The sequence below is a fragment of the Drosophila kikkawai genome, chromosome 3R (genome assembly GCF_030179895.1).
Source record: "Drosophila kikkawai strain 14028-0561.14 chromosome 3R, DkikHiC1v2, whole genome shotgun sequence".
NCBI classification, from domain to species: Eukaryota; Metazoa; Arthropoda; class Insecta; order Diptera; family Drosophilidae; genus Drosophila; species Drosophila kikkawai.
The window spans coordinates 5,407,457-5,479,545 of NC_091731.1; the positions used below are offsets into that span (position 1 = coordinate 5,407,457).

The window sequence follows — 72,089 nt, forward strand, 5'->3', positions numbered from 1 at the left end:
GCTGGAGGTACCTGGGCGGGAGGAAAAAATCGAGGAATTCCCGTCGGAATGTACCCCAATCAGCCCCTTGCAGGCGGCTGGTTTGGAACCACTTGTCGGCTCTGCTCGTCAGCAGTTCCGCCATGGCTCGAGGAAGGAGTCCTAGGTCGATTCCATAGGACAAGGCCCGACTTTCGACCTGTTCGATGAAGGCCAATGGGTCGGAGTACCCATCGAATTGTAAACCCCATTTGCGGATCCGCTCTGGGACGCACACAAAGTCGCGACGAGGCCGGTCGTAGCTCGGCTCAGCGGAGGTTTCTCGAGCGGTAGTGAAAGTAGGAGGGGCGGCGACGGCGGGGCTTGGGGCGGTGACAGTGAAGCTGGGAGTGGTAACAACGAAGCTAGTCAGAGGAACTGAAGTAGTGGGACCGGGGGCGCTACGTGGGCGTCCAGAATTTGCATTTTTACTCGTGGAGAGGCCACTGGGTCCCGGCCGCTCTTCTCCCTGAGGCCCAGGGCTCGGGCCCCGAGTGGTATACCGACGCTCTAGGTCGGCGAGTCGAGTTCACACTTCCTGTGGTTGCTCGGATTCTTTGATTAATGTGACGAAGCTCCGCCGTAGGTCATCGACGACCCCGTCGGCAGAGATCCCAAATTCTTCCGCGAATGCTAATAATTCGGCCTTCGGGCGAGAATATATCCACCGCGAGGAGACCCCAGGGTTTTTAAGTAAACGTGAACCGAACTCACCGGCAGGTTTCTGGTCCGAATCCATGGCTTCCATTGCTCCCGTTTGGCTGTCTTCTCGTGTGTTTGTTGGATCAGGTAGTCTAGGCCGCTGTGGCACGTTGCGTGGATTAAATGTCTGTTGGCACTAACACTCGTTCGCGTTGACTTGGCGGGGCGCGGATGAGCTCGTGGGCTCCTGGACGCGGTTACTGGTGGACACGTTTATCGCTTGTCGCGGTTACTGGGCGAGGCGGTTTTAATTTCGCGGTCACGGGCACTTTTCGGTGGATTTTCACTCGCGGAATTCGATGGAAGTTATTTTCCGGCTTCGGCCCAGGGCCACACGGCTGTTATATAGGTGTTATTTTTCCTGGTTTTTAACCCAATCCCGTCCCTGTTCGGGCGCCACTTGTAACGAATCTCTCCGGCCGGGATAGATCCCAGTCGTGACCAGGGATCCTCTTCAAGAAATTTATTTAGAGGGGACGGAAATATTTGTAGGAATTTATTATAACAGCGTGTGGGACCCGGGTTGCGAATTTACGGGCACTAAATTCTGATCATCGAGGGTCGGCAACATGGCTGCTGGACGATGTGGTCACTAGATGCTCTAGGAGCAGGCTTGTCAATGGCTGGCCGCCGCGCTGCTTTTATCGACTCGTCGATCTGCTTGATCGGTCGGTCCCTGACACAAAGCTGCTTGTCGCGAACTGCTTTCAGGCACTGCTTGCGCTCACTGCTTGCCTGTACTGCTTTCGCGGACGCGCGGAGTGGCAACTCCGGCGGACTCCTGGCGGAATTAGCTTGATCTCGCCCAGAATTCGGGTGATGTGGGTCGGGGAAATGGTCAGGGCGTCAGAGAGGCGTTAGCTAGCTCCGGTTGGGCGCGGAGGCTAGCTACGGGTGGACCAGGCAGAGTTTCACTTGTCACCGTGGTGATGCACGATGCGCGGAATGGCCAGTGCAGGCGTGGCGGCAGCGTGTGTCGAAGTGTCCCTAATCTAGGAGGGGATACGGGGGCGGGTGCATTCGTAGTCACGGCGGTGCATGAAAACCAGCGTTAGGGTGTCGTGCTGCGGCTACGGGCACAAGAAGGGGTCCCTAGCGGGGCGAGGGCAGAGGAGCACGTGTCCTCCAGTCGCGGCGGCACGTTGAGCACGGAAGGAGCCTGTGCTGGCGTGGCGCTGCGGCTGCAGTTGCGACAGAGGATTCCTAAGCTGGGCGTGGGCGGAGGAGCAGGTATCCTCCAGTCGCGGCGGCACGCTGTACACGGAATGAGCCTGTGCTGGCGTGACGCTGCGGCCGTGGGCACGGGAAAGGATTCCTAACTGAGCGAGGGCAGAGGAGCAGGTGTCCTCCAGTCGCGGCGGCACGCTGTGCACGGAAAGAGCCTGTGCTGACGTGACGCTGCGGCGGGGAGCACGGGAGAGGATTCCTAGCGGCGCGGGGGCAGAGGAGCAGGTGGCCTCCAGTCGCGGCGGCACGCTGGGCACGGAAAGAGCCTGTGCTAGCGTGACGCTGCGGCGGGGAGCACGGGAGAGGGTTCCTAGCGGCGCGGGGCAGAGGAGTAGGTGTCCTCCAGTCGCGGCGGCACGCTGGGCACGGAAAGAGCCGGTGCTGGCGTGACGCTGCGGCGGGGAGCACGGGAGAGGATTCGTAGCGGCGCGGGGCAGAGGAGTAGGTGTCCTCCAGTCGCGGCGGCACGTTGAGCACGGAATGAGCCTGTGCTGGCATGACGCTGCGGCGGGGAGCACGGGGGAGGATTCCTAGCGGCGCGGGGTAGAGGAGCAGGTGTCCTCCAGTCGCGGCGGCACGCTGGGCACGGAAAGAGCCTGTGCTGGCGTGACGCTGCGGCGGGGAGCACGGGAGAGGGTTCCTAGCGGCGCGGGGCAGAGGAGCAGGTGACCTCCAGTCGCGGCGGCACGCTGGGCACGGAAAGAGCCTGTGCTGACGTGACGCTGCGGCGGGGAGCACGGGAGAGGATCGACGGGAGGCTGGATGGCCGCAAAACACGTGCGAATGGAAATGCCGAAACGCAGTATTTTGGGGCCGCCAGCGGGACAGAGACCGGGGAACCTGAAAACCGTGACCAATACTACCAAGGAAATACTACTACGGGTAGGTTCGATTGTTAGTTTATTGATTATTGCAGGGATCGTAACAGTTATAATTTTTATAATACAAATTATGAAATAAGAGTTATTTTACAATTATATAGAAAAAATAGGAAATTAATTCTTATTATTCAAGTTTTATAAAAAAGTTGTAGAATAATTATTATTTTTCAATTTGTATATAAAAGTTGAGTTATAGCAATTATTTGCAATTTCTAAAATAATAATTGAAAATTAAAATTAATCTCCAATTTTTATTTTAAAAATTGAAAATAATAATTATTCTCCAATTTTTATTTTAAAAATTTAAAATAAAAATTGAATCGCAATAACTTTCCGACGGAGCGGTATATCTTAAAGATTTATATATGTAATTAATCTACGCTTCAATACCTTTCGTTTGATGTATACATATATTGTGGTTATTGCATGTGCATAAAAATATGCGTATACGTAATGCTTATTACATTCCCCAAACAAACAAGGATACTAAAATACATTTTACAAATGGCAAGCCCAAAATGCAGATAACAAAAATATATATAATAAATTGTCACCTTTATATTTAAATATTATTACCTGTAGCTGGGTAATTATCTCAGTATTCATGTTTGTTTGTGAAACGGTGAATTTTTTATTATATGCACTTATGTTCATGTACATATTTGTGCACATGCAATAACCACAATATATACATCAAACGAAAGGTATTGAAGCGTAGATTAATTACATATATAAATCTTTAAGATATACCGCTCCGTTGGAAAGTTATTGCGATTCAATTTTTATTTTCAATTTATAAAATAATCCTTTGGAGAATAATTATTATTTTCAATTTTTAAAATAAAAATGAGAGAATAATTTTAATTTTCAATTATTATTTTAAAAATTGCAAATAATTGTTATAACTCAACTTTTATATACAAATTGAAAAATAATAATTATTCTACAACTTTTTTATTAATATTTAAAAATAAGAGTTAAAGCGCAATTAAAAAATAAAAATTGGTTATAAAAGTTTATTTTATTTTTGAGAACTCCTTCAAAAATTATGGTATACCTCAATTTTTTGGTAGTAACTTTTATTTTACTCATAACTCTTATTTGCAATCCCTGGATTATTGTGTTATCTAAGTGTGAGTCCTACTACTGCCTTACAGAATTGACTCCTGTAACTTACAAATCTAGCCCACGTGTCTGCGGGCGTGTGGCTGCCGATCGCGGTCGTTGTCTGGCAAAGATTTATCTGCGCGAATGCGTGGGCTCTTGTAGCCGATGTCTCTGCGTGGTCGCGTACGTCGCGGTTGTTACCAAGGACACGATGCACTTTGATTTTTGACTCGGTCGCGGAGGCGCGGCGATGGGCACGTCTGCCTCGGTGCAAAGTTTCGACGGAAGAGAGTCTTGATCGCGGAGACTCGGCGATGGGCACGTCTGTTCGGTACCAAGTTTTCCACGGAAGAGAGCGAATGCCGGAAGACGCGAGCTGTCATAGCTTTTGAGTGAACCGGTGGTTCGAACCGGTTCACCGAGAACTGATCTGGTTCGACTATTTCGACTAGTCGATAAAGTACCCGTTTCAGCGATCTCTGAGGTGCTGAACTTAGCTTATAATTTTAACTTAATTGTCCCTATTTTAAAAATACTTCAAGGTTGTCTTGCTTACGGCTCCAATGCCAACTAAATGGTTTAATAATGATAGTGGCTTCAGTGCCGTCTTAGTGCGTATGCTTACAGTATAACTATAATATGGGGGGAGTATTTGTATATACTTAATATCTAGAACTTAGTTTATGTTAGAGGTTGTGCGCCGAGGAATAGAGGCGTCACAGTAAAAAAAAAATTTCAAGATCACACCGACTGCGACAATTGTATATATTTATTTTTGTAGTTTTGGTTTTTTAATTTTTTGTTTTGTTTTTAAATAAGAATAGTCGTATATTTCGTTTCAGTTCATTTTAGTGTAATTTATATTTATTTTTATAATTGATTTGGTTGTCGTCTCAACAGCTCAGCTTCACATCATCTTAGGAACTAAAACTTAAACTTCTACTGTACTCCCAAATTCTAACAAAAGCTTTTTATTGCTGGTAAAAGGTAATCTAAAAAAGTGGCTGATTGCTCGTAGGCAAATCAGCGTTTATCACTAGCTTAATATTAGGTTGCTAGGCCTGAGATGAGCGGTGGTTTTGCACAAACAAATGAGACCAAAAAGTAACCAAGAGAAAAAATACACTGGGAAATATTATAGATACATAACTACTATGCCGCAATAGCCGTACAACTGACAGATTTGCTTAAAAAGCACAAAGTTCTTAAATGGACTCAAGAAGCAGAGGACGCATTTGTTCAACTCAAGTCCAAGTTAATCTCATCTCCAGTTTTGAGAACACCAGATTTCAAAAAGCCGTTTATACGGCTTTACGAAGCAAGTTTATATGGTCTCGGGTGTGTCTTAGTTCAAGAAAACGAGGAGGGAGTCGAACTACCGATAGCATATATGTCTGAAAAACTGTCTAAAGCACAGCGAAACTATTCGGTTACCGAGTTAGAGTGCTTAGCTGTAATCAAGGGCATCAATAAGTTCAGAGCATACATTAAAGGGCAAGAGTTCTGTGTGATTACCGATCATGCTTCGCTTCAATGGCTAATGTGACAGAAGGATTTATCAGGACGTCTAGCCAGATGGGCCATTCGTCTGCAAGGATTTTCGTTTACGATTAAACATTGAAAGGGATCTGAAAATGTCGTAGCTGACGCGCTTTCGCGACGCGAAGAGGCAGAAGTTTCGAGCATAACGGATCTTGGACCAATCATCGACTTGAATTCGGATGATTTCAATTCAGAACAATACGTCGAACTGAGAAAAAGGATTCAGGACAACCAGTCTAATCTTTCTGATCTCAGGGTCGTGGACAAATTTGTGTATAAGAGAACTGAACCAGCTAAGGGAGAAGTGTCGCAAGACGAGTCATGGAAGCTTTGGGTTCCGATGCACCTCATCGATCAAGTACTAGCGCGAGCACATGATTCACCCGATGCTGCTCACATTGGCATGAACATGATGATCGAAAAGATCAGACGTCATCTATTCTGGCCAGGAATGGTTACTCAAGTTCGTAATTATGTCTCAGATTGTATCGTTTGTAAGTCAACAAAGAGCCCTAACAAAGTTCTTAGACCACCTGATTGTCCATTTCAGCGACTATACATGGATCTTCTTCTCCATATCCAAGGTCAAAGAAAGGGAACATAGGACTTTTAATTGTAGTTGATCACTGCACCAAATTCCATTTCTTGCAGCCACTTCGGAAGTTTACATCTGAAAGGATTTGTGAGTATCTCGAGAAGCACATATTTTCACCTTCGGTACTCCAGAATCCATACTGACCGATAACGGATCACAATTTAAATCAGGTCATTTCAGAGCATTTCTAACCAAGTTTGGAATTAAACAGATATGTACAGCAATTTATTCGCCGCAAGCGAATGCAAGCGAGCGTGTAAATAGGTCGATCCTAGCCGCGATCAGAGCTTATATCGGATCGGAGCACACGAAATCGTTCATGATTTTTCCGCTAAATACGATATTTTGATTGGAAGAGATATCCTAGAATTATCAGATGCCAAAATAAACTTTAAAGAGGAATATATTCAATTAAATAACTTTACTTTTTATTTCACTTCTAAAAATATTGATAATCCGGAAAATATTTTAGAAAATAGAGATGAATTAAAAAATATAGATAAGCCTGAGAATAGAATAGAAAATATAAATAAAACAATAAATAACAGGTTGGCTGATAAGTCCCCGGTCTGACACATAGATGACGTCGCTAGTATTGAATGCATATTATTTTTATATAGTACTAACCTTTAAATGATTCGTCTCAAAATTTGACGTCTGTCAGTCAATTAGTTTGTGAGATAGAGCGTCTTTTGTGAAGCAACTTTTGTTATTGTGAAAAAATTTGAAAAAAAGGAATGTCGTGTTTTGATAAAATACTGTTTTCTGAAGGGAAAAAATACAGTGGAAGCGAAAACTTGGCTTGATAATAAGTTTCCGGAGTCTGCCGTAGGGAAATCAACAATAATTGATTGGTATGCAAAATTCAATCGTGGTGAAATGAGCACGGAGGACGGTGAACGCAGTGGACGCCCGAAAGAGGTGGTTACCGTCGAAAACATCAAAAAAATCCACAAAATGATTTTGAATGACCGTAAAATAAAGTTGATCGAGATAGCATAGGCCTTAAAGTATCAAAGGAACGTGTTGGTCATATCATTCATCAACATTTGGATATGCGGAAGCTCTGTGCAAAATGGGTGCCGCGCGAGCTCACATTTGACCAAAAACAACCGTGCCACAAGTCATTGAGAACGATGGCAAAAATTCATGAATTGGGCTTCGAATTGCTTCCACACCCACCGTATTCTCCAGATCTGGCCCCCAGCGACTTTTTCTTTTTCTCAGACCTCAAAAGGATGCCCGCAGGGAAAAAATTTGGCTGCAATGAAGAGGTGATCGCCGAAACTGAGGCCTATTTTGAGGCAAAACCGAAGGAGTACTACCAAAATGGTATCAAAAAATTGGAAGGTCTTTATAATCGTTGTATCGCTCTTGAAGGGAACTATGTTAAATAATAATAACGAATTTTGACAAAAAAATGTGTTTTTCTTTGTTAGACCGGGGACTTATCAGCCAACCTGTTAGGAACATCAAATTAACTAAGAACGTCGAAAATTTGGACAATACCTTAGAAGATTCTGATTTCAATTATTCCATAAATGAAGAATTAAATTATTCAAATAAGATACGAATCGAGCACTTAAATAAAGAAGAACAAATTTCTATTACCCATTTAATTAATAAATATAAGGACTTACAATTTTTCGAAGGTGACGATTTGACCTTCACACATACTATTAAACATATAATAAAAACTAAACATGAGAGTCCTGTATATCAGAAACCATATAGATATCCCTATATTTACAGAGATGAGGTAAATAATCAAATAGATGATATGATGAAGCAAGGAATAATAAGGAAATCATCTTCTCCATATTGCAGTCCGATATGGATAATTCCCAAGAAAGATGACAGTTCCGGGAAAAAGAAATTTCGTCTAGTAATTGACTACCGAAATTTAAACATCATTACTATCGACGACAAATTTCCAATTCCAAATATTGATGAAATATTAGACAAATTGGGAAAATGTCAGTATTTCAAGACTCTTGATCTTGCCAAAGGATTTCATCAAATTGAAATGGATCCTGAGTCAATTGAGAAGACTGCATTTTCGACATAAACTGGTCATTATGAATATACCCGAATGCCGTTTGGGTTGAAGAATGCGCCCGCTACCTTTCAACGATGTATGAACGAGATTTTGAAAGATTTAATTGGGATCCATTGCCTCGTTTATCTCGACGATATCGTCATTTTTTCTACGTCGTTGCAGGAGCACATTCTCTCTATAGAAAAAATTTTCGCAAAACTTAGGGAAGCTAATTTAAAATTACAATTAGATAAGTGCGAATTTTTGAAACGAGAAACTAACTTTTTGGGACACATAATTACACCTTCTGGTATTAAACCTAATCCTTGCAAAATTAAAGGTATTATTGAATACCCAATTCCTAAAACAGACAAACAAATAAAATCATTTCTAGGTTTATGTGGCTTTTATCGAAAATTTATTAAAAATTTTGCTAAGATCGCTAAATCTATGACTAAGTATTTAAAAAAGGGAAACGTAATAGATATACATAATAGTGAATATAAACACGCCTTTAACAAATTTAAAATATTAATAACTATTGATCCCATACTTATTTATCCCGACTTTAATAAAATATTTACATTGACGACAGATGCCAGTGATTTCGCAATAGGCGCTGTTTTGTCTCAAGATTCGAAACCTATTTGTTTTGCAAGTCGAACTTTAAATGAACACGAATGTAAATATTCAGCGATAGAAAAAGAACTTTTAGCAATTGTTTGGGCAACCAAATATTTCCGTTGCTATCTATTTGGAAGAAAATTTAAAGTCCTTTCCGACCACAGACCTTTAGCTTGGCTACATAATGTAAAAGAGCCCAACATGAAGTTGCAAAGGTGGAAAATAAAACTAAATGAATATGACTTTACCATCGAACACATTCAAGGAAAACAAAATTTTGTAGCTGACGCTCTCTCTAGAGTAACAATATCTAACAGCGAACCGGATGAGCGAGACTCAGATACCAATTTTATGAACAGCGAAGCCACAGATAAAAGAGTTGCAGAAGATATAGACTCTTTAGCAGCAACAATCCACAGTGCAGAGGAAGATCAATTTTTGGGAATTCCAATTACTGAAAGACCCCTTAATATCTATAGGAGACAAATTATTTTCATAAGACATAGTGAAGAAAAAGTTGAAGTAGAAAAATTATTTAATCGTACTATAATAAAAATCTATTATATAAATATGACAAATGAAATAGCAAAGGATATAATATTAGAATCTATTTGCGGAAAAACAACAACCATATTATTTGAAAACACAGCAGACTTTGTTATATTTCAAACTGCATATGTAAATATTATTAGACCTAATACAGGAACAAAACTTTTTAGAGCGACTAAAAATCTTATAAATATTAAAACTTATTCTGAATTTAAGGAACTAATATTAAAAATACATGAAGATAAAATTCACCAAGGAATACAAAAAATGATTATTGAATTTAGAAATAAATACTTTTATCCAGACTACATTAAGCTAATTCAGAACATAATAAATGAGTGTTACACATGTAATTTAAGTAAACATGAAAACAGACGATCGGATTTGCCATACGAAATTACAGTCAAACCCGAGAATATAAGAGATAAATTCGTCATAGACTATTTTCTTACAAATAATCGAACTTTTCTTACTTGTATAGATTTAAAATCAAAATTTTTATCAGCTACTGAAACTTCTTCTACTGACTGGCTTGAAACAAAAAAAGGCATTATTAAAAGTTTTCAATTTTTTAGGTTTTTTTTTTTTTTTTTTTTGGCATAACATTAAACAAAATTTTATTAACGTTGATCAACCAACCTAATGGCTATAAAACGTTGGTTATAAATATGAACAAAACAATAACATGGCACTTAACAGAAACGGAAACAAATTAACAAATTTTTAATGACAAGTGGAAAATGCTAGTTACTGCTTTAAGACTCGCGAGATATGTCTTCCTCTTGTCCAGAGATCGGCGGGATGTCTACGTTTGAGCCTTCTTCTGACTGACGTGTTGGCCAATGAAGCCGCTAGGCGATTGGTGTGAGCCGTGAGACGTTCGTTATACCGACTTGAATGACGGTTGATCTGCTCCCTGATAGAGGGAATGTGGAGGTCACTTGCCAAGGCTTTATTTTTAACGTACCAGGGGCATTAGCAATCAAGCGCAGCGCCCGGTTTTGGACTCTTTGCACCTTCATGACGTTCGAGTCAGAAGCCATGCCCCACAATTGGATGCAGTAAGTCATCGAAGGCACAACAATTGACTTAAATAGCAACATTTTGTTGCCAAGGCTGAGCTTGCTCGTTGGTCTAAGCATCCAGTTGAGCTTTTTAAGTTTAGCACGACAGGAAGCTGCTACCTTCGTTGTGTGTTGCTTCCAGGTGAGCCGCTTGCCCAGGATCACCCCCAAGTACTGCGCCTGAGGTGCTTGTGGGATGGCGATGTGATGGAGATCAACCCTAGGGAGGATCTTTCCATTAAGGGTGAAGTTGCAGTGTTGCGACTTTCTATTATTTATAGAAATATTCCACCTGTTGGTCCACTTGCCGTATGAGTCCAGAAATTCCTGGGTGATCCTTGAAGCTTCGTTTCGACAAGGGGAGTTAACAAGGAACGCGGTGTCGTCAGCATAGGTGGCCAGAAGTGTGCCCGGTCCATTAGGGCTTGGTAGGTCTGAAGTGAACAGAGTGTACAGTACTGGGCCCAGGACACTTCCCTGCGGAACGCCAGCACGAACCATACGAATGCTTGCTCTTTCCCATCTCACCTCAACCATAAAACTACGATCGTGCAGGTATGACTTTAAAAGCAGGAATTAGCCAGTCGGTAGTAGAGACTTCAACTTATAAAGTAAGCCATCATGCCACACGCGATCAAAAGCTTCCTTGACATCAAGAAAAATAGCAGAGCTGTATTGCTTGTTTTCAAAAGCATTTAAAATATGCTGGACGACTCGATGTGCTTGCTCTGGGGTCCCATGATGCTGCCTAAAACCAAACTGGTGGTCGGGAATGGCTTCCTGAACGCTTCTTACTCCCATTATTCTAGTAAGGAATATTCTCTCGAAAATCTTAGAGAAGGTGGGTAGTAAGCTTATCGGTCGGTATGACTCAACAAGGTTCTCCGGTTTACCAGGCTTTGGTATCATCGTTATCACAGCACACTTCCATTGAGAGGGGAAGTGGTGGATACGAAGCATGGAGTTAAAAAGGAGAACAAGGAACAAGATTCCCTTTTTAGGCAAAGCCTTGGCAATTCTGGTGTCAATGCCATCGAATCCCGGCGCTTTACTGGGATGTAACTTTCGAATATGAAGACAAACTTCTTCTGGGCTTACATGTTGGATCGGAACCGCTTCAGGGGAGGGGGCATTTATGAAGGCTAATGTTTCTTCAACATCCTCGGGGTTCGCGAGGTCGAAAGGCTGGAAGCGCTTCTCTAGGTTATCCGCAAAAGCTAGTGAAATCTCTGTATCAGACCTGCACCATGTATCGTCAGATTTCTTAATGGGGATCTTTCGGATGGGCTGTCGCTTAATATTCCGGGTACATTTCCAGAGTTTAAAGCCGTTCGATTTGGTGGTGTCAGCGTTGAGGAGCATCTCATCAAAATATTCACGCTTTGTCTCATACAGAAGCTTTTTGAGATCGTTTTCGGCGCGTCGATATGCAGCTATGTCGAATGGGTCTTGGGATCTCATATATCTGCGCCGAAGGGATCTCTTCAACCTTACTAGATCCATAACTCATCCTGCCGATCGAAAACGCGGTGGCTCAGCAATTATTATAAAATCCTGTCTTCAATATTACCAGTTCTACAATATGCAAAGTCCAAATTTACAATGTGTAGCAGTTAAAGTTAAAACTGATCATGGCGAAACTGCTATTGCGTCCATCTATTGTCCACCAAATTTTCAATGTTCTGCTGACGACTTCGAAAAACTTTTTGACGATCTTGGAAGGAACTTCATCGTCGCAGGTGACTGGAATGCTCATCATCGCCTTTGGGGGTCTCGAAACTCAACTACCCGCGGAAGAGCACTCGCCGGCATAGTTCAAAGGTCTAATGTCCAGGTCCTTGCAACTGGAGGGCCTACGCACTATCCTCATAGCCAAAGAACTCCAATTTTTTAGGTAAGCGAAAATATTAAAAATAGATCAAGATCCTGGTATGACAAGTAGAGCATTAGGTTTATGGCTAGAAAGTGAAAATATAGAAATTGAAACCTGGAAACTATTGCAATGGATATGGAAGAAATTATTTATAACTATAATCATAAAATAATTCACAGTGCTACAGGTAAAACTCCTGCTTCAATATTTTTATTTAAGGGGGGACATCTGAGTAACTTTTTTTAAAAATCGAAAATTTTTTTTTTTGCTTAAAAAATACTTTAGGGTCCTAAAAATAACATATCAAAAGATAGAGTCCGGCAAAAGTTTATAAGTGTCAAAATTTTCCATTCTACGGCGATGCCTCACATGTAATCATATACGATTTTAAAACTTTAAACGCGTTTATCTCAAAACCACTTTTTTTGAGTTGGCCGGAACCTAACTCGAACAAATCTTAACCGATCGATCTGAAATTTTGGCAGTATATTCAAAATACCTATGGCTATCGACACACGTAGGATTTTTTTTTTTTTGCTTACTTTTTTTTTATCAACAATTTGGTGACGTTTTTTTCTCATGAAAATTGAACATTTTATTTAATCACTTACCATTTTGCTAAAAATCAAAATATCGAAAAAATCCTACGTGTGTCGATAGCGGTTGAGATATAGAATCTAACAAAATTTGATTTTTTGTTCTAGATCAAAAATTAAGGACGTTAGGTTTCCGGCCATGGACCCCTTTCAAAAAAATAGGGCCTACGAAGAAATGCTGCACAGCCGCCATTTTGTTTTCGATTTATTCCAAAAAAATGTATTTTGTACTTCACATATAACATTATCAAACCTACTTAAAAATTTTTCGATTTGCTTTTTCATTTGGCCAAAAAAAATTGTTGAAAATCGGCTTTTTTTTGGCCAGTTACTCAGATGTCCCCCCTTAATGAAGAACCCACAATTGATGTCCAACTAAGAAAAGAAGATAAAATTAAAAAACTAAATAAGAAAAGAAAAGAACATGAAATTGGTACAGCTTTTGCTAAAGTAGATTTACAATTAAAACGAAAATTAAAAATTGACAACCCATTTAGAAAAACGAAACAAATAGAGCAAATAGATGATACTCATTATAAAGAATATATTAATAATAGAAATATAAGGCGACATAGATCTAAGTTCAAACGAAAGAAATTAATTAGAAACTCGAAGTACTCCAATGATTGCATAAACAATAATAATAATAATGCAGCAACTAACACTGATCTATAGCCTTAAAGAATTTAATCTTTAAAATTAATTATATTTAAGATACACTGAAAAAAAAAACAATTTTATATATTCCTAATATTTGTAAGCCTTATCCAAGAATCTCCTACCTCATACAGATATATAATATAATTTAAATCATAGTTATATAAGTCAACGTTAACATTTTTTTTAAGAGGGGAGGAGTTATGTATCTATAATATTTCCCAGTGTATTTTTTCTCTTAGTTTCTTTTTGGTCTCATTTGTTTGTGCAAAACCACCGATTATCTCAGGCCTAGCAACCTAATATTAAGCTAGTGATAAACGCTGATTTGCCTACGTGCAATCAGCCACTTTTTTCGATTACCTTTTACCAGCAATAAAAAGCTTTTGTTAGAATTTGGGAGTACAGTAGAAGTTTAAGTTTTAGTTCCTAAGATGATGTGAAGCTGAGCTGTTGAGACGACAACCAAATCAATTATAAAAATAAATATAAATTACACTAAAACAAGAAAGGAAGCTAACTTCGGCACGCCGAAGTTTGTATACCCTTGCAGATTGGTTTTGATGTTTATATTATAGATTTAAATGCTGAAAACACTCACAAAACAGAGTTTCATTACATTTTACCTATACTTATTATATTTACAGTTTGACAGTTACAGTTTTACATTCCCAGCCTTACATTTTCTCTACATCTACGGATCGCTTTATGGCAGCTATATGATATAGTTGTCCGATTTTTATAAAATGTATACCATAATTCTAGAATAATAAAAAAAGCATATATCTCAGAGTAGATAAACATACGTTGAAAAACAACGAAGCTATAATTTTTTTTCCTATTAATTTCCTGATCGTTCCTATGGCAGCTATAAGATATTGTCGTCCAATTTACATAAAATTTTTACCAAAATTCTGAAATAATATAAAATGGTCATATCTAAAAAATGGTGCAAAAATGTTGAAAAACAGCAAAGTTATAATTTTTTTTCTACAAATATATCGAACATTTGTATGGCAGCTATATGATATAGTCGTCCGATCCGGCCCGTTCCGACATATATAGCAGTGAGAGCATATAGAAGACTATATGCAAAGTTTCATTCAGATAGCTTTAAAACTGAGGGACTAGTTTGCGTAGAAACAGACAGACGGACAGACGGACAGATGGACAGACGGACATGGCTAGATCGACTCGGCTATTGATGCTGATCAAGAATATATATACTTTATAGGGTCGGAAACGTCTCCTTCACTGCGTTGCAAACTTCTGACTGAAATTATAATACCCTGCAAGGGTATAATGAACTGAAACGAAATCTACGACTATTCTTATTTAAAAACCAAATTAAACATTACAAAACCAAAACTACAAAAAAAAATATATACAATTTAGTTGTCCACAAAACGTCGGTACCAACCGGCTAATCGAAGAAATCTGCGCAACTGTTTGACCGAAGTGGGTACCGAAAAGTTACTTTCTCTGGATCGACTTTCAGCTCACCATGACCAATGACAAAACCTAAATATTTGATTTCGGTCATGCAGAACTTTGACTTGGCTATGTTTATCGTTAGATTCGCGGCACGGAGATAACCTGCTATGCCCAAAAGGCATAACCCTATATTGGTATAGTGGCCTGTTCGGTATCGTAAATGCGGTATATTGTCTGGACTTCTCCTCGAGAGGTATTTGCCAAAACGCGTGTTTCCTATCAACGCCTGTGATGAAACGTGCGGGAGGTAAACGACTAAGTATCCCGTCTATGTGCGGTAGTGGATATGCATCCTTAACAGTCAGCTTATTCACTTCCCTAGAATGTAGACATAAGCGAACTTTAGGTCCTTTTCTCACGAGAACACAGTTGCTGCTCCATGGACTTTTGGATTCTTCTATTACGCCTAGCGCTTTCTTTCGCTGGCGAGATTGGCCAATGACGCTGCTTAACTGGTTTCGCCTCTGCTACATCTATACAATGTTCCATCAAATGTGTTTGACCAAGACCATTCCTTTCGTAAGAAGGCAATTTGTCGATAACTAAGTCTAATCTTGCTTTTTACTGTGCTGACAGCACGTGAATATCCGGTTTCTCAGTAGTTTCGTCTTCTCGACCTACGTCTAACTCTGCTATAGAGATTTTATCATCCATAATCTTACTGAGTAATCCAAAATCGCGCCAGAAGTCTATGCCAAGATAAACATCTTGATCAAGCGCCGGAATTACAAAAAACTGTATCGGCTTCTTAAATTCCCGATAGACAATTTCTAACTCGAGTCTTCCGACTTCTGTGCATTTCGCGTTGTTTGCTGTTCGAATTCTGCTTGAGCATTTACGCATTCTAGGATGGTGTTCTAGTTCCTTGGCTGCTGTTCCACCGATGCAACTTATGGACGCACCTGAATCCAATAAAGCTAGGTATTTATGCTCGTCAATGCTGATATCTGTATAAACACGATTATCAGACTTCATAAAGATTGCGGAAATCAGTTTTTGGCGATTGCCTCGAACTTCTTTCCAAAAACTTCGCAGACGCTTGGTTGAACGTCTTGTTTTGCAAATGCAGGAGCAAGAACTGACTTCTCCGAAGATTCGCTGTCTTGCGGCTGCGTAATTCGCTACTCTCACATGATATGGCTGGTAATGATTGACATTAATTGGTTTAGATTCGTCCGGTTTGTTATTTGACTCGTCTGGGTTTATTATTACTAAAGGTTCTGCCTATGTGCCACTATCAGAATTTACTGCCTCGGATGCGACGTGTGGCAAGATTTGACCGGCGCATCCATCGGGTGGTTTTCCGAAGGGTTGCACTTTTGACACCTGGGCTTGAACGTATTCTTTGCTCCGCAGCCGTAGCAAAAGATCGTGCGAACTTCGAGACAATCATTAAAACGATGTTCAAGTTTGTCGCAATTCCAACACTTAAGTTGCTTTCGTTGCATAGCTGCAACTTCAGCTGATTCACTGTCATCAAACTCTTGTTCTATTTGAGACACAAAAGATCGTTGTTGAAAACCACCTCTGACTGGTTGAGCTTTCATTTGCCTACAAAATTGTTCGTGCGTACGGACTTCCTCCCTGAGATGAGCTAACGTGTCTATTCGCAAATGCATAAGTTCATATCGCAGTGAAGGTTTCGCTTGTCGTATAAGAAGCCTCACTAACGATTCTTCTGAGATCGGAGTGCTCAAGCGAGACACAAGCTTCTCTACTTGGAATTGGTGGTCTTCAAAAGGTTCTTTTTCAGCTTGACGCCTACTGTTTATGAACTCCCAAATGTCCATGTCCAAGTCACTCTCCTTGAACTTATTCCGAAATTCTCTGCAAAATAGTATCCTGTTAAACTGACGAAACGAACGGTGGAATTTCCAGTACCATTCGCACGCTTTGTGAACGAAAAATAAATGAAGATGGTCACAGAAAAGCTGACGATTTCCATTTAAATTTTGCTGTGCTAATGCCTGTATGCGAAGGAACTCTTCTGTCTGTAACCAGTCCTTTAATCCATCAAACTTGATGTGCCAACTCTAAATGATGCTCGGCACCTTTTCTGGCTGAAATGTAGATCCGGATCTATCGACGCGCTGAGTGTTTAGATGAATATCATGGTAAACCGTTTCTGCTGAATGAGCTTCCCTTGGTTGATCTCAACTATCGTTCATTCTCCTATTCGGAGTTTGAGCAAAACCACCAATCTGTAGGTTCGCTACTTGCGCTCGTATAAACTCTGAAAGTTCTGAATCGAGGAACAGATGTATAGAGTCTTTATGTTGTCGTTTGTGGACCATCCATATATGGACAATGCGTAGTCGATCTTAGATAGCATCAGAGCCCGAGTAATGTTTATTAGTGTATTGGTATGTACACAGACTACAGAATTGGAAGAAGGAAATTTTATTAAATTCAGCCGTTTGATTAGACATTGTTTTTTAAAGTTAATTTTTTGGTAGAATGTGACTCCTAGAATTTTTACATTTTCAATGTAATTGATAGTTTTCTTATCTAGACTTCATTGTGGCATGGTACATTTGTGCTTACGACATATGTTCAAAATTTTACATTTTTCCAATGCCAGAGATCGAAAGTCAGCTCAGATAATTGTTGTTGTTGTACTCGAAAGTCAGCAAAGAGGATTGTTGTTCTTGGACTCGAAAGTCAGCTCAGAGAAGTTGTTGTCGGACTCGAAAGTCAGACCAGAGAAGATATTGTCGGACTCGAAAGTCAGCTCGGAGAAGTTGTTGTTGTTGGACTCGAAAGTCAGCTCAGAGACGTTATTATCGGACTAGAAACTCAGCTCGGAGAAGTATTTGTTGTTGAATGTATTGGGTGGAACCTGGGGTTACCTGGTTCCTAAAAAGTGACTTGGCTGCTGATTACTGGAGCGAGAGACTCGACCCAATTCGCAATAGCAATGTATGTCGGTTAAGATATTAGAGAAAGTTTTAAATACTAGTTTTGTCGACGGCCGAACATGGTAATCGATAGGTAGAATAAGTGTTGGAAGGAAATTCTAGTATTTCTTAATTTATGCGATATTGTATGGATCTCTTGGCCCCATGAAGTATGGGCCTACTAATATCGGTACTGTGAATGCCGCCTAAATTGTGCTTTTTCATTGTCTTGTGAATTGTAGGAGGGCACACTGCGGTAAGCTTAAGTTAGTTTAAAATGTATTAGGCTAATTTAATATAGTCACAGAATAAAACGCTCCGAGTTACGCTCGCTACAGCCACGACCATAGGCCCTTGAAGTAACCCGCTTTCCTTTTGGACCTACGCTTGTGGGAGCCGTTTGAAGGCAACTCCACATGAGCAACGACAACGCCTTTTATTCGCAGTTCTAGGGAGTCCGCAAGGGCAACTTGCGCTGGAGGGTTTGATGCCCAGCTAGAGAGTTGCCAGGAGCGCATTCCCGTCCCAGTAGCAGAGTCGCAGTCAGCGATATAGTGGAGCGCAGCCAGCGCCAAACACGGGTACGGACGGAGTCGCAGGAGCGCAGGGAGCGCATTCCCGTACCAGTAGAGGAGTCGCAGTCAGCGACATTGAGGAGCGCAGCCAGCGCCGAACACTGGGTACGGACGGAGACGCAGGGGAAGGCCAGCCACTCACGTCGTACCTTCTGGAGAGGATTACGGCGTTGGAGGATGAGCTGAGGCAGGTTAAAGTCCTGAACAGTGAGAGCACCGCCAACCGCGCGCCAATCGCAGTTGGCCCAAGCGCAAATGCCGACAATGGAGCGTCGCCATCTTGGGGCGGGCCGCCAGTAGCCACATCTAACGGTGAGGCCCCAACTAACGGGGTCGGGCCTGTCCCACATAACTGTGTCGGTGCGAGCAGTGCGGCCTGCACGCAGCTGCCATATTGGAGTGGACCGCCATTACTAACGACTAGCAATCATCTTGTGGAGCCACTGTACCTAATTCCTTAGTTGTCCTGTTCCTTCTCATATTTGGAATTTGCGGTATCTTCAGCATTAGTTTTGCTGTACCCATTTTCTCCATCGTCTCGTATTGGACGTTGTTCACCATTACTTTGCATTCACTGAAAGTGATCAGGGTTCTTTCTTGTCCACAGTCTGTTTGGACCTTTACGTTTCCTCCGTTGAAAATCGCGATGAAGCCTTTCTCCGGCTCAAAGATCCTGGCCACGAGTCCGGCATCCCTCGTCCCGCTGATCAGACTTCTAAGACATTCTTCGTTAGCTTGTTTTACGATTCTATCATTCTTACAAATATACAAATTCCTTATCTTCTGACATTTACCTCTATAATAGTACATTTCTTATTCATTGTTTACTTTATATTCCGGTGCAATTACAAATTCTGTTTTGTTTATTGGTAACGGTACCATTCTTTGCAAGTAATATTCTCCTTTTTTGAACATTGCACAGTGGTTCCGTCAGAGGCCAAAAATCAAAAAAACGATTTGAAAATATTTCAATTAAATTTACACAGTTTGTCTCTAAAATGTCCAATCTACCAATTTGCAAACCGGTTTTCGCCGGAAACCCAACGGTACATTCTAAAAATAGAATCAAAAGCATGAAAACGTGTTCATTTCAACAGCGCATCGGAGCTGTGGTGAAATATTTCGAAGCAAAAGCGCACTTTAAATTTGACTGGTAACTGTTCAAGTTGATAAATTTATATTATTTAAAATGGATTTTGAAGCTCAAGGTATTTATTTTACTTTATGAAATTAATTTATACTAACTTGATATAAAATTAATAAAATCTAACTTGATATGTGAAACTTTTTTTTTGTACCTGTTTTGTGTGTCTCAAATTTGTTTACCTAAAGTTTTAGTTGTGATCCCACACGATTCCAAATAAGGATTTTTTTTTTATATTTATCAGAGTTTTAAGATTTTAAATCGTTAAAAGTTAGGTGCGGAATGTTGCGGATGTATTTGTAATCGTTAATATGCTAACACGACTTCTTATTTTTTCAAGGTCAAATTTTGCCAGTGCCAATAATCCGGGTTGTGATAAAAAATCGGGAAAAAATGTTAAAAATAAAAACGTCACCTGAGTACCTCGGGGAATGTACCCTTTAGTGAATGCAATAAATTTTTTTAATATCGGATGTTATTGTGGACAGTTACGATAGGATGTACACCGAAAACAAACTTTTTTTGTGGGGACTTAGGAGATTCGCTATTACTCGTAAGCATGTAAATATTTTTTAAAACAAAAATTAAAAAAAAAAAAATTGTTTATATGTTGTGTTATTATTTGGTATTTAATTCAATACGCTAATTTTAGCCGTTTCGTCACAACATTTTTTTGAAAAGTAGGCAGTTTTGTACCGAATTAACCTTACCCCCCGTTAAGCGTGTACGTTTGTTGTTGGACAAATTAAATACACAATATATAAGTGAATATCTTTTTTTTTACTTTTGGGCACTTATATTTTACCAACGTTCTCATTAAGAGATCAAAAATTAAAAAATTAAAGTTAGGTCTTGGAAAAAAAATAATTTAATAAAAATTTTGTATGGGAACTATAAGATATAGAGATCTGATTTTAACCAAAGTTGGTAGGAATATATAAACCTGTACCAAACATATAATCTGTAAAATTGGTTAAGATATTTTGAAAAACAAAAAAGTTTTTCATACTAAATGTTGATTTTTAACAGATTGTTCCTGTTCACGCCAGAAAGGCGCTCAATTTCGGGAGGCAGTGTGATCCCGAACGCTCTCCTTTTCTCTCCCTCTTCCTCTGGACTTCCAGTCCAAAGAGCTTCAAATCCGCTCTCCCTAGCTATAGTTTCTTTTGTATAATCAGTACCAATTTACCTACGACTAAATAAACATCGACGCACGTCGCGTAAAACCCCGACAAGTTCTACGTGTTATTATTTATCCGAGTGCATTTCAGACTTAAAGCCGCCCCCCTACAACATTTGTGGTCCTTCGAGCATATACTTCTACTTCTGAGTATATGTACGGAAGTGTTCTCGGGCGACCAAATGTTGTAGGGGGGCGGCTTTAAGTCTGAAATGCACTCGGATAAATAATAACACGTAGAACTTGTCGGGGTTTTACGCGACGTGCGTCGATGTTTATTTAGTCGTAGGTAAATTGGTACTGATTATACAAAAGAAACTATAGCTAGGGAGAGCGGATTTGAAGCTCTTTGGACTGGAAGTCCAGAGGAAGAGGGAGAGAAAAGGAGAGCGTTCGGGATCACACTGCCTCCCGAAATTGAGCGCCTTTCTGGCGTGAACAGTTCCTATGGCAGCTATATGATATAGATGAGCAATATGGCCAATTTTTTGTGGATATACTTAAACCATTTTTTTAGATTTTTTGTGAAAGTTTCATAGCGATAGCACATCTAGAAGTAATTATGGCCGCAGCTCCATACAAGCCGAACCACTGTGCATTGGTAGCCTTACTGAGAATATTATATCCGTATTGTTCATAATTGTTCTTAATTCTAGGAACTCATACATATGCTCCTCCGATAAAATCTTCATTCCCTGTTCCTCTAACTCTCTTATACATCTAGCTGTTTCCTGCTTATCATAGATAAATTTTGAAATTAGCCCGATCTTTGCTAACAGTAAGCTTTCAGCTAGCTCGTTGAGGTTTAACCCTAGCATATCTATTGTTATCGCGAATCTCTCGATATATTCTATCCTATAAATCCTCTTGTCTTCTTCCACAAACTGATTCCATTCTTATAGTTGTTAATGAATGTCGTTACTCTATTTTGTTCATCATTTATATATTTAGTCAAGTTTTTGAACATTATCGCGAATTTGGCTCCTGTACTTGCGAATTCAAATTCTCCTTTAAGCTCATTTCTTCTTCCTGCATCTTCCTTATCTCCTGTTCTTACCTTTCTGCGTCCTCCCCAGTTCCCTGTTATGGATTTAACAACGGACCCTAGTCCATTGATTAATCCCTTTGTTTTCCTTTTCCTGGGGCATATTGCCTCTAATCTGGTCTTTATCATATGTAGTTTATTTTGAAAAACCCTAACAAGGTCTCTTGTTTCTGCCTTATCAACTACCTCCCTGAGTGTTTGTTATAGCTGTTGTATTGCTTCTTTATATTCCTGCAGTTTTACTATGTGTACAAACGTTTTGTGCGTTTGTACTATCCTCGCCGGACTGGGGTTTATTCGTGCCAATGGCTCGTCTCCTTCTAACGGCCGGAGCTCGAAGGTCCTTTCCGCCGCCATGGTCCTTGACCACCTGTAATTATTCAATGGTCATTGGCTTTAGTTAGTTTTCGAATCTTTTCTTTATGCATTTTCTGGGGTTTGGTTAATGTAAGTGTGACACCGTTGTCCTCCATCACCTTGTGTTTCGAAAAACGAGGAGTTAATTTATCCCTCCTGTTTTCCTTCCTAAATATTGTATCTCCCGGTTGTATCGGATCCCGGCTCTGTCTGTCGGCATTAGCCGCCTCTATTCTCCTGATCTTCTCTTGGTGCACCCTTTCCTTAATTTTTGGATAAAGCTCCGCTTGGAATGCATTAATCTTCTGTAAATAATCGTGTTCACTGTTAAAGGACACGTTATTTAGGAAGTTATGCGTTCTCCCTGTAAACAACTCCTGTTTCGTTAATTTCGTTGCTGAGTGAATGGCATTATTTTAAGTTATGAATGCCTCATCTAGGACTTCTTCATGTCTGATTTCCAACTTCTTTTTCTTCCTTGTCTCATTTATTAGTCTATAAATCTCTGTAATCGTCGAATGCAGTCTTTCGACTGTAGAATTACTCGACGATCATACTGCCTACAAAAGTCCTAGAACAAGTTGGAAGATAATTGCACCCTTTGGTCACAGACTATCTTTTTAGGCACCCCGAATAGGGCCATGAAACTCTTTACTGCCTTAACGCTCTCCTTTGCTGGGATCGTTAATCCCCAAGCGTACCTCGAGAACCTATCAATAATGGTTAGTACATTTTTCTTGTTCACAAAGTACAAGTCAATATGCACTATTTCCATAGGCCTCCCAGGTGTCCCTGTAAGGCTGTATTTGATCTTATATGGTCTCCTATCGTACTTCTGTGTTTGTCAACTATCGCAGTTATTTATTGTCTGGGTAATTGCTTGTTTCATATGGACGAAGAACACCTTCTTATTCAGGTATGCTAAGGTTTCGTCTATTCCCCTGTGGTTTGATCTTTCATGATAGTCTTTGATAACCTGCTCCTGTTCCCTCTTTTCCGTTATATCCGGCAACAAAACAGTACATCTTATTGCCCTATACAACTTGCTGTAAGCGAAATATTTACAACATGCATTTTGGATTGTTATCCCTAAGTTGTCTGGAATCAGGAGTGCTAGCGTTCTTTTTGGTTTCAGGATTTCTTTTAGCCTTCGACCAACTGTCTCATCGTCGAAATTATTATCCGTCCAAATTATTCTCAACTTATTCCTGAACGGAATTTGTTTCTGAATCCCCGCTTCTCTACCTTCCTGTACGACCACCTGTATGTTATACTCGTTTAGTGGCTTTCCCGATATTAGGAATCCCAATTGGAGATCTTCTCCAGCGGAATGAATTGTCTCCCCAACGGTCGCCATCTCGGAGGCATCCTCCAACGCATTGAGCTCAGGCTGGATCCTGCTCAATGCGTCGGAAACTACGTTCAGCGAACCCATCTTGTATACAATCTCGTAATCATACTCCAGCATTTGGAGTCTCCATCTCACAAGTTTGGAATCGGGTTCCTTGACGCTCATTAACCATGTTAATGGCCTATGGTCGGTGACTATTTTGAACTTTGTGCCGAACACATAATGCCTAAAATGCTTCATTGCCCAAATAATGGCGAGCATTTCCTTTTCAATCGTGACATAATTCACTTCCGATCCTGACAGAGTTCTGCTAGCGTATGCTATTGGTCTGTCCGTTCTCAAGTTTCCCTGGGATAAGACAGCGCCAATTGCATAATTACTCGCATCTGTGGTGAGGATAAAAGGTTTTTCAAAGTCAGGAAATTGAAGGATGGGATCATTGCACAGTAAGATCTTGCATACCTCAAATGCGTCACAGAATTCCTGGTCTATATGCACGGCCTTTTTCCCTTTCAACTGTCTCGTCAATGGCTTTGTAATAGCCGCAAAATCTCTTATGAACTTCCTATAGTACCCTAACAACCCTAGGAATGATTTTATTTGTTTCCTGGTTTTGGGAATCTCAAATCTTTTTATTGCTTCGATATTCCCTGGGTTCGGTCTAATCCCCTGTTGGGTTACTACGTGTCCCAGATACTCCACCTCTTTCCTTAAAAATTCTGCTTTGTCCAGTTGCAATTTGAAGTTCGCTTCCGTAAGTTTCTTGAAGACTTTCTCCAAATCCGTTATGTGCTCTTGCAGGGATGTCGAGTATACCATAATGTCATCATATGAGACAACATTTTCCTAGTAATTCTCCGAAAATATTATTCATCAACCTTTAAGAGGTTGCTGGGGCGTTATTCAGCCCGAACGGCATTCGGACGTACTCAAAGTGTCCCCCTTCTGCCGAAAAGGCAGTTTTCGGGATGTCTTCCCCCTTCACCTCGATCTGGTGGTATCCACTCGCCAAATCTAAAGTTGAGAAGTACTTAGCTCTCCCTAGGTTATCTCGTTGATTAACGGAAGAGGATACCTGTCTTTAATGACTTTCTCATTCAGTTTCCTATAGTCCACTACCATTCTCCATTTCCTTTCCCCAGAGCCATCTTTTTTCTTGGGCACCAACCAAACCGGCGCACTCCAAGGAGAATGGCTAGGTCTAATGTTTCTGTGCTCTAACAGCTTCTCTAGCTGTCTTCTCACCTCCTGCCTTTCTTGGAATGCATACCTGTACGGTCTTGCATACACCGGTATGTCGTCATTCGTTCTAATTTGGTGTTTGACCGCATTAGTGAATGATAGGTGATCTCCCTCTTGGTGGAACACTTTGGGATATTTTTTACAAATTCGTTGAAGCTCTTTAAGCTCTTAACTATTTAAGTGCTCCGTTCTGATCTTCTCAAATGGTATTCTCCTAACTCCTTTATCTGTCTCCTCAATATTGTTGAGTTCGAAATGTTGGTCGATTTCGAACTCGACACCTTCCAACGGCTCTTCCAAAAATAATTCCTGGTCTTCCTCAGCATAATTTGTTATTTCAACCAGGCTCCTTCCAGCCACTGCCCTATAAATTCCTTCTGAAATGATCAAATCCTCTTTTACTATTGTTTTGGCTAACAGGAAGTTCCCATCAGGTACTTGTACCGGAATAGGAATAACTGCCTTTGTCCCTGCTTCTATTGAATGGACCTCGCTGGGTCTAAATTTAGCGAAGTGTATCTGTAACTCGGTGTCCGTCGTGCGGAACCAGCCTTTCTCAATATCAATCACGACTTTTAGTTGTTGTAACAAATCTATACCAACTAACCCTTCAAAGAATTGGTGGAATTTAAAGAGCAGTAATCTCATTTTTCCTGTCCCCCCGAATTCCTTAAACATTGGTATATGTGCTTCTTGTAAAATCGTGTGGGATATGGTAATCGTCTTAATGGCTATTGGGTCTTGGAGTTGTTTTACATATTGTGATTGAGCCAATTCAGGAGGAATGAATGAGTAAGTGGATCCTGTATCAACTAGTAGTTTTATTGTCTTTTGCGGAGTCATTTTGATCATTACATACGGTAGGGAGGAGTGGCCTCTCCTAGCTCCTAAATATCCCGTTGGTTGTTCGAGGCTGATTGCGAAAAATTTGCCTCATCCTCCTGGATATTATGCAATTGACCGCTTGTCGATGGTCGATTTCCGCCTCTCTCCGAATTATCGTCGAATTGTATGACCGTCTGGAGTTGGTCGAGTTGTTCGACTACCTTGAGTTATTGGAATTATAAGATTGTTCCGAATAGTTTGAATTCCTAGACATTCTCGATTGGCCACTACCTTCAGCATCTCCACCCGCCTGGATGGCTAGCTGGCCTTCCCTAGGCTTGTAGTTATTATAATTATTATTTCCATACCACTGTCTGCCTCGATTATTTTGCCCATAACCCCACTTGTTATTTTTGTTATGATAATTGCGATATGGTCTCTGGTAATTAGTAGTTTCTCCTTGGTTATTACCGTCTGCTCTGAATGGGTTACCCATCATTGGATACGGCCAACCATTCATACCTGGTTTTTGTCTTGTTTATCTAGCTCTTGCTTCGGAATTTCCTTACTCTCTTTATCCTGTTCCTCCGCCAGCCCTTGGCCTCTTGCCTCCTCCTGAGCCTCTTGTAGAGTGCCCAGGTTCTTCTCTCTACAAGCAATCTCGTATGCCTTAGCTATATTGGGTACCCCCATGTTCCTGATAGTCACTCCTATCGGTCCCTTCAAGGCTGAAACGAAGGCGTTTAAAGCCATTTCTTCATACCATTTGGTCTTCTCGCTTCTCAACAATATGCCCTGCTCATTGGATTTAGACAGACTCACTAAGGTTTTCTTCAGTGTCATTACTTTTGTATATAGCGCTTCCAGTTCTAGTTTCTTTTCTTTAATATGGGTCAATTCCATAATCAAATCCTGCTCAGACCTCTTATCTTTAAAATGGGTTATCAATATTTTCTTAATTTGATCCCAATTTAACTCAGACTCGTCCAAGTCAAGGACTCTATCCGCTGGCCCTGTGATCTTACTCCTCACCGATCTAAGTGCGATTACTCCTATGTTTGACCTTTCCTCTCCTTTTATAAGGCCTAGCACCTGTTCTACCGCTCCTATAAAACCATCTAGCTTTCCTGCCTCTCCTTCATACTTCGGAATAATTTCTACCAGGTCTATTACCTTGATAGCTTCTAGTACGCTTGTTGCCATTGCTGAAGGCCTACCTTCTTCTGTCAATAGTTTCTGAATTCCTGCTTCGGGATTATCTACCTCTACTTAACGTATGCTTACTTCTTACTTTGTATGTTTGTTTCTTAAATTAGTAGTGTGCTTATTTTAGTGTTTTCAGTTGTGTAGGTTATCTTCTGTTGGTAGTGTATCGTAGTTCAACGAGTTTCCGTGAGGTGACTTGGAGCTCTGTAATTATTTAAAAAGGAGTAATTTTTCTCTTATTTATTTATTTATTTATTTTTTATTTTTTATTTTAATTTTTTTTTTTCTATCGTACTTTATTGCATAGATTAAATTGTTGTTACCGGGTATGCTGAAGCTAGTCGATCAGCTGTGCGATACAGCTTCACAACCAATTGCGGACAGTCATTACTAATTGGTACCTGTGTTCTGATAATTTATTATTTATTCCTCACTTATTTCCGAGCCATCCCCATGCTAAACGGCCGCTCTGTACGATACAGTGCGCCGCCTAATACATGTTAATAGCTCTGACCTTTATTTACTTTAACATTTATTTATTCATTATTATTCTTATTCTTAATTAGTACTTCCCTTGCTAAGCGGACGCCCTGTGCCATACAGTTCACCGCCTAATACAACTGAAAGTCTAATCGTCGACCTATATTTATTTAATTATTTGCTTTTATTTATTCCTTAATTTATTTAATTATTAATTTGTTTAATTAGTACTTCCCTTGCTAAGCGGACGCCCTGTGCCATACAGTTCACCGCCTAATACAAATGAAAGTCTACTAGACGATTATATTTAATTCTCTGAATCGCCCTATTTTCATGCTAAGCAGCTGCCCTGTGTACTACAGTGCACCGCCTAATACATGCGAATAGGAAAATTGTCTACATATTCCTTATCTTCCGGCCCCTCACTTGGAGCCCACTGTACAGACGGTCTGCCGTGCGATCGAACCGTTCGCACCACTGGCTTCTGTACCATCTCTTGCTTCGAACTTGTTGGCCTCCGTTGCACCCTCGACCCGAAGCGTCTACAACCGTCCGACTACCGACGAAGACGAACGAGCACCTCGACCGAACCAACACGGTGACGTCAAACCAACCTTCTGCTACTTCTGTGTACAACCTTGCTCGACCGAGCCACCCGTTCCGACGTCGAGCTACCTGCAACACAACCGTCTGTCGTCACCCGTCGAAGTTCGTTCGCTCGACCAACCGCCCGGTGCACATCGAGCTATCGACCCGTAACCGTTGCCGCTCTTGGCGACAATCGCTTATCGATCGAACTGCTCGACTCAACCCCGAACCGTCCGTCACCACGATCGAACCGACGTCTGGCCACTGTCATTTGATTTAACTTCAACCTGCACTTCTAACTAAATTCTTCACATTCTTCTCGTACTTTTCTTTTATTAATTATTCTTTAATTCCACTTCTGTCATTCCTCTTTATTAATTAATTTATTTATTTTATTATTTCCACTGGTTTATAACATTTCTTGGCCATATTCCATCAATTATTCATTTGCTTCTTGTTGTATAATCTTTATCTTTGATTTAACTTATTTTTCACTCCATGTCACCCACTTCACTCTACTCACTCTCTTACATAATAATGTCTAGTATAATCCAGAACATCTGTCCTTCCTTATGCTTCCTTCCGCCGTCTCAGATCCTTCCTGTCCTTGGTTGAATCCGTTCGTAGACGAAAGCTATTGACTGCGCCAGCTAACAATATGAATAGCCTTGTAAAGGGTGTTCCAGTAAATTTCCAACCAGAGAGTACAACATGCTTGAAGTTTATCGTTCGGAATCAAAAATCAGAGTGTCTGCTTTGTTTATTTTAATTCTTATTCAAACCTAAAATGTTGATACATAAATGTGCTGACCTAGCGGGATGGAGTAGCAATTGGAGCGGATGTATAAGTGGGGCTCGGGTTCCGCAGTGGCCCCGATGTTTACGTTTAGATGGCAATTTTAGTTGCCCAATACATTGTCTGTATTTACGTTGTTTATCCATTGAAGGGGTGTTGGTGGGGCCGCCGTTGAAATGCGCTGAGGCGGCCTAAGTGGCGGACTGCCGAAGGGGTTTCGGCGGGGGACCGCCGAGGATATATGCCGAGGTGGTAACTCGTGCATAAGGATGCGCGTCTGCCGATGAAGCCCTACGGCAACGTGGTGCCGAAGTTGCTCATCGGATTGGACCATGGACATTTGGGATTGCCACTTAGGACGAGGCGGTTTGCCAGAGAGGGACCGTATGCGGCCGCAACCGAGCTTGGATGGGTTGTGTTTGGGCCGGTGAGTGGACAATCGACTACGCCGTCACCGAGGTCCTGCCTTCTAGCCGTGTCAATGGAAGATACGATGGAAAAGATGGTGGAGGACTACTTCGAGATGGAAAGCTTTGGTGTGAAGCTCGCACCACAGGTCGCAGCCAGCGATGACGCGCGGGCACAAAGGATCCTCGAAGACACCACGGTGAAAGTGGGGCGTCGTTACCAGACGGGACTACTCTTCCATTTCAGGGAAGGAGCAGTCGGAGTCTGCGGTGACATCAAGGAGATGTTCCACCAAGTGCTGATCCGACCCGAGGATCGATGTTCCCAACGATTCCTTTGGAGAGATAGCAACGACGATCGAGACCCGGATGTGTACGAGATGAACGTAATGACGTTTAGAGCAGCCTGCTCGCCAAGCACTGCGCATTACGTAAAGACGCTGAATGCCCTGAAGTTTCGGGATTCAGATCCGAGGGCAGTCAAGGCCATCATCGACCACCATTATGTCGATGACTATGTGGACAGTTTCGCTACAGAGAGCGAGGCTATTGAGGTATCTACCCGAGTGAAGGAGATACATGCGGAGGCTGGTTTCGAACTATGCCAGTTTTCATCCAGCTCACCCATCGTGGAAGCGGCGTTGGGACCACCTGGACGAGTCAAGAGCGTCGGATGGGGTGAGGCTGAACAGAAGATCCTTGGAATGCGCTGGCAGGTAGCAACGGATGACTTCAGATTCAACGTGAAGTATCATCGAGTGCCAGAGAGCGTTCTAAGTGGAGATCGTGTCCCTACAAAGAGGGAGTATTCGAGCCTGCTGATGTCAACGTTCGACCCATTAGGATTCCTGTGTTGCCTGATGATTACAGCGAAGCTGTTGCTGCGAGAGATATGGAGGCAGAAAATCCAGTGGGACGAACCACTACCGGAGGAGATTGGCAGATCCTTTGCTGCCTGGCGCAGGCAGATGGACGCCGTGGGACAGTTCCGATGTCCTCGCCACTATTTTGGGCGCGGAGCAGTTCGGACCATAAAGTTGCACGTGTTCGTGGATGCGAGTCAATCCGCATTCGCGGCGGTGGCCTATTGGAGGGTCATGTACGAGGATGGCAACGTGCTGGCTAGTTTCGTGTGCGCAAAGACGAAGTGCGCGCCTATGAGAACGATGTCAATCCCACGGCTGGAGCTGCAGGCAGCGGTTCTTGGAACCAGATTGATCAACACTGTCAAGGAGGAGCACAGTGTGGACATCAGCGAGACGGTACTGAGATGGATCGGCAGCACCCACCGCCGGTACAAGCAGTTTGTTGGCAACCGAGTGGCGGAGATTTTGAAGTCGTCGAAGGTTTCCCAGTGGAGATGAGTACCTACAGCTGACAACGCAGCGGATGATGCGACGCGGTCGCAGAACAAGGCGGACCTTAGCCCGGAATCCCGGTGGTTAAGCGGTCCCGCATTTTTGAGGCAGCCAGCGAGCAGCTGGTCAGTGCCTGAGGAGGGCACTGAGCGTGTTCCGGATGCATCTGATGCCGAGGAGATGCCAAGTGAGTTTGTATTGGTGGCCACAAATGAATTTGTCATTCCGTTCCAGAGATTCTCGAGCTTCAGCCGCCTGGTAAGGACCACAGCCTGGGTCTTGAGGTTTGCGCGTTGGTGCCACAAACAGAGAAGCGAGCTCGAGGAATACGGACTCACTGCAAAGGAGTGTGAGGCCGCGGAGAACCTGCTGGTCAGGCAGGCCCAATTGGAATCGTTTCCCGACGAGATGAGGTCGGCGGAACGCGGAAAGGAAGTCGCCACCTCGAGTGAGGTTCGAGGTCTGGCGCCGTACGTGGATGAACATGGAGTTCTGCGAGTTTATGGCAGAGTTGATGCCGCGCTGTGCATGCCGTACAGTGCGAGGAGGCCCGTGGTACTGTCACACAGGCACAGTCTTACGGAGTTGGTTGTGAGACACTTTCACGCCCAGATGAAGCATCAGAACGTGGATGCGATGATTGTTCAGATCCGGACGAGATTCTGGGTCACGAAGATGAGACGAGTGCTAAAGGAGGTGATCTCGTCGTGCAACGAGTGCAAGTTGCAACGGACGCGGCCGATGCCGCCGATAATGGCACCCCTTCCAGAGGATCGATTGGAAGTGGGTGGATGGCCATTCAAGTATACTGGATTGGACTACTTTGGACCACTGCTGGTGACTGTTGCCCGTCACAGAGAGAAGTGTTGGGTCGCCTTGTTCACGTGTTTGACGACAAGGGCGATTCATTTGGAGCTGGCGCATGACCTGTCGACGGATTCCTGCATAATAGCGATCAGGAACTTCGTCTGACGTAGAGGACCAGTAGATAGGCTGCGGAGTGACAACGGCAAGAACTGCGTGGGAGCTGACAGGGAGGCCAGACGATTTGGAGACGTGTTCGAGACGGAGAGGATACAGAGTGAGTTATCCAGCAGGAGCATTGAATGGGGGTTTAATTGCCCATCGAACCCGTCTGAGGGCGGAGTACGGGAGCGGATGGTGCAGTGCGTCAAGTGAGTGCTGCGCCATACATTGAAGGAAGTCGCGCCAAAGGATCATGTGTTGGAGAGTCTACTGATCGAGGCGGAGAATGTGGTCAACTCGCGTACGCTCACCCACTTGCCGGTGGATGCGGACCAGGAGGCGCCGTTCACGCCAAACGACCTGCTCAAGGGAGCAGCTAACCTGCCGAATACATCTAGTTTGGATGCGGAGCTGCCTAAGGAGGGTTCTACGCAAAAGCAGCGGAGGATTGCTCGCATGCTGCGAGACCGTTTTTGGAGGAGGTGGGTCCTGGAGTACCTGCCTACGCTTGTGCGCCGCGAGAAGTGGTGCCGGAGAAGGGAGCCCATCCGCCAGGGCGATATGGTCTTCGTCTGCGATCCTGCCTTGCCCAGACGAGAGTGGCGCAAGGGCATCGTGGAGGAGGTCTACAGCGGAGCTGATGGAGTCGTCAGACGCGCCAGAATGCGCGTGAACGACAACGGACTATCTCGGACAATGTTGCGGCCTGTCTCGAAACTTGCAGTTCTGGATTTGAGTAAAGCGGTTCTTCACGGGGTCGGGGATGTCGACGGCCGAACATTGTAATCGATAGGTAGAATAAGTGTTGGAAGGAAATTCTAGTATTTCTTAACTTGGCCCCATGAAGTATGGGCCTACTAATATCGGTACTGTGAGTGCCGCCTAAATTGTGCTTTTTCATTGTCTTGTGAATTGTTGGAGGGCACACTGCGGTAAGCTTAAGTTAGTTTAAAATGTATAAGACTAATTTAATATATTCACAGAATAAAACGCTCCGAGCCACGCTCGCTACAACCACGGCCATAGGCCCTTGAAGTAACCCCCTTTCCTATTGGACCTACGCCTGTGGGAGCCGTTTGAAGGCAACTCCACATGAGCAACGACAAGTTTAGTCTTTGCTTCTTTTACACTAGTCGGCACAATTATTTTGACAAAACATTGGTATGATTATTGAGCACAGTCCTGCTCAAAGTCTTCATATAACGGTAATAAAATTATGCGTTACATAAAGAACATATAGTTAGCTCTATACATGCCAAATTTTATGCATATCACCCTTACCGTTCACTTTCTGCTAATAGAAATGCATGCAGACATCGAATTTTAACGTGGCATAGGTATTTTGACAAATACTTTTTAAGTCGTCTCGGCCTTGGATTTACCAAATATTGAAGGATCTTTAAGGATATCTCTTTCCGAAGGGAAATTACCTAAGATGTGGTCTCCCTTTTGCTTTTTTTCAACGAATTCTTTATTTTGAGTTTTAAAAGAGGCCAGATGATCCTAATAATATTAAAGTTTAGACTTTGGAACAGCCAGTTCAAGATGGTAACGCCAAAATCCTTTAAACAACTGATAACCATATGGGTTTTGTGGCATGGTGCATTATTCTGTTGCAGAATAAATGATGATAATTGTTTAGCCTTTCTTTCCAGAGATAGCAAGGGATAGGCTTAGAATTCAGAGCCTTAAATTCTTATCCTTGGTTCATTAAAATGGTAGTGGGAACCAAAAACCAGTGGTCTAGATGCCCACTATAGGCAACGCATATCTATAGCGTGACAAAGCCGTCTCCATGGCTCACCTTTGGTCACTTTTGGCACTTTTTCGGCCTTTGTTATTTTAAAATATAAAGACTTTGTTATGAATCACCTCTCCAGAACTTTTTCTGCTTTTTCCACCCTTTAAGCTTATTTGCCTTTGGAATATGTGGCATATCCTTAGCTCTTAGTATCTGAAGGTCCTGTTCCCTTATGCGTCGACGGACACTGGTTCCACTTACTGTTTTTCACTCACTTTTAAGATCATATGCGGTGTAATTCCACTGATTTGCATCGGAAGTAGGCTTCAGAAAATATTTTTCTTTATTTCCAATAGGGAAATTCTATCTTCATTGAGAGTTGTTTTGCGCTTGGGGCTTGTTGTTTTCAAGTTCTTTACGTCATTTTGTTTTTTGAACTTGTAAATTTGATAATCAACAGTTTGACGCAACACATTGAACTCATTTGCAATTTCTTCTACTTAAATTTCTTCGTTAAATTTTACTACTATTAAAGACTTAATAAACAAATTAATGTTGCTCTTTCTACACATAATTTAGATAAATTTTAACAATTCTTAGTTTTTGTTTTTATTTTTAAATAATTAAATTATTAAATAACAAAGCGTTCTTTGAGTTCACGCACTCAACTCCCTCAGAAAATGTCCTCAATAGGTTTGTCAAAATACTTATGCCACGTTAAAATTCGATGTCTGCATGCATTTCAATTAGCAGAAAGTGAACGGTAACAGTAAAATGCATAAAATTTGGCATGCATATCATTTTCTCCAAATAATTGTGCCGACTAATGTATATATATTTTAATATATTATCATTTCCAGGTCGTTTTATCTATATAACCTGTTCTTACGTTCCTCCATCTGCTGAAGAGCCTATTTATTGGAAACAACTTTCGGCGATTCAGGCCGTTTCCAACATGCTTTCAGATAGAGACCAACTAATAACTCTAGGAGACTTCAATATACCTGAAGCTCGTTGGTCATCAGATGATACGTCCAATGCCTTCCAAACTGCGGCACAGCATGACCTCATAGATGGCTTGCTTAACATTACTTTGTCTCAAGTTAACCATGTCTTAAATTCTTTAATCGCTTACTAGATCTGTGTTTCGTCTCCGATCCTGTAGGTGTAAACTTAACAAGAGTTGATCCATTGACGCTTCCCGAAGACCCTTACCATCCTACTTTCGAAGTGACCATCGATTTGGGGACTGTCGTAAAGAATAAATCTGATCGCTCAGCCACTAAAGGCTAGATGTCATAATTTCCGAATTTGATTGGTTTGATCTTTACATGTGCACTGACATGGCGTCCGCCGTGGATATTTTTGAAAGTGCCATGAATTCGTTCTTTTTATTGTGTGTTCTGTTAACCTATCCGTCGGTTTCTAGGCTGTACAATAGGTATAGACCTTACAATAATTATAATCGTATCGGTTCTCTTCCTGTTCTTTATAGTTATGTTAGTGCTTGGTCGAATTTTACTGTGCTTAACGCGCAGTGTTATAAAAATAATTTAACTCGCTGTAGAGTTCAGTTCACGCAGGACCCGAAACAGTTTTAAACCTGTAATGACCCATTAGTCACTTCCCACCACGACAGAAATACTATTCACTTTCGGGTTGATTTTACACTTTATTTGCGGACCTGCAATGCTTGTCTGTCAATTGCTCGTAGTCTACTAATTATACAAAAGGTTATGCAGAAGAGATCAATCGTTGACGTCGGCGCTGACTTCGCTGCAGCCGTTATCGGCCTCGCTCTTCGCCGCCGGTTCCCACATCCCTCCTTTTTTCAACAGCTTTAATTTCAATCCTTGGTCCGAACTTCGTAGTTCCATCCCTGTCGTCTGTGCTGTCTGGTGTTCCGTTTGTCGCGTGGCTGTCAATCCTTCTGGTGGAGTCACATGTACCTGTGGACAGGAACCGGGATCGGAGTCGCTTTCCGACGGGCTTCTTATTGGAATCTTCTTTAAGTGGCTAATATTTCTGGTAAAATGTCTGCTATCTCTTGTCACTCTTCTTATGTTTCCCTTTCTCTCTATAACATCGTATTCGGTAGGGTCAAAGTTTGGTGTTAGCTTATGTGGGAACACAACATTTTTTATTAGGACCTTGTCACCTATTTCTATATCAATTTCCTTCGCCCCTCTCTTTCTATCAGCTGTTTCCTTTCCCTTCTGTTTTGTGATGCAATCTTGGTCTCGTTCTGCTGAGTCTAATATTTCTCCGCCCAAATCCTGAATTCCTGGCATTTTGTCACGGATCAGCCTGTTAAACATTAATTGAGTAGGTGCAGTACCTGTGCTACTATGCGGAGTTACATTGTACATTAGCACAAATTTTTGTATCTCATCCCTATAGTTACTTTTGTTTTGATATGCTATCTTTAATCGCTTCACTAGGGATTTGTTGATGTTCTCAACCTCACCATTTGCCTGCGGCCAGTAAGGCGGAGTTCTTATCTGCTCTATACCACAAAGCCTGCAATATTCCTTAAACTCACTACTGATGTACTGCCGTCCATTGTCCGTCCGTAAGTATTTGGGAAACCCAAGTCTGCAGAAAATATCCTTCATTACATCGCTAATGGTCGTTGAAGTTATAGAACGCAAGAATTTAAACTCCATTTACCGCGAGTAGTAATCAATGAAGACGAGTAAGAATTCGCCATTCGGCAAGGAACCCAACAAATCGGTGCCAGGCCACCAAACCTTGGAGCGCAGCCGACGTTTCATTGCGGATTCGCCTGGATGCCCTTCATGTGCTAGCTCTAGCACCTTTTCCCGCAGAGATGTCGGAATGATCAAACGGTTTCCGATTGTGGAAAGCTCGAATCGAAACGGGTAGAGATTATTTGATGCGGCGGAAGTCCATGAATCATCTTGCAAACAAGTAATGGCATCCACAATTTCTTCGTCAAGGATGCTTTTCTCTGCTATCTCCGATATGCTCATTGACATAGGAATTGAGCTCTCCGATACACGACAAATGCTATACTCGGCTCTCGACTCGAAGTCCTTTGTCGATGAAATGTTACACAGGCGAGCCAAAGTGTCTGAGATGTTTTCCTTCCCTGCTTTATAAATTACTTTGAATTTATAAGTCTGTAATCGCAGTAGCCACCTGTTGGCTTAAATATTGTCTCGAGCGGTTTGTGGTCGGTAACCAACTCAAACTCTAAACCGGCTAAGGATTAATAAAATTTTTCTACCGCCCATACCAGCGCCAAGCTTTCTTTTTCGGTTTGTGAGTAACGCTTCTCCACATCAGACAAACATCGGCTGGCAAAAGAAATGATTTGGGGTTCGTTTCTTTCTGTGAACTGTAGCAGTACGGCCCCCAGCGCCACCGGGCTTGCGTCAGCAATCAGACGTGTTCGATATCTTATATTGAAATATGAGAGTCTGGGTATTTCACCCAGGCGAGTTTTTAAATCGTTGAACGCTTCTTTCTCTTTGGGGCCCCAGACGAATTTGGTATCCTTTCCCAGCAATCTCCTCAGCGGTTCTGTACGATCGGCTAAATCCGGAATAAACTTCCCGACATAAGTGACCAGACCTAGGAAGCTTCTCGTCTCCTCCTTATTTCTTGGGTCCCGAAATGACGTGATAACATCTACTTTCTCGGGATCGACACTAATTCCCTTGTCTGATAGAATGTGACCTAGAAATCTTAACCGGCGTGTTTTCCAAACACACTTTGAGTCTGTAAGGAATCGTCTGGGCGGCCGGGGTGATCCTCAGCGGCCCCGAGTCCCCTCACAAAATTTATAATTTGTGAGACACCCAGAACGGAAAAGCGCCGATAATTTTCTGGCCAGCTAGCGGGGAAATTGGGGAAGAAAATATTCACACGTGATTATTGGCCAGGAAACTGGGCGACCCGGAATAATCCAGCGGTCAAGCCCGCGTCCGCGCCCGGAATTATCCAGCGGCGAGACGAGCGGCCCGGAATTATCCAGCGGCCACGCCCACGCCCACGCTCGGAGTGATCCAGCAGCGGGGCGCCTTCGGGGCAGGACAAAGGCTCGGAGGAATCCAGCGGCCAAGGCCTGTGTCCACGCTCGGAAGAATCCAGCAGCGGGACCACTGGCTCGGAGAAAATCCAGCAGCCAGCCCCGAATCCTCGCCCGGAAGAATCCAGCGGCAGGATTGCTCAGAGGGCTCGGAATAATCCAGCAGCCACGCCCACGCCCACGCTCGGAAAGATCCAGCAGCGCGGCGTCCGTTGGGACAGGACAACGGCTCGGAGGAATCCAGCAGCCGATGCTTGCGTCCGCGCTCGGAAGAATCCAGCAGCGGGACAGTTGGTTCGGAAAAATCCAGCGACCAACCCCAGATCCTCGCCCGGAAAAATCCAGCGGCGGGATGACTCTCTGATGGGCAAGGGGGAAAGGGGACCGGCGGCCTCGCGCTGCAAGTCCGGGCTCGGAAAAATCCAGCAGCCACGGGCTCCTGTTCCCGTCCGGCTTTCGCCCGCACCCGGAATTACTCCGGTGCTACGGGGAAAGCAGGAGGGGAATTGGTCACTGCCGGCGAGGGGCGCCGGCCCGCGTACGAAGACAGGGAAAACGCGCACTTTGACACCTGTTTTTCTAATTAGTACTTTTATTCAGGAAAATAACTTCTGGCGGCGGGTGTGGGATAAATTCCCCAATATATATATACTTAATGGCCGGCGGCCATGCTCACCCTGACTGGATATCCTCGGAGGTCCTGCAGGATATTTGGTTCCGACGCGGACACGCGGTTTTTCACGGACACTTTTTACTTTAGGAGCGGCTCGAGAATTTTGCGAGAATTAATTGACCTAATTTCCGCAGTGTGGCCGTGACCTAATTTCTCCGGGCAGCGCTGCCGCGATCGCTCTTGGCGTTGCCAGATGCTGATACTATCGCTGACAGCGTTGCCACTTGCGCGCGTAACTTCAAAAGCTTTGTGCTCGTTTTGAACTTCCCTTCGCGGGGTTTATTTGGCTTCGTGCCGTTGGCTTCATGCCGGGTGATGTGTGCGTGTGTTTTTTTTTTTTTTTTTTTTTTTTTTATTTAAAAGATATAAGTATCATACATAAGAGTAAGAAAAAGAAATGTCCGCTCCCGCGGGACTGCCGCAAAGCTATACTTCACGGGGCGGCTGGCGGTCAGTTGCCGCTCTTCAGGGCTCCGCTCTTCCGGTTTCCTTCAGGTGTCTTCAGTGCGTCGGATCTGCTCCCGGCGTCTCATCTCTCGCATCACGGTGGCTGCCATTTCCGCTACCGCATCCCAATTGGAGGGCATCTCTAGCATACATCTGATTGTCTGGTGTAAGGCGACGATTCGTGGCTGCTTCCAGCGCAGCTCGTTCTGTCGAGAATAGAGGGCACGCGAAAAAGACATGCTCCGCATCCTCGATAACTGCGCTCCCGCAGTAGTCGCAGTATGGATTGGCTTCGTGCTTGAACCTGTGCAGGTAAGCCTTAAAGCATCCATGGCCAGTTATGATCTGCGTGGTGTGAAAATCCAACTGCCCGGTGCGACGCTGGATCCAGGGTACCAGGTCAGGGATGAGTCTATGGGTCCATCGGCCTGTGCTCGCGTTGTCCCATCTCACTTGCCACCGTGCGATAGTGTCACTCCGTTGGGTTCTGCTGCCTGAGTTTCCGGTCCTTCGCTCTTCTGCCAGAAGTTCGATCGGTACGGTTCCCGATACCACTAGCGCCGCCTCTTCCGAGACCGTGCAAAAGCAACTGGAAATTCGCAGTGCACAGCGTCTGTAAACAGACTTGCATTGCCGGCTGTAGCTAACGGTCTTCATGGCTTCAGCCCATATAGGCGCGGCATACAGGATGGTCGAGGTCACCACTGTCGCTATCAGTCGCCTGCTGTGCTGCTTGGGGCCACGGTTGTTGACCATCATCCTCGAAATGGCAGCGGTAGCTTTGGATGCCTTGGCCGCAGCATATTCCAGATGGGTCTTGAAGTTCAGCCTGTGGTCGATCATGACTCCCAGGTACTTGATCACCGGGGTGGACTCAATGGTAGTCGAACCGACCCTGAAGCTCACCTTCTCTACTATTTTTCTGCTGCTTATGAGCACTGCTTCCGTTTTGTGCTCGGACAGCGAGAGCCCGTTGTCTGCGAGCCAGGACATCAGTATGTCGATGGCGCGGCTGCATTTTGTAGAGACTTCAATTAGGTGCTTCTCCACTCCCATTGTTATCGCCGCTCGTAGCTTTGACTTCTGCATTCTTAGGTCTGGGTTTAGCCTTGACCTGCTGCCATGCCGCATTTCGCGGTCTGCTTTCAGGCACAGCACAAGGGTTCATGGTAGCCAGCGTGGGGGTGGTCTGCTGGCTTGCACTCGTAGTGGATCCCTTGATGTGGCCGTCAGTCAGTGCGGCAATGATTTCGAGCTGCAGCTTCTTCATAGCTTGCATCGAATCGATCGTCCCCTGCGTGACGTGCCGTACTACCTTCTTGTTGTTGCTCTTAGTGTCGGTAAACTTCGCAATCATTTCGTCGAGCATTGCTCCTAGCTTCTCGACTAGCGCTGGGGCATTAGCTTCGACCTTTTGCCTCTTGTGGGCTTCGGCCTGCTTCCCGTCAGGGCTTACTGCGTCCCAGCTTCGCTTCGGGGTTGCCTGCTCTTCGTTTATGTCGCCAAAGCATAAAACCGGCAGATGCACTTTCGGCGGCGCTGACACCGGGTGGATATCCGGCGCGCTGGCCGGAGGCGAGTGCTGGACCTTCTGCTTGAGTCGCTGGAAGTCCCGCATCAGCTCCTGCTCAGCTCTCGCTACTGCTAGTGCCTGGGTCTCGTCGTCCCGGCCTGATCGCAGCTTTTCCTCGCTCATCGCACCTGCTCCTAGCGGGGTCCCTCGGTGCGCGGGGATTTCCCCCTGCGAATGCCTGATGGGAGTTATACCGCTCCTTCTCGGTCCCCAGAGCCCCTTTTAGTTGGCGCCGCCTCAGCGGGGGGGTTGGAAAATGGCGAGTTCCTTGGCCTTGTGCTCTTAGCCCCACCGGAGCCAACGGCGGAATGTGGATGACAATTACTAAGCCCTAATTTAAACACAAATCCAAGCTTGATTTAAACCTTGAATCCAAATCAAATCAAGTCTTAAATTTAGATTTAAATTTGAATTCAAATCCAAACCCAAACCTAAACCCAAATTCAAACCTAAACTCAAATTCAAACTTAAAATTCAAAATTCAAAATTCAAAACTCGAAATTCAAAATTCAAAATTTATAATTTAAAATTCAAAATTTAAAACCTAAAATTCAAAATTCAAAATTTAAAATTAAAAATTTAAAATTTTAATTTAAAATTCAAAATTAAAAAATTAAAATTTAAAATTCAAAATCCAAAATTTAAAATTCAAAATTCAAAATTCAAAATTCAAAATTCAAAATTCAAAATTCAAAATTCAACATTCAAAATTCAAAATTCAAAATTCAAAATTCAAAATTCAAAATTCAAAATTCAAAATTCAAAATTCAAAATTTAAAATTCAAAATTCAAAATTCAAAATTCAAAATTCAAAATTCAAAATTCAAAATTCAAAATTCAAAATTCAAAATTCAAAATTCAAAATTCAAAATTCAAAATTCAAAATTCAAAATTCAAAATTCAAAATTCAAAATTCAAAATTCAAAATTCAAAATTCAAAATTCAAAATTCAAAATTCAAAATTCAAAATTCAAAATTCAAAATTCAAAATTCAAAATTCAAAATTCAAAATTCAAAATTCAAAATTCAAAATTCAAAATTCAAAATTCAAAATTCAAAATTCAAAATTCAAAATTCAAAATTCAAAATTCAAAATTCAAAATTCAAAATTCAAAATTCAAAATTCAAAATTCAAAATTCAAAATTCAAAATTCAAAATTTAAAATTCAAAACTCAAAATTCAAAATCCAAAACTCAATATTCAGAACTTAAAATTCACAATTCAAAAACCTAAAATTAAAAATTAAAAATTTAAAATTCAAATTTAAATTCAAGTTCAAATTCAAATCCAAGTTCAAATCCAAATCTAAATTTAAGTTCTGGCTATGGCGCGGGTTCGAAAGCTCGCTGCGCATGCGCTGCACAACACTATGATCAGCTGATCGTGTGTTGCGCCTAGAAGGAAAAACGCGAGGGAAAAGAGTGGCGTGTGGAAACTATTCCAAGCTGTGAGAGCGTTCGTGGGAAATAGAGCCGCTCGCTGGTCAGGAGAGAGTCCCCCCCTTGCCCACGGCGGTTCCAAGTGCCTAGATTCGGGGAGCCCGGATAGCCAGCCGGGGTCGATTCTGGTACGTACCTTTCCCCAGTTGTCTCACAAGTAGTAATATCAGCTTTTTAGGGCCTTTCGAGCTGTCTACAATATTTTTCTTTTGGAGCTCGGAAAAACACGTCTAATCACTGTGAGTAAACAAACTGAGTTTCATGTGTGCGTGTGTGAGTGTTTGTGTGTGTATGGCTTTTTTTTTTTTTTTTTTTTTTAGTATTCATTTATTACGCAACAAGGAAAATGAGTAAGACAGGGCAAGGGGCCCGCGAGTGTGCGGTACGGCCGCAAAGCAATGGTTCGCACATCGGTAAGCCAGGGCCCTGAGAGATCTCATCAGCTTGGCAGCGAACTCTGCCGCCGTCTCCCATGTCCTCGGGTCCGCCAGCATCAGCGGCACCAGCGTATCCGCACTGATGGCTGCACCTGCTATCGCCTCCAGCTCGTCCCTTTCCTCGTCGAACCGGCGGCAGTCGAAGATGACGTGGGCTGCATCCTCTGTTATCCCGGATCCACATTCCGGGCAGCTTTCCTCCGCGCCATAGCCAAACCTCTTGAGGTAGCTACGGAAGCATCCATGCCCGCTCAGCACCTGGGTCAGGTAAAAGTCTACCTGTCCGTGCTTCTGCTCCATCCAGGCCTCGATGTTGGGGATGATCCTGTGGGTCCAGCGACCTTTAGACGAGGCATCCCACCGGGCCTGCCAGCTTCCGTAGCTCCTTTTTCTGGCCGCGCTTTTCAGCTCGGCCTTCGAGACCGTATCGGCTCCCTGCTGGCCGCGTATCACGGCACGAATGTCCGCCTTCTCACGGATCAGCTCCTTCAGAGGGACTTGTCCTGCTAGTACCAGCACCGCGTCGTCCGAGATGGTTCGGAAGGCGCTCGCCACTCGAATGGCACAGAGTCTATATGTTGACTCGATACCCCGCATATAAGACTTTTTTTCAGCCGCCTCCGCCCACACTGGTGCCGCATACAGCAATTGGGAGGTGATGACGCTGGTCAGCAGCCTCCTTGTGCTCTGCTTAGGTCCCCTGGTGTTCAGCAGCATCCGAGAAAGTGCTCCAACCGTCCCACTGGCCTTCTTTTGGGCGTACTGGAGGTGTTCTTTGAAGGACAGCCTTGTACCGAGGAGGACACCCTCTGGGATTTTAACACCGTTCCTCCGACCAGGACCTCCGCCGTTTCGATTTTTTTCCTGCTCGAAATCAGGACTGCCTCCGTCTTGTGCGCAGCTAACTCCAGGCCAGCGTTCGAGAGCCACGCCTCGATTGCTCTGATCGCACCATTCGCTTTGTCCTCCGCAGCCGCCCGCTCCTTCGCGACTACAACCACGGCTATGTCGTCCGCGAAGCCAACTATCTTGGTGTCGCTGGGCATCGGGAGTCGCAGGACCCCGTCGTACATGGTGTTCCAGAGCAGGGGTCCCAGCACGGAGCCCTGCGGGACTCCGGCTGAGACTTCGTATGCTCTGGACCCCGTGCTCGTGTCCACGACGAGAGTCCTCTCACTGAAGAAACTTCTCACAATCTCCAGCAGATATCCTGGAATGTTGAGGGCTGCAAGAGACTCCAGCGTCCGATTCCAGTCCGCTCTGTTGAAGGCGTTCCTAATGTCCAGCGTGACCACCAGACAGTATTTCTTGGAACCGCCTTCCCACCTCTTTCCCGCGATCGCAGATCCCGCCGTCTCCTTCACCGCCTCGATTGCGTCCAGCGTTGACTTCCCTTTTCTGAAGCCGAACTGGCTCGGCGAGAGGCCTCCGGCCCACTCGATGGCGGCATGTAGCCTTGCGGCTATTATCTTCTCGAGCACCTTGCCCGTGGTATCGGTGAGACAGATTGGCCTATACGAGGATGGCTCTCCAGGCGGTTTGCCCGGTTTGGCCAACAGCAGATGCCTTTGCCTCTTCCACCTCTCTGGAAAGGTACCCTCCTCAAGGCACCTTGAGTATAGGCCGGCGAACTCCGTTGGGTGCAACGCGATGGCCAGCTTCAGCGCACGGTTAGGCACTGCATCCGGCCCCGGCGCCTTTTTGGGGCGTACGCTCCGTCCCATCCTGGTCACCTCTTCGTCCGAAACCGCTCAGGCGTCGCTGGAATGACTCACAGCGCTGCTCTACCGGTGCTCCCCTCGGGAATAGGGCTTGCACTATGCCGTCCAGTGTATCCGGATCAGAAGGGGCCGTGCTACCCGCTTTCAGCCCTTTGACCACCAGTCTATAGGCTCCGCCCCAGGGGTCGTTTTCCGCTTCGTCGCAGAGCCGCAGGAAGCTGTCCCTCTTCGCGTCCCTTATGGCAATTTTGAGAGACTTCCGTGCCATTTTATATGCCTCGCTGCACTCGGCGACTCTGGACGAGCCTCGAGCCCGCGTCATACGTCTCCGCGCGCGAAGGCAAGTGGACCGGATGCCGGGTGTGCGTGTGAGTGTTTTTTTTTTTTTTATTTTTTTTTTGTATTCATTTATTACACAACAAGGATTTTTACTTTTACAATTCGCTCACGAGTAACAAAAAATGAGTATGACAGTGTGTGTGTGTGTGCTTAGTTCTAATCTTAATTTTAGGTATAATATTTACATAATTAGTTTTAAGCTTAATTTTAGGGTATTATTTACAGAGAGATATATATAAGGTTGTCAAAAAAGTCTTGCGGTATTTTTATTGAATTTTCAATTGTTCATAAAATTGGTTATAATAATGTGATTTAAGTCAAATATGCGCCGTTTTGTTCGATAACGAATTCCTAACGAGATGCCATCTTCATAATTCCCATCTTATAGAAGCTCGCTTCCCTGTTGGCAAAAAACTCGGAGAGCCAATTTTCATAGGACTCTCTTGTGTCCATCTTCCGACTACCAAGCTCGTTCGCCATGGACAGAATTAGGTTGTAATCACGTAGTGCGAATTCCGAACTATACAGTGGATGCAAAAGAACCTCCCATCCGAGCTCCCGAAGCTTCTGGCGCGTCACCAAAGATGTGTGTGGCCTGGCGTTGTCCTGATGGAAGACAATTCGGCGTCTGTTGATCAAATATGGGCTCTTTTGGAAGAGTGCTGCATTTAAGCAGTCCAGTTGTTGGCAAAACAGGTCCGAATTGAGCGTTTGGCCATAGGGGAGCAGCTCATAGTGGATGATTCCCTTCCAATCCCACCAAACACACAGAAGAACCTTCCTGGCCGTCAATCGAGGCTTGGCAGCTTCACCGCTTTTCGACCACGACCGTTTGCGCTTCACATTTTCGTAAGTGACCCCCTTTTCATTCCCAGTCACCATCCGCTTCAAAAAGGGTCGATTTTGTTGCGAATTAGAAGCTATTCGCATGCATCCAAACGGTCAAAAATGTTTTTTTGCGTCAAGTCGTGTGGCACCTATATATCGAGCTTCTTTTTGAATCCAAGCTTCTTCAAATGGTTTATAACGGTTTGATGACTCATGCCCAGCTCTTGGCCGATGCTACGGCTTCTACAAGCCGGTCTCTTTCGATCAATTCAGCGATATTATCGCAATTTTCGACGACAGGCCTTCGGCATCTTCGACCACCTCTGCACCAGAACGAAAACGTTGAAACCATCGTTATGCGGTGGAAATGGAAACTGTATCGGGTCCATAAACTGCACAAATTTTATTGGCAGCATGAGACTCTTTTTTGCCTTTATCGTAGTAGTACTGTAAAATATCCCTATTTTCTCTTTATTTTGCTCCATGTTTGCGACGGTATAACTCACGAACGACTAAAAACAAACAACCACAAATCAAACAAATGTTAGCGCATGAAAAGAGCTTTCCAAAAAGGTCTAGCGTAAGCCGATGTGACGAATAAAACTAGAACTACACGCTTGCAAAGATACTTACCTAAAATACCGCAAGACTTTTTTGACAACCTTATATATGTTTGTGGCGACCAGTCGAGTCGTCACACTCGCCCCTCACTTCCGGGTGGGGTGTAAGAAGACCCGGACGTGGTCGTCCCGGTTCAGTTGCACCCGGAATCGCTGGCCCTGCTCCTCTTCCAGGTAGCGTCGGGTTCTTCGTCTGGCTACTTGGAGTCGCTGCTGAATCCGTATGATGAGCCCGGCGGGTAGCGTGCCGTTGGGCGTGCTCCAGCCGTCGGGAATGGGTACCCAGCCGTCGGGACTGGGTACCCAGCGGGTGTGACCCTGGCGGTCGCGGGGCAACTCCTCCTCGGACGAGGATTCGCTGGGGCTGTCCGCCCAGGGCGCGCTCCGTCGGCGGCCTCGGCGTGCCGGTGCTGGTGTTGGTGGTCGGTCCCTGGCCGAACGTGGCTCCGGATTGATTGGCTGGACCGGCCCGGCGGAGGACGAGCCCAGCTCGTCGCTCAGGTCCTCAGCCCTGCGTCGGGCAGTAGTTAAATAACCCGGGTTTCGGGACCTTTGATGTCGGTAAAAAGGGTAATAAAAATGCAATTAATGGATTAGCTGTCAAAATTAGAGTGGTTTAGATAATAAAAATGCACTTAGTTAGGGGGAGATATAAACCTGTCATAACAGGGGGTAATAAAGATGGAATAAATTAGGGTCTGTGCTTGTAAAAGGACACTTGAGATCAAGGGATATGGATGCACGTGCACCGACGACCCCTCACTTAGAGGGTGAAGCATGTAAGGATGTGTCTTAGGCCGGGGTAAACCTCAGCGGCCCAGGATTCCTCTCCAGAAATATTTATATTTTTAGAGACGGCCAGAACATGGACGCCGAATTTTTAATGAATTTTCTAGGCAAAAGGGGCTCGTTTTTAAAAGGCAAATCTAACTTCGGAAGAAAAAGGGGAATCTAGAGTGGTCACCCTGGCGATGGCCAGGTGCTCCTCCGTTTCCTGCGCCCGCTCGGTTGCCCAGCAGCGACGACTCTTTCGATCGGCAAAATCTCCGCCGCCCGGGATGACCCAGCGGCGATGGCGGGCAAAATGCAGATCGGAAGGGAAAGGGAGAGGGGAAGGGGAAACCTAAAACACGTGGTCACCCTGGCGATGGCCAGGTGCTCCTCCGTTTTCCTGCGCTCGCCCGGTTGCCCAGCAGCGGCGACTCTTCCGATCGGCAAAAATCTCCGCCGCCCGGGATGACCCAGCGGCGATGGCGGGCAAAATGCAGATCGAAAGGGAAAAGGAGAGGGGAGAGGGGAAAATCTGTGAGCACGTGCCGGCGGCGGTGAACTCGTGGCTCGGGAAAACCCAGCAGCCCCGATGCCCACGCCAGATCTGCGCCCGGGAGAACCCAGCGGCGACAAATCCCGCTCCCGTCCCGCTTCTCCGGCCCGGAGCTTGCCCAGCGACCACGCGGAGTTGGTGCGGGATAACCCAGCCACCAGCTCGGCGAGTGAGTGAGCGGGAGGGGAACACTCTGGCACGCGTCAGAATAAGGGTTGACTGTTGCTACGCGGAGTTCGGTGGGAGAGAGAGAGAGAAAGAGATATGACTTGGATCTTCATTTTTATTGCGTAATTGTGTACATTTATTCCCTAACTTTGGCTACGGCTACAATGCCCTGCCTGGCCCTACGCCACACTCCAAGGATCTGCCCTCACATGGCACTCGGCCGGCTCACCTGCTATTATCGGTGGGCTGGGACACGTGTCCGGCAGCCTGGTATGATAATGCACACGCGGGTCCTTTTGGACTTAGCCGTCGGTTTGTAATAGTTTTCGAGTCGCGGGGACTAATTTCGATCGCTCACGTTCGCAGTTGTCGGAGAAGTGATCGCGGTCGCAGCTTGCAAAGCCCTTGTCGCCTCGTCTCTGCCAAAAATGTCCGGGCAGCGCAGCTTTCGGCCGTCGGCTTTGTTATTGTTATTGTTTATGTTTTGATCGGCGTGTAAATACACACGACCAAAACGTAAACACGCACGATCGTCGGAGGGGAAATGTCGCTGCCTCTGCCGCGGTTCGCGTCGGCAGCGGAGAGGGGAAATGTCTTTAGCGCGGTCGCTACAGTCCGTGTTGAAAAAATGTATACGCCTGTGCGCTGCGGCCTTAATCTAAATCTAATTTGGCCCTTCCTGAGCAAATTAACTTTGGCTTCATGCCCGCTTAAATGTGCAGTTGTGTGTGTGGGTGTGTGGTATGGCTAACCCTAACTTATTTCCCTATACTAATTACTAACTTAACTATAAACTTAACTAATATGTACATAATTTACATGATAGGGTGTTGTGACATCGTCACACTCCACCCTATCTTCGGGAGGGGTGGAGAGTGATGATCACCTTCCCGCTGCGGTTGATCTGGACGCGGAAGCGTTGGTTCGCCTCCTCCTCCAGAATCCGGATTGTTCGTCGCCTTGGTGTCGCCAACCGCCCGTGAATCCGGCGGAGCAAGGCGGCCGGCAATGTGCCGTTGGGTGTGGTCCACTCCACCGGGGCAGGTACCCAGCGGGGATGGTCGAGGGCTCCCTCGTCGGTGCCCAACGACGACTCGTCGGACGAGCTGGACGGACTGTCCGCCCAGGGCGCGCTCCGACGTCGTGCTCGGCGGCGTGGGGTCGGTGATGGTGGTGGGCCATTCGACGGCGGTTGGGCAAACGATGGGTTGCCGACTGGTAACTGGGCCATCTGCGGGGTGCCGAGCTCCTCGCTGAGGTCCTCCGCCCTTCGGCGCGCCTCTTCTGCGGCTAGCTCCGCAATGGTGGGCAGGCGGGGTCGAGAATCGCGGCTGGTGGTCACCGCGGCGCATCGGGCGGTGATGTGAGGATCGGGGTATGGTCCAAGGCCAAATATCTCCGCGTAGGAGGGCGGAGGGGGTCGGCTGCGACTGGTAGTGGCTGGGGCCCAGCTTTGTAGCGGCGTGGTGCTGGGTGGAGTCCAGCGTGGGGGCGGCGATCGCGGGGCGTTGGACCAGTCACTGTCCTGGCTAGTCTCGTCCTCGTCGGCCGAGATTGTCGATGCCGATGCGTCGTCGGCGGGTCCGGTGGAAGATGGTCGCGAGGCGTCTGACTGGCGGCCATCCCGGCTGGCCTCGTCCTCGTCGGCCGAGATGGTTGACGCCGTGTTGGTGCCGCTTCCCCAGTCGAACACGTCCACTGGGATTGTACAGTTGTGTGTGTGTGGTGTGTGGGTGTGTGGGTGTGTGGTATGGCTAATCCTAACTTATTTCCCTATACTAATTACTAACTTAACTATAAACTTAACTAATATGTACATAATTTACAAATAGGGTGTTGTGACATCGTCACAAGCAATTGAAAAGGGCGCACCGGGGGATCCTGCTCCGACCGGAATGAGCCTGAGCATCACGTGTACGTTCACCCACTTAAGGCAATTGAAAAAGGGCGCACCTGGGAGATCCTGCTCCGACCGGAGTGATCCTGACCCACACGTGTACGTTCACCCACTTAAGGCAATTAAAAAAGGGCGCACGGCGGCGGTGCTGCTCCGCCCGGAGTGATCCTGAGCATCCCGTGTACGTTCACCCACGATCCTCGTTTGAAAAAGGCACAGGGTGTAAGTGAAGAAGGGCGCCAGACGTGAACGTTCAGGCAACATCCTCACTTGAAAAAGGGACGGGGTGTAAGTGAACAAGGGCGCCAGAGTCGAAACATGTTCCCACCCACGACTCAGGACTGTGATTTTCCCTGTGAGATACCTCACTTGAAAAAGGTCACTTGTTTTCCCACTGAAGGGCCGCTGGAAAGAGGATCAGAACAGTCAAATTTTCCCACCCTCATCTCACCTACACTAGATCAAGTGCGTGCAATAACCTGCTCAATTAGCTTACCAAAGTAGGGATGGGGTGAAAGGACACACTTGTAACGGTTTCTCAACGAAGTTGGATCACACTTCAAAAAAGGATGGAAAGGTTGGGAATGGACATCAAGTGTTTGTCCCACATTTTTGTATTTGTTTGTTGATCTTTTTGTGGGTCTACGAAAAGACTAGTTGTGACTTAAGAATCACTTCTAGTTTGTGTCTCAACCGTCACCATCAACTGCCGCCGCAACCGCAACCGAAAAATTTCAAAGTGAAATAAAAAACAAGTGCAAAGTGTAAAAAAGTTTTTAAAATATAATTTACAAATACACAAAAACGAAAAAAACCAAAAAAAAATTAATAACAAAAAACCAAACGTTTTTAAAAACAATCAAAAACGAAAAAAACCTTAAAAAAATTAATAACAAAAAACCAAAAGTTTTTAAAAAAAATCAAATACAAAAATGTATGCCAACAACATCATCAACAACAACATGAATGCAATTTATTACAACTCCTGCCAGCGGTACCTACCCCTATCCACTCAATGGCACAACCATGTGCGGACGGAGCAGCACAAATATTTTGATACCCGACCCCTGGATGGGAGTGTAAAGCAAATCATCGATGGATACAAGGGACGCATCCTTCAGTATATGTTCTTAAATGAGGGAGCAGCTCTTAGGATTCCTGTTGAATTCCTAAATGAAGCGGGCCAAGCGCTACTCCCTCATATCGAAAGAGTGCTATCGTTCCACACAGCTCCAAAAATAAATTTTGAACTGTTTGCAGAATACATGTTAATTAAAGAACATGAAACACAAGTGGAAATGAAATCGTTTCAGAGTAAGATGACTCTGCTTACCATTGGCTCAAATTTATTCGATTTTTATAATTCCCACACTGAAACCATTAAGACGAAAATGGGTGAGTTCCAAGAGAAGGACAGTGGATGGAACCCAACACGCATAGTTAGGGTCGAGTTGAACATGATGCAATGTGTTCCTCTCAAGGGATCTGAGTATTTCGATCTCCCTCCCTCTCTTAAAAAACGTAGAGCATGCATCAATGTGCAGAACAGAGATGTTTTCTGCTTCAAGTGGGCAATAGTCTCACCACTTAACCCCTTAAAAGAGAAAGGAGAAAGGTGCAATGCCTATGGTGTGGATATTAAATCACCAATTATCCACACCAATAATATAAAAATTGATTTTACTGGGTTGACGTTCCCGATGAAAATAAAAAGCATTGACAATTTCGTGCTTCAAAACCCTCACATAAGTGTAAATGTGTTTGGGTATGATGAGGAGAAGGACACCGTATATGGCCCACTATATTCAAATGGAACGGAGAAGGAGAACCACGTAAATATGCTTTTCCTCAATGGACCAACCCCCGAGAATTATGGCCATTACATGTGGATTAAAAATATGTCCGGGTAAGAAAAAACATAAATAAATCAAAAAATATATGAAATAATTAAATTTTTATGGCAATCCACTCATACATATACATACATTTTTGTTTTACAGACTTCTATCATCACAATTGGAAAAAACGGTGATTAGCGTTGGTTCTGCAACAAGTGCCTCTCATACTCAACAAATGAGGCCAGAGCTCAGCGCCATGCAGAAAGATGCACCAACATTGTGAGCGAAGCACCCAAGGAAGGAGATTGTGACGCTGCGCGCACAAAATAAATAAATAAAAATAGTCAGTAAGAAACACAAAGAAATATAAAACAAAAAGAAACTGAAGTAGCCATAAGAATGGAATAAAAGAAACCAAAAAGTATGAAGTAAACACAAAAGAACTGAAATACGAAAGACTTAAATAAAACAAACTCGAAGAGAGGGAAAAGGAAAGACGCACTCGACTTTGAATCAAAAACGCGCGCGCGCGCACGGCCTACGAACGGTCACACTGGCTGCATGACGGCAGGGCACACTAGCGGAGGCAAAAAACCGGCCAGTGAGCTGGCCACACTAGGACCTCGCCGAGCCCTATATAAAGCGCGCCACGGCACTGGAGAAGTCACTCAGCCGCTGATTGCGATCGTAATCACCCAAGCAGCCAAGTCACTTTTTCTGGAACCAGGTACACCCAGGTTCCAACCAATACATTGTAGTTAGTCGTAGTCTTCCCCGCTAACCCTCCTCCCCCCTCTCTGCTGACTTTCGAGTCCAAATCGTTGCCGACTCGCTCTGCTGACTTTCGAGTCCAATCTCTGCTGACTTTCGAGTCCAAAACACTGCGGACTTTCGAGTCCAATTCTCTCTGCTGACTTTCGAGTCCAAAACACTGCCGACTTTCGAGTCCAATTCTCTCTGCTGACTTTCGAGTCCAAAACACTGCTGACTTTCGAGTCCAATTCTCTCTGCTGACTTTCGAGTCCAAAACACTGCTGACTTTCGAGTCCAAAACACTGCTGACTTTCGAGTCCAATTCTCTCTGCTGACTTTCGAGTCCAAAACACTGCCGACTTTCGAGTTCAATTCTCTCTGCTGACTTTCGAGTCCAAAACACTGCTGACTTTCGAGTCCAATTCTCTCTGCTGACTTTCGAGTCCAAAACACTGCCGACTTTCGAGTCCAATTCTCTCTGCTGACTTTCGAGTCCAAAACACTGCTTACTTTCGAGTCCAATTCTCTCTGCTGACTTTCGAGTCCAAAACACTGCCGACTTTCGAGTCCAATTCTCTCCTGGCAGACTTTCGAGTCCAAAACAACAACTTCTCCGTGCCGACTTGCAAGTCCACCAACAACTTCTCCTTGCAGACTTACGAGTCCAACAACAAACATCTCCCGGCAGACTTTCGGGTCCAAAACAACAAACTTCTCCTGGCAGACTTTCGAGTCCAAAACAACAACTTCTCCGTGCCGACTTGCGAGTCCAACAACAACTTCTCCTTGCCGACTTACGAGTCCAACAACAAGCTTCTCCTGGCCGACTTGCGAGTCCAACAACAACTTCTCCTTGCCGACTTGCGAGTCCAACAAACTCTTCTCCTGACAGACTTACGAGTCCAACAACAAACTTCTCCTAGCAGACTTTCGGGTCCGAACAACAACATCTCTGAGCCGACATTCGAGTCCCTTTCCCTTCATCCAAGCCAACTGGCGCACCCAAGTGACGGGCGACACACGGACCTGCGCGCCCGACAACAACCATCCGCCGCAGCCCCGATCGGAGCCAACATCTTCTCTTCTCCCTCTTCCCCAGGCACCATCTGCAGCCGACGGCATCCCGACATGAGAGGACCCTCCCAGACGCGAGAAGCCTACGCCCGTCCAGGAGCCCCGGATCTGATCTTTTCCGTCGCCCCGAGCCTCAGTTTGTCACCAGCACAGCCCAGATCCTGATCAATTTACCTGACTGTAATATTCCGTCAATAAACCGTACTCTTACTCTTTACCGCATTTCCCTCTCGAGTTCTCCCTGGGGGGCAAACGGATCGGGAAAAATCTTTACAGCAACCACGCCTGAACCAAATAAATATATCTGCACAGTCCTGGACGTCCCGCTGACTACCCGTGGACGACAGGACGTTACAGATTGGCGCCCGAGCAGGTTGAAGTGGTTGTAAGTAAAAGATCCGATACCGTAGGAGTAATGTCGAGCTGGGTATACCTTGCATCAAAGAGTGAGCTAACGGAGTACGCAGAGGAATTCGGGCTAGATACCACATGAAGGAGCGAAGATCTAAGGCGGTTACTAGCGGCTTTCGCGAAGAGAACGGATCACACGGAGGCAGCAGGACTAAAACTCGCAGAACTCACGGAAAAGTAGAGGAAGGAGAAAAGTCCAGCAAGAAGCGCAACACCGGCGATCGTGGTAACAAGCGGAGAAGGAGTGCGGCAGCGAGGGTCATAGCTGCTAAGGAAGGGGAGCAGAGGAACGACCACCGAGGAACAGTTACGGCTAAAATGGAGGAGGTCAAAGAAGGGAAAGTAGAACGGAGAATGGAGACAGAAATTGTGGACCGAGTAAGAGGTTGGGGCATCCGGTACCAAGGGACAACGAACCCGCTGGAGTTTCTGAGCAAGATGGAACAATGGGCAGATGGGTACGGGATACAGAAGGACCAGCTGATACAGACCATGCCATTTATACTGGAGGGGATCGCGTACGACTGGTGGAACACCGCACCGGCCAGGATAACAACATGGCAGCAACTGACATCAGAACTGCTGGAACATTTCCTACCGCCAAGATACGGGGAACAACTGGAGACCCAGATAGTGCAGCTGAAACAGCGGGAACCAGAGCCAGTAAGAGAGTACGTGATGAGTCTGAGGAAACTGATGCGGTTCACGAAACTAACGGAAGAGGAGAAACTCGACCGGGTGTACAAGAACTGCAGAAGTAAAATAAAGCTGTATACACGGAGGACGGGGTTCAACACCCTGATAGAGTTCCTCAGGCTGGCGGAGGACGTGGAGGAGATAGAGGCGGCAGAGAACCTCACACAACAACTCCAACAGCCATACCAGCTCAGACCGGACATATGCATGCGCTGCACGAATCCGCCGAGATTGTTCTGTTGGGTCTGCGGGAGAAACGGCTCCCGGACAACAGAATGCTGCTGATCTGGATCGGGAAACGACAGAGGCCTGAGCAGATGAAGCTGGCGGCTCAGGCGACAAGAAATCCAGCTATAGAGGACGACCTAAGCTGTGACGGGTTTCGGATCATAGCACGGATCGGAATCGGGAAGGGAACGGCACGCGGAGTGGTCGATACGGGGGCATCAAGAAGTGCGATCAGCAAAAACATGTACCAGGATCTAAGGGACCACGGAAGATGGTGGGGTACACGAGAGGAGATCACACTCGCCAACGGAGCCCGACAAAGAGCCATAGGGAACTTCACAGCGGAGGTTAGCTTCGGAGGAAGATCGTTCACGGTAACGTTCATGATACTGAAGAACGTGTCTGGAGGAATACTGTTGGGTATGGATTTTCTGGCAGTAGCGAACAGCATGCTGAGGTGCGGCAACCTAGAGCTGGATCTGGTATCGGCCATGGACGAAACACCGACAAGGGAGGAAAAGGACACGATAGCAGAGAAGGCAGAAGAACCGTCAGAAGAGGAAGTGTAGCAGTTCCTGAAAAAAAACAGGCAAGTATTCGAAGACATGAAGGGGGTAAGCAACGTCACCGAACACAATATATACTTGAACGACGACAGACCGATCACGCAGCGATACTACCCGCGAAATACCAAGCAACAAGCGGTCATCAACGAACAGGTAGACGAACTGCTGACTCTAGCGTTAATAGAACGAACGAGGAGTCCGTATAGCGCACCAGTCGTGCTGGTAAGGAAAAAGAACAACGAATGGAGAATGTGCATCGACTACAGACAGCTAAATGAGAAAACAGAGAAGGATGCATACCCGGTACCGCGAATGGACTTCATCCTGGACCAATTAAGGGAAGCAAAATTTATAAGCACCATAGACCTGAAGTCAGGATATTGGCAAATCCCGATGGAGCAGGGAAGCAGGCAATACACGGCGTTCACAGTACCAGGACGAGGGCTGTTCCAATGGACGGTAATGCCATTCGGGCTAACCACCGCCCCGGCAACGTTCCAGAGGGCATTGGACACGATAATTGGGCCAGAGATGGAACTGTTCGCGTTCGCGTATTTGGATGATATTATTGTGATAGGCCGGACTAAGAGGGAGCATCTGGAAAAACTCCAAGAAGTATTCCGAAGGCTGCAACAAGCGAACTTGAGAATAAATCCGGACAAGCGCCATTTTTTCCAAAAGGAATTAAAGTACTTGGGACATGTGGTAAGCGAGCACGGGATCCGGACAGACCCGGAGAAGGTAGCTGCGATTCGGGACTTACCGACACCCAAGAATACAAAGGAACTACACAGTTTTTTGGGGATGGCATCGTGGTACCGAAGATTTATCCCGAACTTCACGGAGCAAGCGGGAGCACTGCAGGAGCTTACAAGGAAGGGCCAAAAGTTCGAATGGAACCAAAACCATCAGAACTCGTTCGAGCAGCTGAAGGAAAGCCTGATGCGGGCTCCGATACTGGCATGCCCGGACTTCACGAAGCGGTTTAAACTTCAGACCGATGCAGCGACTTCGGAGTGGGGGCAGTACTTACTCAAGACACAGAGGACGGCGAACATGTAATTTCCTTCGCAAGTAGGAAGCTAAGCAAGGTAGAACGAAAATATAGCGCAACGGAAAAGGAGTGTTTGGCGATCCACTGGGGCATAGAGAAGTACAAGATGTACCTGGAGGGCTACCCGTTTACAGTAGTAACGGACCATATGGCACTCAAGTGGCTAAACTCGATAAAGAGTCCCTCAGGAAGGATAGCAAGATGGGCGCTAGGTTTGCAACCGTACCAGTTCGACATACAGTACAGGAAGGGGAAGCTAAACGTGGTGGCAGATATATTATCAAGAGCACCGCCGAAAGAACTGAAGACAGTAAACCAGGTGGCAAGCTGGGTGGAGCGGAAGCGAGACGAGGTGGGAAAAGGGCAAGGCGACACTGGCTTTTACATAGAAGGCGATCAGCTCTACAAACTCAACCAAAATCGGAGGGATCAGCAGCCATGGAAATTGTGCATACCCGAAAACCAAGTACACCACATACTGACGGAAAACCACTGCACGCCAGAAGCAGGGCATCTGGGAGTGTACAAGACAAAGCGGCGGATACGGAACAGGTACTTCTGGCCAGGTATGGCAAAAGATGTGGAGGAATTCGTCAGTAAGTGTGATAGCTGCCAACGATACAAATAATCGCAACAAAAAAGCGCGGGGAAAATGCTAACAAGAATAGCAGAGGCGCCATGGGAAACGATGTGCGTGGACTTCGTCGGACCGCTACCACGAACAACCCATGGAAACACAATACTAGTGGTAATAGTAGATAAGTTCTCCAAATGGGGGGAGCTAGCAGCGACTCGGCAGGCGACGGCAGAAGCATTCTTGAAAATCTTCCGCGAGCGAGTAATATCATGAGTCGGCGCGCCAATGATCCTGATATCCGATAACGATAACGCAAGACCAGGAGCGCGATGGAAAGGTGGGGAATACGGCAACAATTTACCGCACCCTACACGCCACAGGAGAATCCGACGCAGCGAACAAACAGGACGATAAAGACAATGATAGCTCAAATGACGGGATCAGAACAAACGAAGTGGGATGAACTCATCCCGGAATTGATGCTAGCATTCAACAGTAGCACGTCGGGATCGACGAAGTATAGCCCGGCACAGTTAGTTTTTGGAAAGGAGCTAAGGTTACCGGATATGACCTTCGATAAGGTAACGAGTAGCTCAGGAATAAAGGAAGAGAGCATATCGGCAAGATGGAGGCGCATGGAGGACGCGCGAAAAGAAGCAACTGGAAGCATGGGGAAAGCGGCGGAGCAACGGAAGCGGGAATGGAAGCCAAGGATCGGGGAATGGGTTTGGTGTAGGACGCATCAGCTCTCAAACGCGGTGAACAAGTTCAACGCGAAACTAGCACCACGGTATGACGGACCCTGGAAAATAGTAGGGTTCATATCCCCAGTGATATTGTCACTAAGGGACCCGAAAACCCGGAAAAAAACGGGCATATATCGGGGATATTAAGCCTCAGAAAGGGGCAGAGTCAGAGCAGAGATCGGCGCAGGTGGCAGAGGGAAGTCAAGAGAGCGATAGGGCAGATAAGCAGAGTCAGGAACCGATAACAGGCAAAGACCATAACCTAACCCAACGACCCGAACGAAACGTAATACAACACTATAACCACATAGGACGTAGCCTAACACTAGAAAACAAGCTAATCAGCTGGCCAAAAACTAACATGGATTCTTTCGGTATCTTTCCAGCAGAAACGATGCACCGCTTTCAAGCAAGCGCACAAAATAAATAAATAAAATAGTCAGTAAGAAACACAACGAAATGTAAAACTAAAAGAAACTGAAGTAGCCACAAGAATGAAATAAAAGAAACCAAAAAGTATGAAGTAAACACAAAAGAACTGAAATACGAAAGACTTAAATAAAACAAACTCGAAGAGAGGGAAAAGGAAAGACGCACTCGAATTTGAATCAAATAATCAAATCACGGCCTACGAACGGTCACACTGGCTGCATGACGGCAGGGCATACTAGCGGAGGCCAAAAAACCGGCCAGTGAGCTGGCCACACTAGGACCTCGCCGAGCCCTATATAAAGCGCGTCACGGCACTGGAGAAGTCACTCAGCCGCTGATTGCGATCGTAATCACCCAAGCAGCCAAGTCACTTTTTCTGGAACCAGGTACACCCAGGTTCCAACCAATACATTGTAGTTAGTCGTAGTCTTCCCCGCTAACCCTCCTCCCCCCTCTCTGCTGACTTTCGAGTCCAAATCGTTGCCGACTTTCGGGTCCACGCTCTGCTGACTTTCGAGTCCAATTTCTGCTGACTTTCGAGTCCAAACACTGCCGACTTTCGAGTCCAATTCTCTCTGCTGACTTTCGAGTCCAAAACACTGCTGACTTTCGAGTCCAATTCTCTCTGCTGACTTTCGAGTCCAAAACACTGCTGACTTTCAAGTCCAATTCTCTCTGCTGACTTTCGAGTCCAAAACACTGCTGACTTTCGAGTCCAATTCTCTCTGCTGACTTTCGAGTCCAAAACACTGCCGACTTTCGAGTCCAATTCTCTCTGCTGACTTTCGAGTTCAATTCTCTCTGCTGACTTTCGAGTCCAAAACACTGCTTACTTTCGAGTCCAATTCTCTCTGCTGACTTTCGAGTCCAAAACACTGCTTACTTTCGAGTCCAATTCTCTCTGCTGACTTTCGAGTCCAAAACACTGCCGACTTTCGAGTCCAATTCTCTCCTGGCAGACTTTCGAGTCCAAAACAACAACTTCTCCTGGCCGACTTGCGAGTCCACCAACAACTTCTCCTTGCAGACTTACGAGTCCAACAACAAACTTCTCCTCGCCGACTTACGAGTCCAACAACAAGCTTCTCCTGGCCGACTTGCGAGTCCAACAACAACTTCTCCTAGCAGACTTTCGGGTCCGAACAACAACATCTCTGAGCCGACTTTCGAGTCCCTTTCCCTTCATCCAAGCCGACTGGCGCACCCAAGTGACGGGCGACACACGGACCTGCGCGCCCGACAACAACCATCCGCCGCAGCCCCGATCGGAGCCAACATCTTCTCTTCTCCCTCTTCCCCAGGCACCATCTGCAGCCGACGGCATCCCGACGTGAGAGGACCCTCCCAGACGCGAGAAGCCTACGCCCGTCCAGGAGCCCCGGATCTGATCTTTTCCGTCGCCCCGAGCCATCAGTTGGTCACCAGCACAGCCCAGATCCTGATCAATAAACCGTACTCTTACTTTTCAAATTCGACCATATTAACCGCCAGCTGGAGGTACCCTTTGCTGTGTATGCTTAACGTCTGATTTGTCTGCTATTTACGAGAAGTAAATGAATTATATAGTCCCCCTTCAAATGAGTGCACAGGATGCTTATGATTTTGATGAGGCCCTTAACTGCCACAGATGTAAGGGAGTTTTAGGAAATGATAGAATGAGAGATCACTGTCATTTTACAGGTCAATTTCGAGGGTCTGCACATAGCGAGTGTAACCTAAAGTATAAGACAGGTGATTTCATACCTGTTTTTTTTCACAATATGTCTAAATACGATGCTCATTTATTTGTAAAAGAATTTGGGGAGATTGAGGGTGAAATTAAAATAATCCCCTTGAATAAGGAGGTATATATTTCAATTTCAAAATATATTCCTATAGGAAAAAATAAATTATAAATTAGATTTTTAGATACTATTCGTTTCATCCCCCCTAGCCTAGACACCCTTGCAGGAACTTTAAATGAAGGGGATTTCAAAGTTCTTCGAAATCAATTTCCAAATAGTACTGATTTTAGTTTGCTTCGTAGGAAAGGTGTATTTCCCTTTGAATATTTAGATTCTGAGCGCAAGCTGATGGAAACTTGTCTCCCACCAAGGAGTGCTGAAGCTGACTATCTCCATGGTGTTCAGGTTTGGTCTCATTTCAAGTGTAAAACACTTAGAAATTATTTAGAGCTATATTTGAAGACAGACGTTTTGTTGCTGACAGATGTGTTTCAGAATTTTAGGGCTATCTGTAAAGGTATCTAAGAACTCGATCCTGCCCATTATTATACAACTCCGGGCTTCTCATGGGATGCGATGTTGAAGACTACCAAAATATCCCTCGAGTTAATATCGGATATAGACATGATTTTATATATTCAAAGTGGAATTCGGGGGGAATTAGTTCAAAGTAGTCATCGATATACAAAAGCGAACCACAAATACCTCAAAGATTTTAATCCAACTAAGGAATCGGAATATTTGATGTATGTGGACGCGAACAATTTATATGGATGGGCAATGTCTGAACCACTCCCCTATGCCGATTTTAAATGGTTGGAACCTTTAGAAATGGAATTATTTTATATTAATTCTATTTCTGAAAATAGTGGGTATGGATACATTCTAGAGGTCGACTTGAAGTACCCATATGCACTTCACGACCAACACAATGACCTGCCTTTCTGAACCGCAAATAGACGTCCTTCAAAAAAATCCAAGACTGCAAAGTTAATAGCGGATCTTTGTGATAAAAATAAATACATTATGCACTATAGAACTTTGCAGCAATGCTTACTTAATGGATTGAAACTTGAAAAGATTCACAGTATCCTTTGATTCAAGCAAAAACCTTGGCTTGAAGAATATATTGACATTAACACTGCACACAGGACTAGGGCTAACAGTAATTTCGAGAAAGACTTGTATAAGCTTTTAAACAACAGCGTCTATGGTAAGACGATGGAAAACAGCTTAAAGCGCAAAGATCCAAAAGGTGGGCGCCCGAGATTATGTGCTAGGGAACTAATAGCTAGATCAAATTTTCACAGTGCAACTAAGTTTACTGAAAACATGTACGCAATTCAAATGAATAGGTTGCGTAACGTTTGTGATAAGCCAACATATCTAGGTTTTGTAGTGTTGGAGTTATCCAAATGGAAAATGTACGATTTTCACTACTCTTATATGAAACCAAAATTTCAAGATGCACTGAAATTAAACTATATGGATACAGATTCATTTATCTATTCCATTAAGACAGAGGATTTATATAAGGACATTTGAGATGATATTCAATTAAAATTTGATACATCTGAATACCCTGATGAATTGGCTAGGCAATATGATTTTCCACAGTGTAACAAGAAGCGCTTAGGGTACATTAAGGATGAGCTGCATGGCAGACCAATGACAGAGTTTGTGGGTCTGAGGTCTAAGATGTACGCCTATACAGCGTCAAGTGCAGGTAGCGAGCCCGAAAAATGTGTAAAAAAAAAGGGCGTGAAGCGAAGTGCCTTGGAGAAAATTACATTCGGGAAATATAAAAATTGTTTGTTCACAGGACAACAAGAAAGTGATAGCATCCCAGTCGGACTTTTCCCTAAGAAAGGAGTACTATTTTCTCATAGAAACGGGAGGAGGGAGTCCTACCCTTTTCTGTAAAAGTCTAATTCGCTTTTATACATGGGCGGCCGGGGTAATTCGTGTAATTTGTCTCCCGCCGTCGCTGCTCGGGTGAGGAAGATATTCTGGCCTTTTGAAGAAATTCTTCCTCCCCAGAGAGTATAAAAAATTTGATTTTGGAAGAAATTCTTCCTCCCCAGAGAGTATAAAAATTTATAAAATCAAATAATAAATCATTAAAACTTTTTTATTTTTTTATTTGTTAATTTTTAATTATAATTTATTCCAATGGTTATTAAATTACTTATATTAATGTATAAATCTTATTAAAAGCCACTTAAACTTACTTTTTTTAGTTCCCGGTCGGGATTTGAACCCATGTCTCAGAAATCACAGACCGTCCGCTTACCAACTGGGCCACTGAGTCAAATCAAAAGCTAATGTCGGGAACGCGAATACATACAGTGTAACGTCGTGTCGTCCACGGGTAGTCAGCGGGACGTCCAGGGTCTGTGCAGATATATTTATTTGGCTCAGGCGTGGTTGCTGTAAAGATTTTTCCCGATCCGTTTGCCCCCCAGGGAGAACTCGAGAGGGAAATACGGTAAAGAGTAAGAGTACGGTTTATTGACGGAATATTACAGTCAGGTAAATTGATCAGGATCTGGGCTGTGCTGGTGACCAACTGATGGCTCGGGGCGACGGAAAAGATCAGATCCGGGGCTCCTGGACGGGCGTAGGCTTCTCGCGTCTGGGAGGGTCCTCTCACGTCGGGATGCCGTCGGCTGCAGATGGTGCCTGGGGAAGAGGGAGAAGAGAAGATGTTGGCTCCGATCGGGGCTGCGGCGGATGGTTGTTGTCGGGCGCGCAGGTCCGTGTGTCGCCCGTCACTTGGGTGCGCCAGTCGGCTTGGATGAAGGGAAAGGGACTCGAAAGTCGGCTCAGAGATGTTGTTGTTCGAACCCGAAAGTCTGCTAGGAGAAGTTGTGGTTGGACTCGAAAGTCGGCTAGGAGAAGTTTGTTGTTGGACTCGTAAGTCTGTCAGGAGAAGAGTTTGTTGGACTCGCAAGTCGGCAAGGAGAAGTTGTTGTTGGACTCGCAAGTCGGCCAGGAGAAGCTTGTTGTTGGACTCGTAAGTCGGCAAGGAGAAGTTGTTGTTGGACTCGCAAGTCGGCACGGAGAAGTTGTTGTTTTGGACTCGGAAGTCTGCTAGGAGAAGTTTGTTGTTTTGGACTCGAAAGTCTGCCGGGAGATGTTTGTTGTTGGACTCGTAAGTCTGCAAGGAGAAGTTGTTGGTGGACTCGCAAGTCGGCACGGAGAAGTTGTTGTTTTGGACTCGAAAGTCTGCCAGGAGAGAAATGGACTCAAAAGTCGGCAGTGTTTTGGACTCGAAAGTCAGCAGAGAGAATTGGACTCGAAAGTAAGCAGTGTTTTGGACTCGAAAGTCAGCTGAGAGAATTGGACTCGAAAGTCAGCAGAGAGAATTGGACTCGAAAGTCAGCAGTGTTTTGGACTCGAAAGTCAGCAGAGAGAATTTAACTCGAAAGTCGGCAGTGTTTTGGACTCGAAAGTCAGCAGAGAGAATTGGACTCGAAAGTCAGCAGTGTTTTGGACTCGAAAGTCAGCAGAGAGAATTGGACTCGAAAGTCAGCAGAGCGTGGACCCGAAAGTCAGCATAGATTGGACTCGAAAGTCAGCAGAGCGTGGACCCGAAAGTCGGCAACGATTTGGACTCGAAAGTCAGCAGAGAGGGGGGAGGAGGGTTAGCGGGGAAGACTACGACTAACTACAATGTATTGGTTGGAACCTGGGTGTACCTGGTTCCAGAAAAAGTGACTTGGCTGCTTGGGTGATTACGATCGCAATCAGCGGCTGAGTGACTTCTCCAGTGCCGTGGCGCGCTTTATATAGGGCTGGGCGAGGCCCTAGTGTGGCCAGCTCACTTGCCGGTTTTTGGCCTCCGCTAGTGTGCCCAGCCGTCTTGCAGCCAGTGTGACCGTTCGTAGACCGTGCGCGCGCGCGCGCTTTTGATTCAAATTCGAGTGCGTCTTTCCTTTTCCCTCTCTTCGAGTTTGTTTTATTTAAGTACTTCATATTTCAGTTCTTTTGTGTTTGTTACATTGTTTTATACTTTATATTTTTTTTGGGTTCTTTTATTCCATCCTTGTGGCTTCTTCAGTTTCTTTTGTTTTACATTTCTTTGTGTTCCTTACTGATTATTTATTTATTTTGTGCGCGCAGCGTCTTTGTGTTCCTTACTGACTATTTATTTATTTATTTTGTGCGCGCAGCGTCACAACAGTTTCAAGGAAAGAGGAAAAATATATGTATCCCTTTATCTCTCTCTCTATCGCATTAACAATAAAAATCCCCAAAGGGAATTTGTGTTCGAAAAAAGCCCTACCATTTCCACAAGAATTTCATCCTCCCCTGTTCGCGTCCTCCCGAAAAGTCCGACTGGGAAGCCGTGCTAATAGCTTCTGCCCAAAATGTCGGGGGAGCCCCCGCTTGCTTCATAATGCACCTGGCCATTTCTACCAGTGTGCGGTTCTGCCGCTCTGCCACGCCGTTTTGTTGAGGAGTATGTGGCGCTAACAGACGTCTGCTAATACCACTTTGTCGCAGGAATTCGTCGGATTCCTTATTCAGGAATTCGGTTCCTTTATCGCTCTGTAATTGTTTAATTTTGTTACCTGTTACATTTTCAGCTAAAGCTTTGAACGATTTAAACGCGTTTAATACGTCCGATTTTTGCTTCAAAAAATATACCGAGCTATATCGCGAATAGTAATCGATAAATGTAACGAAGTACTTGCACCCACTTTTTGACTGTGTACGCATCGGTCCAAACACGTCGCTGTGCACAATTTCTAGAGTTTTCTGCGATCACTTTTCCGTAGCACTTTTATACGTATTTGCCGTTTGCTTTTCGCTGATGCAAATTTCACATTGCGGTAGTTTGTCATTTTCTTTTAGCTTCATTCCGTGAACTTTTCCACACAACGCCATTCTCTTTAAGTCTTTTTCATTTAGGTGGCCCATCCGACGATGCCATGTTTCTATTTCGCTTTGTTCTTCGTTCACTTTGTTTGCTTCATTATTGTCTGTGTTCAAATAATACAAATTTCCGTATTTCTTCGCTCGAAGCCAAACTTCATTTTTATTTTTCATAATTATCGCTTCTTCCTTACGAAAACGCACTTCGTAACCTTTTTCCGTTATTTTTGAAACAGAAAGCAAGTTCTGGCGAAGGTCCGACACAAATAGCACTTCTTTAAGGGTAATATCCGCATTTATTTTTCCTTTAATGTCTATCTTTACATCACCAATACCATTAAGCTTCGTCGTGTGGCTGTCGGCCAAATGCAATGTTTTTGAACATTCTTTATTTCACCGAACAAATTCTTATTTGAACTCATATGTGCGGAACAACCGCTGTCCAGACACCACATATCATTACGCCCTCCGGCTATGAATGCATGTTCATTCATGTTCATCGTCATTTCCTTTTTGTACCGATTTCCGTTGTTCTTCGCGGTCACTTTTCGTTTTTCTTGCCTCCGATTCCTCTAATACCTTAACACGGGGCACGTCTGGACTTGGCAAGTCGTCACGTGTCTCGATCGCACACATAAATGTCTCGAATGAGTCAGGCAAGGCAATTGTTACTCCGATCTCTTTCAATTTCTTCACTGCATCGAAATAACCGTTGATGTGGCGACGAGCGTCGTCTCCCTCACTCATTCGCGACAATGCTACACGTTTTAACAAGCTGGCCTTTCGCACTGGCCCTTTTGATTGAAATGTGGTTTGCAATTTCAACCAATAATCTCTCGATGTGGTGCAATCCTCGATCAAACCTAACTGGGATGTACTTATCGCCAAAAGTATATCTGCTCGAGCTTTCTCGTCCTTAATGGTCCAATCTGCGAGATCACTTTCATTAGTGGGACACTTTTTCGTACCGTTCACATATGGCCATAAATCATTCTTCACAAGTATAGCACACATTTGCAGCTTCCATGAGTCGTAGTTCTCCGCGTTTAGCGGTTTGATGCGCATGTATGTACCCGCCATTTTTCGCAACGTCTCTCGTTTCTCTCCTTTCTCACTTATTTAATTTGTTAATTTGTCTTCGATACTACGCGTCCTGGGCCCATAACCTGTTGGGATTTTCCCCCCAACGCAGATGCATGAGTATCCAGATTAAATAAGTACACTTAAGCCGTTCGCGATGAATACATAAGTTTATTAATATATATATGGAGAACAAAAGAAGGTACGCGCAAGATCGACTGCTCTTTTCTTGAAACCACGCCGCGAATGACAGAAACTAAAAAGTGTGTCCAGTTGAAGAATAATATGCTGGCCAAAACGGTTCTCAGATGGAGTTACCAGATTGGTACTTTGGATGAAGCGCTTAATTCGAACAGAAAAAATTGAAGGCGAATTAGAAATACTTTATTTAAATTTATTTATTAATTTTTTTGTTTAAGTCAAATGAGCCAGGAGTGGAAAAAAATTTTGCTTAATTTACTCGGTCAATGGCAAAGGCATGTAAAAGGCAGTGGTTGAGAGGAATTAAATTTTTTAATGTTTTAATTGATCGTCTCTGCTCCGGTCGTATAAACTTGTGTAATTTTTATTTTATGTCGTTCTGAAGTTTGTGGTCTCTAATGTCCCCTCCAAATAATTTTCTTAGCTTTGCAGTGCCTCCTGAAAGCGCTTTCATCGAGGGATTTGTCGGCGGAAAAGATTGTGGTGAGCTACAGAAAACTAAAAAAAAAAAAGAGTGAAATGGAGTCACGTTTTTATCACCGTTTCTAAAAAAATATTAAATTCAAAAATTATAGAAAAAATATTAAAAAAAAGCAAGTAGATCAAAGAAAATACAAAGGAGACAGACACTAAAAACAAAAAATGAGCAAAAAGAACATTAAATATTACTCATTAATTTTGGCTCAAATTTTTGAAGGAAGCTATGAAGCAAAAATTAATTAAATGTTTAATAATTATAATTTTTGCTAAATTTGTATACCTACATTTTTTAAATACAAATAAATCATTTTAAATTAAGCTTACACTATATCTATTTTCTCATATTTATATTATTTAATTTAGGTCTAATTATATTTATATTATTTTATGGTTTTCGTGCAACTTTTTCTCATGTGTTCCCAGCGAGTAGGGGAAAAATTTTATGTTAGCAAATAAATTCCTTTTATAATGTCGTAATTTTCTCTTTAAATATGATGGAGCACCTATGACCTCGGGGAGTCCTTGGAACACACAAGGGGCCGTTCAAGAAAAGAGTGTTTAATTTGGCGATCGAACGGCCAAAAGAAGGGAGGGCGAAATAAATCCCATCAACATCGGAGATTCCAAATAGGTTCTAGGGCAGGGACTAAGGGCAGTTCTGGATACTATTTTTCCTCTTCAACCCATTTGTTCACGCCAGAAAGGCGCTCAATTTCGGGAGGCAGTGTGATCCCGAACGCTCTCCTTTTCTCTCCCTCTTCCTCTGGACTTCCAGTCCCTAGAGCCGCTAATCCGCTCTCCTAGGCTAGATTTAAGTCTCTTTTGTAATCAGTACCAATTACTCCTTCTACTAATAAACATCGACGCACGTCGCGTAAAACCCCGACAAGTCTCCGTGTTCTTATTTTGAGTGCATTTCAGACTTAAAGCCGCCCCCCTCCAACATTTGGTCCATCAGAGCCGGATTTTTTCGTCGCATCTACCAGCAGCTCCGGTGGCTTTAAAACCGCACAAGATAAGTTCAAATATATTATTGCTGCCGGTCATACAGTTAGGTTTTGCGAAGCTCAATTCGTCTTACTCTCTCTGTATGATTTGTCTAAATCCTAAGTCCGATTGATCCGACACTACGGCAGCATAATAAGTTCCAATTCCAAAGCCAAATTTCATTTTCCACATTTGTGCCAAAATCCAAAAGTGTGTGTTTAAATAAATAAATCAGCGATGGGCACGAGATCTAACGGTTTGAGCAGCAGCTCGCTGAAAAAAAAAAAACAAGAACGACCCCCAGCGTCGCGACTCGCGAAGCGTCGCACCCACGCGACACACAGAATGTGCGAGCCGAGAAAATACACTGACAAAAACTTTTTGAGTAGATCAATATCTTCAGCCATTTTTACGTGCATTTATGTCCGCCTAAGAAAAACGACTGCAAAAAAAATCCAATCTTTTTTCTTTAGTGCAGAAGTCAACGCCAGCCGCGCAGGTCCCTTTAAAATTGTTCTTGTTTTTGGGACGATGTGCGAGTTCGGGTCGCTTGTGTTTTGTTGTTGCAAACTCGGGATCGCGGCGATGGGCTCGCTACCTGCGCCAAAGGTCAGTGTGGTTGTTTTTGTAAATCTTCACGGTTCTCTGGTCGCGAGCACTGCACTTGTGCGTCTGCAATTGTGCGACATGCTGGCGCCTCCGAAAAAAGATAACGGTTTGAGCAGCGTGAGCAAATTGAGCCACTGCGTGCCCATCGCTGAAATAAATAAATGCAATAGCCACAGTGAGAATTTAATTCCAATAGTTCTCAATTCCTCTTCGTTAACTGTGTTTCCGCTAGCATTTATTTACATTTACATACATATTCAATACAGTCCACTCCACAAAACTACAATCGCTGTCAACATTGACATTTCCCCAAATCGAGAAATTAGATCCAAATAATTTCTATACAAGATCTACGGGTTCCAAAATTCCGAAAGTGTTTGTTTAAATAAATGCCTAAGCCACAGTAAAACTTTCCAATTACGAATTATTCTTAATTCCTTCTCGTTTACTGTGTTCCCGCTAGCATTTATTTACATTACATACATACTACAAATACAGTCAACTTCACTCCGAAACTTATGTATATTTACAAATTTACAACAATAACTGTCCGCAGCTACTAAAATTATAAATTGATTTAATTCGTACATATATTTGTTTATTTGCTCCCTTGCTCTATCCTGAGCTGCAGTTACATATGTACATACATACATAATCGTCTGCAAGTCGACGCTCCAATATTTGGCAATATTTTCCGCCTCTCCTTATCTCCGCTATTTTGCACTTGCATACGACAAGTGCACAAATAGACATACACACGTATTGGTTCCAAAATACAGCACCGGTCAATCACATAAGTCCAGATCAATAAAATAATTTGTAAATTATTTTATATTAAAATTCCAACTAACGAATTAAGTTAGAAATCCAAGTGCGCTTCCGTATCCGCACTAGTGTGACCGTATATTATTCGCTGCTGACCGGAATTATTAAATTAAATTGCATATTTCCGTTTTAAATTCCTATAATTTTCCACAAATATAATTATTATAGCAAAAATAATTATTACGAGTCCGATTGGTTCCTAAATTCCCAATCAAACTTCGACCCATACATTTTAACATATATTTACATTACATTTTTGTAAAAAACAAAATCTCCAAAATGACTTCAACTATTTTGAACAAATTTACTTTGATTTCTGACCGTCTGAGGCACTTCGACTCTAGAGTCTGCAATCCAGCAGCACCCACTCCATCCAAATACACCTGCCAAATTCATCTCGACCAAGTCCGAGCGCTATGGGATAAGGTCGAGACAGAGTACGAAGCTTGTTCAGAGCTAATTTCAGTTGGCTTCGAGGGCGCTGCAGACACCTTGCCTACCCTTAAGGCAAAATACGACGACACCTATTCCATTTATGAACGGTGTGCCGCCAAGTTCATGGAACAGATCGATACGATCTCTGCTAAAGCGGCTCCAGTCCAACCTCCTGCGCCCCAAAATTCCTTTCCGTCTGGCTGTCGGCTTCCTCCGTGCGAAACGGAAGTTTTCTCGGGCGATTATCTTCGCTGGCCGACTTTCCGGGACCTTTTCACAGCGGTCTATATCGACAATCCTACGCTGACCCCTGTAGAAAAGTTGTTCTATTTAAATGCCAAGAAGCTCATTCCATAGTTTCAAATTCGCCACTGACCAACGACGGTTTCCGCTCAGCATGGAAAAACCTATCTGAGCGTTTCGAAAATAAACGCGCGTTGGTAAACAGCCAACTGAAGAAATTGTTGAACATTCAGTCCATTGAACGTGAGTCCTCGGCAGCCTTGAAGGAGCTGCAGAATACAATTCAAAATTGCCTCACATCCCTAGCTCTGTCCGGCCTTCCTACGGATAATTGGGACTGCCTCCTGGTTTATTTGTGCTCCACGAAGCTTCCAAAGCTGACGCTTTCCTTATGGGAGCAATCCTTAACAAATAAAACCGATATTCGGTCGTGGCTAGAACTCGATTCTTTCCTTACTGAGCGCCATAGAACTCTGGAAACCATCGATTCTCTCCAGCCTCCTACGATATGCCTCCGTTCGTCTAAACCGACAATCTCCAACCAGTCGCCACGAGTACTACAATCCTTTAGTACGCGGATTGTTCACTTATCCAAAAGATGCGATTTGTGTTCTGCAGAGAACCATCCAGTGCGTAAATGTCCACGCTTCCTCCAAATGACGATAGAAGATCGTACTTCATACATTGAGAAAAAGCAGTTGTGCTTAAATTGCTTTGCAAGCGGTCATCCACTCCGTAATTGCACAAGCGCCCACAACTGTCTCACGTGTCACGGTCGGCATCACACATTGTTGCATCCAAGCAACACTTCATCCAGTGTTCCGAATCCTCGTGATGACGCACCACAAATTCCTGCACCCATCCAAAGAATTTCCTCGTTCTCCACACGAGTGACTACTTCTGCCGATTCCAATTACTGGGTTCCATACGACGATAGCAAGAGCAGACGTTCCCGAGGTATTTTATCCTACCAATGCCGAGTCTGCCAAGGGAACCATCCTCTTCGGAAGTGCCACCGTTTTCTCCGGCTTGATGCGAAGAAACGGCTCCAGACAGTCATCGACGGGAAGTACTGCGTCAGCTGCCTGGCCCACCACCATTCCGGAGGATCCTGTCGAAGTAGCGACCGATGCCAGTCGTGTGGACAGGATCACCACACCCTTCTACATGCCGACGAACGCTCAGCGTTATCCTACGCTTTCCAGAGCTAATACTTCCTGGTACTTTTGCTGCGTATCCTCTCAAGGGGGGGGAGAATGTTCACGCCAGAAAGGCGCTCAATTTCGGGAGGCAGTGTGATTCCGAACGCTCTCCTTTTCTCTCCCTCTTCCTCTGGACTTCCAGTCCCTAGAGCCGCTAATCCGCTCTCCTAGGCTAGATTTAAGTCTCTTTTGTAATCAGTACCAATTACTCCTTCTACTAATAAACATCGACGCACGTCGCGTAAAACCCCGACAAGTCTCCGTGTTCTTATTTTGAGTGCATTTCAGACTTAAAGCCGCCCCCCTCCAACACCATTCATATGTTTTTAGCTAATATGTCCGAGTTTTCCCACCACTTTTATATCGGCCAAAATCAGATACGCAATCTCTTTTTCTTTGAAATATAATAAGTGAATAGCGCCCAAATAAGAACACGTCTTCATTTGCTGATTTAATATTTCAAACACATTTTATTTCGTTCAAATCCTAGCTTAAATAGCTAACATGAGAATGTACATTTTAGATCTTAGTTCTAGACCCACGCATCGGACAGTTCCCGATCGTGGGGAATATTCTAAGTGCGATAAGGGTGCACATAGTCACCCTGATAGCACAAATCTTAAACAAACCCAGTCCGCTCGCAGGAGGTCATATTTCGGGTTGCTTGTATTACATAGGCTCAAGTGGCGGTTTTTTATAGCTATGCACACAAGTGCTAGACAATGCACTGCTGCAGGGACCTAATTGCTAGCAGATGCATCTTATCTATATACATATACACGCGTTCCTGTGTGAACATTCTGCCAAGGGCCAGCAAGGCGTAGGTGTACATTTAAATTAGTTACAATAAAAACATTAGTGGACTGTATTTATTTATTCGATATAATTCATTTTGCAACTAATATTTTGCAACGCCTCTGTATCATGGCTTAATATACAATTACAATTTCATTTTTATTTATCAAATTTTACAAAATACAATACAATTCTAAATACAAACATAATTTCATGAGTTACAAATTTAACATTTATAGATTTGGTGTACGGACATCGAAGGTTACCGCTTGTAATCTTCTGCCCATAGTACACTTCCGTAATGAATATATAATTAAAATAATTACAATCATTAAACACATAATTAAGGAGGTAAGACCCGATATGTGATGCACATTTAACCATTTTAATTCAATATGACTTTCATTTAACTGCTTTAATTTCTTGGAAAGTCTATCAATTTCTACCGTATGATTTATGTACTTGGTCTCGAGTGGGCTCCAAATAATTTCTGGTATGTCCGTGATGTCACCTATATAAGCTCCTGATAAAGTCTCTTGTCTTTCGGAATTTGAATTATATTGCGCCACTAAGATTTTATCATCCGTACGAGCTGTGCAATCAGACCTTAGCGTTAAAATTTCTTCCTCTGGCAAATCAATTAAATCCATTAAATTTCCGCATTGTATTCTTGCTTTAGCATTTGCATGAACCTTAAAAAGCCAAGCACTTTTAGTTTCTAATTCTTTTTGCTAAGGGTGCTGCAACCGATAGCTGACAAAATAGCATCAGCATTAGCATGCTCATTATTACCCCAAGCTTGGACATCTTAGATCCACCCCTTGTTATTCTTGTTAGTTTGGCCTTTTCTTCATTATTATTCTCGGCAGCCTTAATGCCGATAATTACTGATTGGCCGAGAAATGCTTGCACCTTGCATCTTAACTCTTACTACATCTCTTTCTCATCTTTGCCTTTATGTATTTGTTCGATTTTCCCTAATGGCCATCTTGATGGATGAAAATTCTCATCTGTTGGAGGGGGGTGGCTTTTATCTGAAATGCACTCGATAAGAAAGAAACCGTAGGACTGTCGGGTTTTTGCGCGATGTGCGTCAGATGTCTTTATTTATAGAAGGAGTAATTGGTACTAAACAGAAAAAAGAAACTAAAGCTAGGGATAGCGGATTAGAAGCTCTAGGGACTGGAAGTCCAGAGGAGGAGGGAGAGAAAAGGAGAGCGTACGGGATCACACTGCCTCCCGAAATTAAACGCCTTTCTGGCGTGAACAAAAGTAAGGAAGTAAAAGTACCAGGAAGGATTACATCTGGAAAGCGTAGGATAACGCTGAGCACTCGTTGGTATGGAGAAGAGTGTGGTGATCCTGTGCACACGACTGGCATCGGTCGTTAGTTCGACACGATCCTCCGGAATGGTGGTGGGCCTGGCAGTTGACGCAGTATTTCTTTTCGATGACTGCCTAGAGCCGTTTCTCAGCGCTAAGGCGCAGAAACCGGTGGCATTTCCGAAGAGGATGGTTCCCTTGTAAGACTTGGCATTGGTAGGATAAAATACCTGGGGAACGTCTGCTCTTGCTATCGTCGTATGGAACCCAGAAATTAGAGGAA

General features: G+C 44.4%; 2 protein-coding genes across 2 annotated transcripts; one reads left to right on the forward strand and one right to left on the reverse strand.

Annotated features, from left to right (window-relative positions):
• The first annotated feature begins 28,936 nt into the window (after positions 1-28,936).
• LOC121502108 (uncharacterized) lies at positions 28,937-32,170 on the forward strand. The gene is made up of 3 exons (XM_070286201.1): positions 28,937-30,406; positions 30,653-31,255; positions 31,649-32,170. Exons 1-3 carry the CDS (start codon positions 28,937-28,939, stop codon positions 32,168-32,170), a joined length of 2,595 nt encoding a protein of 864 aa, XP_070142302.1.
• Positions 32,171-45,344: 13,174 nt separating this feature from the next.
• Positions 45,345-48,658, reverse strand: LOC138928699 (uncharacterized). The gene is made up of 3 exons (XM_070286202.1): positions 48,622-48,658; positions 47,724-48,447; positions 45,345-45,768 (listed from the first exon to the last, which is right to left on the reverse strand). Exons 1-3 carry the CDS (start codon positions 48,656-48,658, stop codon positions 45,345-45,347), a joined length of 1,185 nt encoding a protein of 394 aa, XP_070142303.1.
• Positions 48,659-72,089: the final 23,431 nt, after the last annotated feature.

What these genes read in the sequence shown, in the direction of transcription:
- LOC138928699 (XM_070286202.1), bottom strand. Translation starts at nt 48,658, where the DNA reads ATGCTCAGGCTCATTCCGGTCGGAGCAGGATCCCCCG. An exon ending in GGTCGGAGCAGGATCCCCCG is followed by an intron (nt 48,448 to 48,621) that starts GTGCGCCCTTTT and finishes GTACAATCCCAG; the next exon opens with TGGACGTGTTCGACTGGGGA. An exon ending in CTCCGCCGGATTCACGGGCG is followed by an intron (nt 45,769 to 47,723) that starts GTTGGCGACACC and finishes TGCCCGACGCAG; the next exon opens with GGCTGAGGACCTGAGCGACG.
- LOC121502108 (XM_070286201.1), top strand. Translation starts at nt 28,937, where the DNA reads ATGAAGCCCTACGGCAACGTGGTGCCGAAGTTGCTCATCGGATTGGAC. An exon ending in AGATTTTGAAGTCGTCGAAG is followed by an intron (nt 30,407 to 30,652) that starts GTTTCCCAGTGG and finishes ATTCCGTTCCAG; the next exon opens with AGATTCTCGAGCTTCAGCCG. An exon ending in ACTACTTTGGACCACTGCTG is followed by an intron (nt 31,256 to 31,648) that starts GTGACTGTTGCC and finishes CATGTGTTGGAG; the next exon opens with AGTCTACTGATCGAGGCGGA.